The sequence below is a fragment of the Pongo pygmaeus genome, chromosome 5, assembly GCF_028885625.2.
Source record: "Pongo pygmaeus isolate AG05252 chromosome 5, NHGRI_mPonPyg2-v2.0_pri, whole genome shotgun sequence".
Lineage (NCBI taxonomy): Eukaryota > Metazoa > Chordata > Mammalia > Primates > Hominidae > Pongo > Pongo pygmaeus.
This window is the reverse complement of record NC_072378.2, coordinates 116,852,791-116,924,879: the sequence shown is the minus strand read 5'-3', so window position 1 is coordinate 116,924,879 and position 72,089 is coordinate 116,852,791. Positions and strand designations below refer to the sequence as shown.

Genomic DNA, 72,089 nt, shown 5'->3' with positions numbered 1-72,089 from the left:
CCTATCAGTGGGTTGGGGGCTAGGGGAGGGATAGAATTAGGAGAAATACCTAATGTAAATGACAGATTGATGGGTGCAGCAAACCACCATGGGATGTGTATACCTATGTTACAAACCTGCATGTTCTGCACATGTACCCCAGAACTTAAAGTATAATAATAAAAAAAAAGAAATTAGCAAAAGAAAAGCAGATTAAAGCCAAGCAAGTGATAGGAAAAACATAACAAAGAGAAGAGAAAAAATCATTTCAATAAAAAATTAAAGAATAGTCAAAATGTTGGTTCTTTGAAAAGAGCAAAATTTATAAACTTCTAGCAAGGCAAGAATTATTTTAATGAGTAAGCTAAAACATAAATTATTAATATCAAGTATAAAAGAGAGGACGTCATTATAGATTCTAGATATAAGAAATGGTCAATAAGGACAATTTATGAACAACTTTTGGCTAATAAATTTAAATACCTGGATGAAATGAATAATTTCATCAAAACATAACTTATTAACACTGATTTGATACAAAATCAAAAATAAAAATAGCCTTATTTTATTTTTAAAAATAAAAATCACAATCAAAACTTTTCTACAAAGAAAACATCAGGTCTGAATGGTTTCATTAGTGACTTCTATTAAATATTTCAGAAAGAAATAATACTATTCTTGCACAAATTTTCAGAAAAAGGACATGGGAATACATTCTATATTAGTCTGTTCTCATACTGCTATAAAGAACTACCTGAGACTGGGTAATTTATGAAGAGGCTTAGTTGACTCACAGTTCTACAGACTTAACAGGAAGCATGACTGGGAGGCCTCAGGAAACTTACAATCATGGTATAAGGTAAAGGCAAAGCAAGCACGTGTTTTTTTTTTTCCACCTTTTTTTTTTTTTTTTTGAGACAGAGTCTTGCTCTGTCGCCCAGGCTGGAGTGCAGTGGCGCGAACTCGGCTCACTGCAAGCTCTGCCTCCCGGGTTCCCACCATTCTCCTGCCTCAGCCTCCCGAGTAGCTGGGACTACAGGCGTCCGCCACCATGCCCAGCTAATTTTTTGTATTTTTAGTAAAGACAGGGTTTCACCATGTTAGCCAGGATGGTCTTGATTTCCTGACATCATGATCCGCCTGCCTAGGCCTCCCAAAGTGCTGGGATTACAGGCGTGAGCCACCGTGCATGACTCCAACTTTTATTTTAAGTTCAGGGGTAGATGTATAGAATGTGCAGGTTTGTTACATAGGTAAACATGTGCCATGGTGGTTTGCTGCACAGATCATCCCATCACCTATGGATTAAGCCCAGCATCCATTAGCTATTCTTCCTGGTGCTCTCCTCCTTCCCCATACCCTCTGACAGGCCCCAGCGTGTTGTTTCCTGCCACGTGTCCATGTGTTCTAATCATTCAGCTCCCACTTATAAGTGAGAACATTTGGTATTTGGTTTGCTGTTCCTGTTTGAGTTTGCTGAGGGTAATGGCTTCCAACTCCATCTGCATCCCTGCAAAGAACATGATCTCATTGCTTTTTATGTCTGCATAGTATTCCATGGTATATATGTACCATATTTCCTTTATCCAGTCTATCATCGATGGGCATTTAAGTTGATTCCATGTCTGTCCTATTGTGAATAGTGCTGCAGTGAACATACAGATGCATGTGTCTTTTTGTTAGAATAATTTACATTCCTTTGGGGATATACCCAGTAATGGGATTGCTGGGTCAAATGGTATTTCTACCTCTAGGTCTTTGAGGAATCACCACACTCTCTTCCACAATAGGTGAACTAATTTACATTCTCACCAACAGTGCAAAAGTATTCCTTTTTCTCCACAACCTCACTAGCATCTATTGTTTTTTTGACTTTTTAATAACAGCCATTCAGCTGGTGTGAGATGATATCTTATTATAGTTTTGATTTGAATTTCTCTAATGAGCAGTGTTGAGCTTTTTTTCATATGTTCAATGGCCACATACTTCCTCTTTTGAGAAGTGTCTGTTCATATCATTTGCCCACTTTTTAATTTGGTTGTTTGTGTTTTTCTTGTAAATTTGTTTAAGCACCTTGTGGATGCTAGATGTTAGACCTTTGTCTGATGGATAGATTGCAAAAACTTTCTCCCATTCTGTAGGTTGTCTGTTCACTCTGATTATAGTTTCTTTTGCTGTGCAGAAGCTCTTTAGTTTAATTGGGTCCCATTTGTCAATTTCGGCTTTTGTTGCAATTGTTTTTGGCGTTTTCATCATGAAATCTTTGCCCATGACTGTGTCCTGAATAGTATTACCTAGATTTTCCTCTAGGGTTTTTATAGTTTGGGGATTTACATTTAAGTCTTTAATCCATCTCAAGTTAATTTTTGTATAGTGTGTAAGGAAAGGGTCCAGTTTCAATTTTCTGTATGTGGCTAGCCAGTTCTCCCAGCACCATTTATTAAATAGGGAATCCTTTCCCCATTGTTTGTTTTTGTCAGGTGTTGAAAATAAGATGGTTGTAGGTGTGCAGTCTTACTTCTGAGTTCTCTAGTCTGTTCTATTGGTCTATGTGTCTGTTTTTGTACCTGTTCCATGCTGTTTTAATTACTGTAGCCTTGTAGTATAGTTTGAAGTTGGGTAGTGTGATGCCTCCTCCAGCTTTTTTTTCTTTCTTTCTTTTTTTTGGCTTAGGTTTGTCTTGGTTATTCAGGCTCTTTTTTGGTTCCATATGAAATTCGAAATAGTTTCTTCTAATTCTGTGAAGAATGTCCATGGTAATTTAATGGGAATAGCATTGACTCTATAAATTACTTTGGGCAGCATGGCCATTTTCACAATATTGATTCTTTCTGTCCATGAGCATGGAATGTTTTTCCATTTGTTTGTATCCACTCTGATTTCCTTGACTAGTAGTTTTCCTTGAAGAGGTCCTTCACTTCTCTTGTTAGCTGCATTCCTAGGTATTTTATTCTCTTTTTAGCAATTGTGAATGGGAGTTCATTTATAATTTGGCTCTTGGCTTGCCTGTTGTTTGTGTGTAGGAATTCTAGTGATTTTTGCACATTGATTTTGTATCCTGAGACTTTGCTGAAGTGTTTATCAGCTTTAGAGGCCTTGGGCTGAGACAATGGGGTTTTCTAGATATGAGATCATGTCATCTGCAAACAACGGTAGTTTGACTTTGTCTCTTCCTATCTGAATACCTTTATTTTGTTCCCTTGCCTGATTGCCCTGGCCAGAACTTCCAATACTATGTTGAATAGTAGTGGTGAGAGGGAATCCTTGTCTTGTGCCTATATTCAAGGGGAATGTTTTCAGCTTTTATTGGCTGTGGGTTTGTCATACATGGCTCTTATTATTTTGAGGTATGTTCCTTCAATTCCTAGTTTATTGAGAGCTTTTAACATAAGGGATGTTGATTTTTATTGAAGAACTTTTCTGCATCTATTGAAATAATCATGTGGTTTTTGTCTTTAGTTCTGTTTATGGGATGAATCACATTTATTGATTTTGATATGTTGAACCAACCTGGCATTCTAAGGGGATAAAGCTTACCTGATCATGGTGGATAAGATTTTTGATGTGCTGCTAGATTTGGTTTGCTAGTATTTTATTGAGGATTTTTCTTTTTTTTTTTGAGATGGAGTCTCACTCTGTCACCCAGGCTGGAGTGCAGTGGCATGATCTCAGCTCACTAAAACCTCTGCCTCCCAGGTTCAACTGATTCTTCTGCCTCAGCATCCTGAGTAGCTGGGATAATAGGTACTCACCACCATGCCTGGCTAATTTTTTTGTATTTTTAGTAGAAATGGGATTTCACCATGTTGTCCAAGCTGGTCTCAAACTCCTGACCTCAAGAAATCCACATGCTTTGGTGTCCCAAAGTGCTGGGATTACAGACATGAGCCACTACACCCATCCTTTATTGAGGATTTTTGCATCAATGTCCATCAGCAATGCTGGCCTGAAGTTTTATTTTATTGTTGTATCTCTGCCAGGTTTTGGTATCAGGATGATGCTGGCCTCACAGAATGAGTTAGGGAGAAATTCCTCCTTTTCAGTTTTTTGGAATTGTTTCAGTAGAAATGATACCAGATTTTCTTTGTACCTCTGGTAGAATTCAACTGTAAATCCATTTGGTCCTGTGCATTTTTTTCTTGGTAGGCTATTTATTACTGCCTCAATTTCAGAACTCATTGTTCATCTATTCAGGGATTCAATTTATTTCTGGTTCAGTCTTGGGAGGGTGTGTGTGTCTAGGAATTTATCCATTTTTTTCTAGATTTTTTTTAGTTCATGTGCATCCCAGAGATTCTGGTATGTTGTATCTTTGTTCTCATTAGTTTCAAATAACTTCTTGATTTCTGCCTTAATTTTATTATTTACCCAAGTCATTCAGGAGTAGGTTGTTCAATTTTCATGTAGTTGTGTGGCTTTTAGTAAGCTTCTTAATCTTGAGTTCTAATTTGATTGCACTGTGGTCTGAGAGACTGTTATGATTTCAATTCTTTCACATTTGCTGAGGAGTGCTGTACTTCTGATTATGTGGTCGATTTTAGAGTAAGTGCCATGTGGCAATGAGAAGAATCTATGTTTTGTTGTTTGGGGATGGAGAATTCTGTAGATGTCTATCAGGTCCACTTGATCCAGAGCTGAATTCAGGTCCTGAATATTTTTGTTAGTGTTCTGTCTCGATGGTCTGTCTAATATTATCAGTGGGGTGTTAAAGTCTCCCACTATTATTGCATGTGAGTCTAAGTCTTTTTAAAGGTCTCTACAAACTTGCTTTATGAATCTGGGTGCTCCAGTATTGGGTGCATATATATTTAGGATAGTTAGCTCTCTTGTTGAATTGAACCCTTTGTCATATGTAATGCCCTTCTTTGTCTTTTTTGATATTTGTTGATTTCAAGTCTGTTTTGTCAGAAACTAGGCTTGCAACCCCTGCTTTTTGCTGTTTTCCATTTGCTTGGTAAATTTTCCTCCATCCCTTTATTTTGACCCTATGTGTGTCTTTGCATTTGAGATGGATCTCTTGAAGACAACATACCAATGAGTCTTGGTTCTTTGTCCAGTTTGCCATTCCATGCCTTTTAATTGGGGCATTTTGCCCATTTACATTTAAGGTTAGTATTGTTATATGTGGATTTATTCCTGTCATAATGATGCTAACTTTTTATTTCAGCAATCATGTCTTACCACAGTGGAGCAGGAAAGAGAGAGCAAGGGGGGAACTGCCACATACTTTTAAACCATCATATCTCATGAGATCTCACTCACTATCACAAAAACAGCATAGGGGAAACTGCCCCATGATCCAATCAGCTCCCACCCGGTCCCTCTCCTAACACATGGGGATTACAATTTGACATGAGAATTGGGTTGGGACACAGAACAAACCATATCATTCAGCCCCTGGCCCCTTTCAAATCTCATGTCCTTCTCACATTCCAAAATAATTTATGCCTTTGCAACAATCTCTCAAAGTCTTAACTCATTCCAGCATTAACTCAAAAGTCCAATCCAAAGTCTCGTATGAAACAAGGGAAGTCCCTTCTACCTATGAGCCTGTAAAATCAAAAACAAGTTAGTTACTTCCAAGATACAATGAGGGTACAGGCATTGGATACATTCTCTAAATCTTCCTGTTCCAAAAGGGAGAAAATGGCCAAAACAAAGGGGCTACAGGCCCCATGCAAGTCCAAATCCAGCAGGGCAGTCATTAAGTCTCAAAGCTCTGAAATAATATGCTTTAACTGCATGTCTCACATCCAGGGCATGTTGATGCAAGGGTTGGGCTTCCAATGCCTTGGGCAGCTCCGCCCCTGTGGCTCTGCAGGGTTTAGCCCTCACAGCTGCTTTCATGGGTTGGCATTGAGTGCCTGCAGCTTTTCTAGGCACATGGTGCAAGCTCCTGGTGGATCTACCATTCTGGGATCTGGAGGATGGTAGCCCTTTTCTCACAGGTACACAAGGCATTGTCCCAGTGGGGACTCTGTGTGGGGGCTCCAACCCCACATTTCTTCTCCTCATTGCCTTAGTAGAGGTTCTCCATGAGGCTCTGTCTCTGCAGCAGACTTCTGCCTGGACATCCAGGCATTTCCATGCATCTTATAAAATCTAGGTGGAGGCTCCCAAACTCTTGCTTTTTCTGCACTTGCAGGCCCAACACCATATGGAAGTCACCAAGGCTTGGAGCTTGCACTTTCTGAAGCAACAGCCTGAGCTGTTCCTTGGCCCCTCGTAGCCACAGCTAAAGCTGGAGCAGCTGGGACACAGAGCACCATGTCCCAAGCCTGCACAGAGCAGTAGAGCCATGGGTCTGGCCCACAAAACCAGTTTTTCCTCCTAAGGCTTCCAGGCCCTGTGGGGGGAGGGGGTACCATGAAGATCTCTGAAGTGTCCTGAAGACATTTTCCCTCCTGTCTTGGTGATTAGCTCTTGGCTCTTCTTTACTTATGCACATTTCTGCAGCCAGCAGCTTTAATTTCTTTCCAGAAAATGGGTTTTTCTATTCTACTACATGGTCAGGCTGCAAATTTTCCAAACTTTTATGCCTTCCTTTAAAAGATAAGTTACAATTTCAGTCCATCATTTTGTGAACCCATGTAACTGTATCCTGTTACAAACAGCCAGGTCGTGCTTGAATGCTTTGCTGTTTAGTGTTTTCTTCCACCAGTATATTAGTCAGCGTTCTCCAGATGGAGAGAACTGATAGGATATATGTATATATGAACTAGAGTTTATTAAGGAGAATTGACTCACATGAGACATGGTGAAGTCCCACAATAGGCCGTCTGCAAGCTGAGGAGCAAGGAAGCCAGTAGTGGCTCAGTCCAGGTCCCAAAGCCTCAAAAGCAGGAAAGCCAACAGTGCAGCCTTCAGCCACAGACTGACAGCCCCTGGCAAACCACTGGTGTCAGCCCAAGACTCCAAAGGCCGAAGAACCTGGAATCTGATGTTCAAAGGCAGGAGACATCCAGCACAAGAGAAAGATGAAAACCGGAAGACTCAGTAAGCCAGCTTATTCCACCTTCTTCCACCTGCTTTTTCTAGCCAAGCTGGCAGCCAATTGGATAGTGCCCACCCACACTGAGAGTGAGTCTTCCTCTCCCAGTCCACTGACTCAAATTTTAATTTCCTCTGGCAACACCCTCACAGACACACTCAGAAATAATACTTTGCATCCTTCAAACCAATCTAGTTGACACTTAATATTAACCATCACAGCCGGATACCTTAAATCATCCCTCTCAAGTTCAAAGTTCCACAGATCTAGTATAGGGGCAAAATGCCACCAGTCTCTTTGCTAAAGCATAGCAAGAGTGACCTTTACTCCAGTTCCCAGTAAGTTCCTCATCTCCATCTGAAGCCACTTAAGCCTGGACTTCATTGTCCATATCACTATCAGCATTTTGGTCAAAGCCATTCAACAAGTCTCTAGAAATTTATGAATTTTCCCACACTTTCCTGTCTTCTTTTGAGCCCTCCAAACTATTCCAACCTCTACCACCATCCAGCTCCAAAGCTGCTTCCACATTTTCAGTTGCCTTTATAGCAGTGCCCCACTCCCAGTACCAATTTTATGTATTAGTTCATTATCACACTGCTATAAAGAACTACCTAAGTCTAGGTAATTCATGAAGAAAAGAGGTTTAATTGACTCACAGTTCTGCAGGTTTAACAGGAAGCATGACTGGGAGAAATTTCTAAGCCTCAGGAAACTTACAATTATGGCAAAAGGCAAAGGGGAAGCAAGGCACATCTTACCATGGCATAGAAGGAGAGAGAGACAAAGGAGGGAACTACCACACACTTTTAAACCATCAGATCTTGTAAGAACTCTCGTTCTTGTAAGATCCAATCACCTCCTACCAAGTATCTCCCATGACACGTGGGGATTACAATTTGACATGAGATTTGGGTGGGGACACAGAACCAAAACATATCACTTTCCAACTCATTTTATGAAGTCAGCATAACCCACCTGTCAAAAACTGACAAAGACATTACAAGAAAAGCAAATTACAGAATATCACTTATAAGCATAGATGCAAAATATCTCAACAAAATGGATTCAACAATATATTGAAAGGATAATACATTATGCAAAGGGGATTATTCCAGGAAAGCAAGAATACCATAATTTTCTAAAATTAATCAATATAATGTATCACATTAATACAATAAAGAAAAATCAGCACCTCAATAAACATAGAAAAGGCGTTTGACATAATTCACCAACCACTCATGTAAAAGCACTCAGCAGACTAGAAAAAGAAGGAAACTTAATTGGGCTCTGCATCAGGCGGTTCTTGCACTGCTATAAAGAAATACCAGAGACAAGGTAATTTATAAAGAAATGAGGTTTAATTGGCTCAAGGTTCTGCAGGCTTTACAGGAAGCATGGTGCTGGCATCTGCTCAGCTTCTAAAGAGGCCTCAGGAAGCTTATAATGATGGTGGAAGACAAAGGGGGAGCAGGAATGTCACATGGCAAAAGCAGCAGCAAGGAGAGAGAGTGGAGCAGGGGGAGGTGCCACACTCTTTTAAATGACCAGATCTTTCCAGAACTCACTACCACAAAGACAGCACCAAGACATGAGAGATCCACCCCAATGATCCAAACATCTCCCACCAGACCCCGCCTCCAGCATTGGGGATTACAATTAAGCATGAGATTTGGGTGGGGACAAATATTTAAACTATATCAGGCTCAAAAAGGAAAACTGTTACAAAATTAATGAATGAAAATAAGCTGAAACAATGCTTTGTCTATTGTCTCACCCCAAAAATTGCACTGGTGAAGTTTATTCTTGCCTTTCATTTTGGGTTTACAAGCAGTCACAAAGATGATGACGTTGATGACAATGACAATAACAACAACAATGATGGTGACTGTATTTTGTTAGAAAATTCTTTTGTTCTCAGGATTCAATGACTTGATTACAATATCTGGTCCAAATGAATACAGCAAAGAAGAAATTTCACATTTATAGAATTCAGGTGAGCTAAGATTGAACATATTTTTCTCTAAAACTGAAATAAACTTACTTCTCAAGGCCCAATATCTGCTCAAGAGTGATAATGCAACCTTATTAATTCAAGGTAAATGCAGTTATTCAAATATTCAACAAATATTACTGAGCACTTAGTATGTGTCAGGCACTTGGGATTCATTGAACAAAACAGGAAAAAATCCGGCCTTTGGGGAGCTGATATTTTAGCCAGACAATTAGATAACATTATGATGAATAAATTATACAACAGGTTAAAAGGACATGAATATGGAATAAAGTCAAAATTATACAGGATAAGTGGGATCAAGAGTGCTTGGGGGTGCGAATGCCAGGAGGCCAGGATAATAGTGTTAATGAAGGTCATCAGTGTAGGCCTCGTTGAGAAGGTGACATTTGAGCAAGTACTGAAGGGAGGTGAAGGGGTTCACCAAGTGGCTATGTAGAAGCACAGAGTGCTAGAAAATGGAATATATTATTTCAAGTTACCAGTAGGTGGGGATGTTGAATAATATTTTTCTAGATTTTCACAAGCCTTGCTCCTAACAAGAAAAATATGTGGGCCTGTGAGCAAACATTTGTCCTATTATATAATCTCTTTTTTAATAGAAAATATTTTCAAATATCATAAATAACTTTTTAAATGTTTCAAAATAACTGTAAAAATGATTGGATTCAGCCTAGAATGTGAAATCTAGAACTTTTGGAGGGAGGTCCTCTCACCACACAGGGTCAACACTTCAGCGTTTTGCTTCTGAGCTGCTTAGGGGGCTTTAAATTAATCTCATCTAAACTTTGGACTCAATGTTTTCAAAGTGAACTACAGATTATAAATGATGGATAAGTGCCTAACCCACACACTTCAAGTATGAGGGAGAGGCTGATTCTACTTATTCTCCTACTATTAATAAAGTTATTAAGCAACTATTGATGGATATCTGGTGCTAAAACAGGTGTTTTTCATACTAGGCCTCATTTAATCTTCATAGCAGCTCTAGGAGGTCAGCGTTATCAACTATATTTTACAGATAAGGGAACTGACAAATTAAGTTACTTGACTGTGTTCATTTGACTAGTAAGTGATAAAGACAGAATTTGAGCCCAGCCTTGGCTAACTCATGTTTTGATGCTCATCTGCCTAATATCAAAATTCATTTTCTAAGTTTTAAAGGAGGAACTAACTTAAAAATGTGCATTGCTGGCTTAGCACTTTCTACTAAAGCTAAATATACCTCAATTTAAGGTATCCAATTGATGGCCAGCGTATATTTTGTCCTAGGAGTCAATTCTAACTCAGGAGCCTAGGGATGAAGTGAAACTAGAAAATATCTCCCTCAGTGCCAAAACTATAGCATTTGCTCACCCCTCTCGAAATGCAACTTCAGTCTCATTGTGAAGTTTTGCTAGCATTTATGAAAGTTGCCAGTTTAGCAACAAAAGAACTATGTTTTCCTAACTTATCTGTGAAGTTATATTCTTGGACAAGTCATTCTCACCTAAAGGTACACTGCTTTTCCCTGATGCTTTAGGGAATAACAATGGAGAGGAATCTGAGAAAACAAGATACAGAGTGCTAGAAAATATTTTTAATACATGTGTCTAACGAAGAACTTGCATCCAAAATTATAAAAGTCTCCTTTAAGTTGATAAGAAAAAGAGACAAACTCTGTTTTTAAGGTAAAAACACTTAGAAAAGGCACTTCATGAAAAATATTTCCAAATGGCTAATCAGCATTTAGAAAGTTGTTCAATATTTTGTTCACCAGTAAAATGCACATTAAACTTATGAGCCATCCACTGAAATGGCTAAAATGAAAAAGATGATGATACCAAGTACTAAAAAGGAAAAGAAACATTGGGACTCTCATACATTACTAGAGAGACTAAAAAGTTATACAACTATGTTCAAAACCAATTAGCACTTTCTACTAAAGCTAAACATACATTTACCTTTTGACCCATCAATTAAATTTTATCCCTTGAAAATATGTTGTAAAAATACACGTATGTTTACCAAAATATATTACAAGAATATTCATAGGAGGATTATTTTTAGTATCCCAATCTAGGAACAATCCAAATATCAGCCAATAGTAGAATGGATAAATTAATGTGATATATTTTTACAATGGAATTCTATATAGCACTGAAAAAAATTAATTACAGTTTATATGACAAAATGGATAAACCTCATAAGCATATTGCTAAGCAAAAGAAACCAAATGCTGTATGAGTCTATTTATATGTAATTTAAATCCAGATAAAACTCTATGTGATAAAAGTCAGAAGAGTAGCTATCCTTACTGGAAGGTAATGACTGGCAGTAGGCTTAGGGAGTCTTCTAGAGTGATGGCAATATTCTGTATCTTGATGTGAGTGTAGGTATACATATCCTTAATTTGTAAAAATTAATCAAGATGTTGTGCTGTTACCTGTACATACATCACACCACAGTAAAAATAGTTAAATACATCTCCAGTTCAGCATAACATAGTAAAAATGGAAAATAAGATGAATGGAAAATATGAAATGTAACCTGAGAGAAACACTGTTTAGCTACAAAGACACCAGAAAGACTAATGGTAGACTTATCTTCAATATGCAATTGATAGCTTTCAAACCAACAGAGTAAACATGAAAAAATAAAGAAAACTTTATCATTTCAGTATGAGGCAGTAAAGGAGGGTGGCAAGCAAAGGAAAAGAAGAGATGGAAGTAATTTCAAAGGTAGTAGGAATCACACTACAGGTAAATGGATTAATTTACCTATTAAAATCAGAGAATTTTGAAACCAGGTAGATTTAAAAAAAAAAAAAAAAAACTCTAACTGTATGTGCTTACAAGACAATCCTAAAACAAAATGGAACACAAAAGTAAAAAATTTTGGAGTAATATATACCAGATAAGTGCTAGCCGGAAGAAAGCTGGCAGTATAATTTTAGTATCAGACAAAATAGGATTTAAGACAAAACATGATACTAGGGATAAAATGAAAAACCCACAAAGAGAATATAACTATCGTAAACATGTATATGTACAACTAGTAATGTAGCTTGAAATATGTACAGCAAAACTGGCCAAATTTCAAAATGACATTAACAAATCCCCATTAGTGGATAGCTTTATTTTAACATAGTTTTTATACATATGATATACCTGCATAAATGTAAAGAAACTGTAAGTGCACAGTTCAATTAATTTTCATTTATCAAATTCTGTATCTGGCACCCAGATTGAGAAACAGATCATCAGCATTCCAGAATCCCCTTGTTCCCTTTCCAGTTACTAGAACTCAAGGGTAAACATTATCTCAAATTCTAACACTATAGGATGATTTTGATTGCTTTTTAACTTTATATAAGTGGAATAATATACTAAGCATTCTTTTGTGTTTAGCTTCTTTCCTTCAGCATTATGTTTGGGAGCTGTATCCAATTGTTGCATGTAGATATAGTTAGTATGGGTGAATATACCAAAATTTGTGTTTACATTCTACTGTTGATGGACATTGCAGTTGTTTCTAGTTTTGCATCTCACAAATCGAGCTACTATAAAGATTATTATAAATGCCTTTTGGTGAAGTTGCATGTATATTTCTGTTGGGAGGCTTTCCTAGGAGTGAAATTTCTGGGTAATAGGTGTATGCATGTGTTTAACGTTAGTACATACTGGCAAACAGCTTTGTAATGTTGTAGTAATTTACATTTCCCCCAGGAGTGAATGAGAAGTCTGGCTGCTTTGAATTCTTACCAACAGTTTTTCTTTGTTTCTTTCTTTTCTTTTTCTTCTTTCTTTTATTTTATTTTATTATTTTTTATTTTTTTGAGACAGAGTCTCCCTCTGTCGCCCAGGCTGGAGCGCAGTGGCACAATCTCGGTTCACTGCAACCTCCACCTCCCGGGTTCAAGCAATTCTCCCACCTCAGCCTCCCGAGTAACTGGGATAACAGGAGCCCGCCACCACACCTGGCTAATTTTTGTGTTTTTAGTAGAGACAGAGTTTCACCATATTGGCCAGGCTTGTCTTGAACTACTGACCTCAGGTGATCCACCTGCCTCAACCTCCCAAAGTGCTGGGATTACAGGTGTGAGCCACCATGCCCGGCCCCAGTACGTTTTCATTTTAACCATTCTGAAGCAAGCACTGGTATTTGTTGTTTTAACTTTTATTTCAGTAAATGAAGTTGCACCTGTTTTCATACGTCTATTGGTTCTTTGAATATCCTCTTACGTGAAGTTTCTTAAAAGTCTTTTGTCTATTTTCCTGCTGGGTTGTCTGCTTTTTCCTTCTGGATTTGTAAGAGTTTTTAAAATTTTTATTCTAGATAGGAATACTTTGTAGGATATATCTAACCATGGAAGATTGACAGCTCAAGGAAAAGAGCAAAAACAGTAAGAATAAATAATATTTAGGAGCGTCATGATATGTATTTTTAAGCATGACAAATAGAGAATTTGCATCCTTTTTAAGCATACATAGGCTGTTTATAAAAATTGACCATGTCACAAAGAAAGTCTTAATAATAGCTTTAAAAAATCAGTATTATACAGTACCGAATTACACTCGTTATCAGTATATAATGAGATCAGATCATATTTTCTAGCTATTAAAGTATAAATCAACAATAAAACACCAGTTTTTTTTAAAAATGCTCCCTTAGTGCCCTGTAATAAATGGCTGGACTTGAAGCTACTTTGGAAATTAGGACTATAAAAGGTTTACCCATCATGATTATGGCTCTGTGAGAGGAAGCATGTGGGAAGACCAAAAGTAACTAGTGGAAAATCAGTGGCAGCACATCCATTTTCCAGGTTTGGGAAATGCTGCAGGCTATGTCTCTCTAGGCTAAATAAAGGCTGAGATGTGAGAGCACTAGAGAAAATAAATAAATAAATAAATAAATAAATAAATAAATAATCTGACCACTTTTCTTAATTCAACCCAGTGTTTCACATTTTATTGATACATAAAAATTCTTTTATCAAAGGACAACTATTAACATCTTAAGGAACAGTTTGGAAAAACTAACCTAGAGATTTTAATTCTTTATTTATTCCTCTTGTAGCTCACATAAAACGCTTTATCTGATTTTCCTGGTACCCAAACTAGGAAGTCATCATCAGAAGACTTTTGCTAGCATTCTGTCATTCTTTGACTCTGTAACTCATTAATGTTTTGTTTTTGTTATATCTCCTGGAGGATTTTTAAAGTGGAGTTAGAGTTTTTTTTTTTTTTTTGCTTACTTTATGATCACGAGAAAATGCTTTCATCATCTTTTGTTTACTAAAGCAAAGTATAATGGTTTTAAACTATGAAAATTAAATGTAAAAATACACTAAAAGATAGTAACAAAGTTCAAAAGTTGGAAAATGTTCATTATTACTCTTTTCCTGTTTTTTTCTTTACTGTCTTTGAAGACAAATGGGAGAAGCCTTTGATCATCTGTGTTTTCCAAAATACATATTTTCTGTTACTATTAGATAAACACAAAAACTGAACTATGAAGTTCAAACCAAATGTTTCAACCACACCTCATTAAAAACAATATTTACATACTTAGTAGGAGAAAAGAAAAACAATTTTCATTTTATCTTTTATCCTATTTTATCTCAGTATTCTAGGATAAATATATTAATAGTATAAAATATTGAGAAATAGTACACAGTTTTCTTGAAATTATGTCTACTTCAAATTTCAGTATATATAGCCAACAAATTTGACTGCCAGAATCTGCTCCGGAATCTTTAGTATATCTGTAGATGGAAATTAAGAAAGGAAAAAATATCTATAAATGTTAGAGCTGACAATATTTCTAGTAATTTTGGCAGGATAGATGATCTGAATAAAAGCAGAACTAAAGACTCATCCTTACCTTTTGTAAAATGTAAATTTTATTTATCGCATAGAAAGGTACATCTTAGTAGAAAAGTGATTTATAAATCATAAGTGCTTATTTCTAGGGAGTTAACAGTTTGAAATTCCTTGGACAGGGTAAGTATTAAACATTGCTTTAAGTATCAGATATTATTTTTTCAAGATAAATTTGTTCTACAAGTCTTTGTGGCACACCTACTAATGGCCAAACAGGGTGTTTGGCACTTGGAGTTGTACTTGAATAAAAACTTCAAGGTATTCAAATTTAGTGGAAAACAGATGGATGGCAAATTGATACAACAATATGCAACAGTTATTAACACATAACTGACTTCCACTTCTGGGAAGGAAGTGGCATAATATTTTTCAAGTGCTGAAAGAAAAGAACTGTAAAGCCAGAATCATCTACCAGTGAAATATTTTTCAAGAATGAAAGGAAACTCAAGACATTCAGAATTGAAGGAAAACAGAATTTATCATAGCAGGCCTATCCTAACAAAATGACCGGAAGGAAATTCTCCAAATAGAAAGGAATGATTTTAAAAAGTGTTTTAAAGGAACCCAGGATTTGTTTTAATCAGATTTGGTAAGACACACAGATACAGAAATGACTGTCATGAAGAAAGAAGTTTTTTATACTAACAGATTCCTAGAAACAGGAGGCTTGGCATGCTATGCAGGGCCACAACAGGAAGTAATGCAGTCCATCAGTATGCAGAGGGAGATTGATTGCGGGTGAGCAGAACATGAGCTAGGAGCCTTTATTCTGGTTTCCAAGAGAAGGAACAGGAGATGATGGGTAAGCAGGTGTAGAATTGGCTAGTTTGCATAATTTCGGTGGGCTCTACTGCTAGCTGTCTGTTACTTGGCATTGGAATGATTTGGGCAGCCAGATGATGGCCCAGAGTGTGAGAGGCTGACAAAGTGCGTTGTTGGGGACATGGGCTCTGGTTTGGTTGGTTTGGATGTAAATGGTGAGTTTTTTACTATCGTTAGGAATTACCTAGCCCTGGGAGGGGCAGTCTCTCCAGGGTCAGCAAAGCCCCAAGATACCAATGTACAAAAATCAGGATAAAAAATATATAATTAACACAAGAAGAAATCCTGAAACACCAGGAAAGAAGAGAGGACAATGGAGAGTAAAAATGTGGGTAAATAAAACACATCATCATTTTTCTCTTGAGTTCCCTAAATTACAATTGACAGATGAAGCAAAAATTATAACACAGGCTGCTGGAAAGTGTACAAGCCCTGTGCATGTTTTGTTACATTTACACTAAGTACAGTCATGTATCGTTTAACAACAGGGATATATTCTGAGAAATGCATCATTAGGTGATTGTATTGTGGTGTGAACATCATAGAGTGTATTCACACAAACGTAGATGGTATAGCCTACTACACACCTAGGCTATATTGTATAGCCTATTGCTCCTGAGCTACAATGCTGCAAACAATTATAACACAATTGGAAGCATTTGTGTATCTAAAGATATCTAAAGATAGAAAAGGTACAGTGAAAATAATTTATTATAATATTAGGAGACTGCCACTGTCGTATATATAGTCCATTGTTGACAGAAGCTTTATTCTGTGCATGACTATATTTCATTTCTTGAACATGCAAAATAAGTAGCTAAATCAGGGGACAATGTCTAAAAAGGTACAGCGAGTATGAAACACCTTCAATTTGGCTTCAGAATAGGGAGGCAAGGGGAGATCAGTAGGGGATAAGCTGGAGGAGGATTGGGGTCTAGGTTGTGAAGAGTCATGCATGAGTCACTGAGGAACTGAAAGTTAGGAGTTTTGTGGCTGAAGATGTACAAGCAATGGGTAATGAATCATGCAGAAGAAATATGTGCTGAAATTTGTATTTTAGGTTTATTTTCATGGGATGATACTAATAGCTTTATATGTGGTAACAATAACAATATAAACATTATTACTATAAATTATGTTTTTAGGATCTAAATTTAATAAATTTCAGAAATATTTCAAATGTTACAATATTAACCTGATAAATCCACAGTGACTCAGGCATCAGTCTGGAGGTGGCCATTTATATGACTAACAAATATTTAATTTATCCCCCACTACTTCACCAAAACTATTCTTGTCAAGGTTATCAATGTCCTGAACATTGCTAAATCCAGTGCTCAGTTTTTAGTCCTCATCTTATTTCACCTAAGCAGTATTTGACAATATAGATCAATCCTTGAAACTGTTCTTTATCTCCTGAGTCTTCTCCTACCTCACTGGGCCCTTCTGCTCATTCTTCTGCCTTTTCTATCCTCTGACAATGGAGTGTCTCAGGAGTCAGACTTTGGACCTCATCTCTTTAACATCTTCACTAATATTTGATGAGAAGATCTCTTCTAGTTCCATGGCCTTAACACCATATACATGATGATGATTTTTCATATTATATTTCTCACCCAAACATCACTTCTGAACATTGCACTCATATATTCTATGGCCTTAACACCTTCATTTAAATATGAATTATAGATATTTCAAACTGAAAGATCCAACGTTGAAATTCCGGTATTTCTCACTCTAAATCTGCTACTCCTGCATTCTTATTCTTCCAAATTAATCGCAACTTGGTGCTTCCAGTTGCTCAGAATGAAAATTTGTAGTCAACCTTGACTCCTCATTTTTTTCTTATGTCCCATGTGCATTATGTCAGCAAATCCCATTGGCTCCATTTTTTAAAATATATTCAGATTTTGCCTACTTCTCACTTCCTTTACTACTACCAGCCTTATCAGAGCCAACATCATCTTGCCTGAATTATTGCAAGAGTTACCAAGTAGGCTGCAATCTATTCTCAACAGAGACAAAATAATCTTTAAAAATCTAAATCAGAATATATCATTCTACTAGTCAAAATCTTCCAGTGACTTCCAATTTCAGAGTAAAAACCAAAGTCCTGAAAAAGCCCTTACGATATGGCTGTCAGCTTTCTGATATTTGTCACACTATGCTCCCCTTGCTCCCTTTACTCCAAATCACCCATCCCTGTGCTATTCTGCTGGGCTCCCTCTTCAGGCCGTTGCACTCATCTCTGCCTGGATCACTTTTACTTCCCACATCCACATGCTTCCTTCCCTCACCTTCTCTAAGTCTTTGCTTACATATCTTCTTCTTTTTTAAAAAAAAAAAAAAATTTTTATTATACTTTAAGTTCCAGGGTACATGTGCACAATGTGCAGGTTTGTTACATATGTATACATGTGCCATGTTGGTGTGCTGCACCCATTAACTCGTCATTTACATTAGATGTATCTCCTAATGCTATCCCTCCCCACTCCCCACACCCCACAACAGGCCCCAGTGTGTGATGTTCCCCTTCCTGTGTCCAAGTGTTCTCATTGTTCAATTCCCATCTATGAGTGAGAACATGCGGTGTTTGGTTTTTTGTCCATCTGCTGAGAATGATGGTTTCCAGCTTCATCCATGTCCCTACAAAGGACATGAACTCATCCTTTTTTATGGCTGCATAGTATTCCATGGTGTATATGTGCCACATTTTCTTAATCCAGTCTATCATTGTTGGACATTTGGGTTGGTTCCAAGTCTTTGCTATTGTGAATAGTGCCACAATAAACATACATGAGCAATGTATCTTTATAGCAGCATGATTTATAATCCTTTGGGTATATACCCAGTAATGGGATGGCTGGGTCAAATGGTATTTCTAGTTCTAGATCCCTGAGGAATCGCCACACTGTCTTCCACAATGGTTGAACTAGTTTACAGTCCCATCAACAGTGTAAAAGTGTTCCTATTTCTCCACATCCTCTCCAGCATCTGTTGTTTCCTGACTTTTTAATGATTGCCATTCTAACTGGTGTGAGATGGTATCTCATTGTGGTTTTGATTTGCATTTCTCTGATGGCCAGTGATGATGAGCATTTTTTCATGTGTCTGTTGGCTGCATAAATGTCTTCTTTTGAGAAGTGTCTGTTCATATCCTTTGCCCACTTGTTGATGGGGTTGTTTTTTTCTTATAAATTTGTTTGAGTTCTTAAGAAGGCCTTTACTGACCAACTTGCCTGACTAAAATTTCAACCCTACTCTAGAACTTCTATGCCCTTCACTGCTTTATTGTTTTTCAAAATCTTCTTAATACCTTCTAAGATATTACAAAACATATATTTTTGTCATTGCCTGCCTTCTCTATTAGAATGTAAACTTTATGAGTTTTTTTCACCCTATTTTGTTCACTTCTGTTTCTTCAGCACTAAGAACAATGCCTAACAGGTAGTAGACATTTAGTAAGTATTTGATGAAAAAATGAATATATCATAGGCATGGTTTAATATGCCTCTTCAACTAGAAAAGAAAGCATCTACAGGCAAATGAAAAGTAACTTTGATCAACTGCCAGGTAATTATCTGAGGCTAATTTAGATAAAGTAAGCAATTCTCACAATAGAATTGCTGATATAAATGATCCAATTTCTCTCTATACTTTCCTAAAGCATTGAATTACTACATAATCAGTTTACCTCTGACCGTACCACAAGAAATTTGATAATAGCACAAGGATATCCATGATTCAACCTCATTTCTTGTTTCCAACTTACATTTTCTACTATAACAATTTAAAGGATTATACACATTTATTTCTACAGTATTTGAGGACAAATCGATGCATTCAGTTAAACAAAACTACTGTTGATTGAAGAATCTAATCAACCAGAATTCTATACAGCAGTCCTAGGTAAATTTGTTATCTTTTTAAATTGGTTATCTGTACACTGTCTTTTCTAATCATAATAGAGAGGGTTTTCTATCTGTTTTTTTTTTTTAAAGAGTTCTATTATCTCTTCCTACAAGTAAGTTTTCAAAGGAAACTCTCGATGATTGTTGGTCGACTGAAGCAGCTACGTCATCAATAATTCACCAAGCTGGTCAAACCATAGTTGTCTGCGTTTGTTTAAGGGATTAAATCTGTTGATTGCCTAAAATCTCAGGGAAGAAGACCTGATATTGTCTCTCACAAAATGTCCTATTGCCCACTCAAAATTGCCAACCTCTTATTTTTCCTTACATTAAGTAGAAATCTATAATGGCATGTACTCCTATTCCTGAACAATATCTTACAATCTTTTCACTGATAGCCTATTCCTTATGAAAGAATTTCTGAATCTGTTGTCTAATTACTTTTCATTTGAGTTGGCCTGTTTCTTGCTACTGAACAGAACCTAAAGTGGCATGTGTAGCGTGTATAAAAGTTTATTTATCCTTAAAACATAAACATGCCACACTCACAACATGAACTGTGAACCTGATGGATGATGGGATATGTCTGTTGAAAACAAATAACAAGTAGTGGGAGGTCTTTCAGGCTTACAATCTAGCAGGTGCTGACTATATTGTCTCATTAGGAGAGGAGAGCAAAGAATGGATAAATAGGAAAGCAGGTGTTACCGATTCTCCCAAACAAATCCTCATTCTGACATCACAAACTGGAGAAAACCAATGTGAACTTGGAGTTTCTGCTTTTAGCTTCTGAGTGTTCCTCACCAACATTCAGCTTTCAGGGCTGTTCCAGGTACTGCAGGTTTCCTAAAGCTACATCCACCCGGCTAAGAAAAGCAATCTAAGCTGTAATCACTCATGTCTGTGCTATTTCAATGTACTTGTTCGTTCATCTAACAACTAGTTATTGAATGTCTACCATTCATAGGTTCTGTTTAAGATGCTGGATATATTTTAGTAAATATGTGCATATAATCTCTGTCCTTATAGAGCTTTAAAATAATGGAGGAGGTAGACAATACACAAAAAACTAACAATGATAGATATTGATAAATGCTGTGAAGAAAATGAGCACGTTTTCTGAGGAAAGTCACATTGAAGCCAAAATCAGACACAAGAAGGCTAAAAATACTCTGGTATTAACATTTGCAGGATTAAAAAATATTTATGTGTACTCAACTTTGAGTCCAACAGGGTAATCTGGGTTTCTTGCCAATTTAAGCATTTGTTGCATGTGGAATGTTCTATCACAGATTGTGAGAATCTAGGGCACAGTTTGTGATTCCTGAAGAAAGTTTATTTTATATATCCTATATTATTTATTTACTACATACAAAAGACAGCTAAGTTAGTTGTTGACTTGGACTATGTGTATATATATCAGAAAACTGATGGAAAAGTGAGAAATTCAATCAGCTAATTTTTGTATCAACGGCACTAAAGTAGTGATTTGGTGGATTTATTTTTCATTGAATTTATACTTTAGCTTGATATCAAAATGGCTTTTAAGCTTATGCAACTTACTGTAAAAAAGACTGAAGCCTTTTGGTATTTTTTAATGACTACTGGAAATACAGTTGCAATATGAGAGATTCAGTCAATACCCAAAAGAAGATGAGGCAATGATTAAACACTAAGCTGAGTAATTGGTAGATACTTTGGGATTTGGGGGGTGGGGGGATTGCTTATTTTACAGTTAGTGCTGAGTTGGATGAAAGAAGTAATGTTTATGACTAGTACTGAATATCAGGGCTAAGAGAGAGGATGATGGAGTACCATGTTGCCATTCTATATGAGACAATGAAAGACAGAGCTGGATCGTATCCTAAAAGATTAGAGCTCTTCCCTGAAGTGGGGGGAACATATATGTGTATATATGTATATATTAAATACATACAGTTGACCCTTGGACAATGCAGGGGTTAGAGGTGCTGTGCCTTCCCTGTACAAAGTACCCTAGAACTTAACTACTAATAGCCTGTTGTTGACTGGAAGCCTTACCAATAACCTAAGCAATCGATTAATGCATATTTCTTTTTTTATATGTATTATGTGCTGTATTCTTACAATAAAATAAATAAACAAAATGTTATTAAGAAAATCATAAGGAAGAAAAAATATATTTCTGTTCCTCAAGTGGAAATGAATCATCATAAAGGCCTTCGTTCTTGTCACCTTCACTTTGAGTAGGCTGAGAAGAAGAAGGAAAAGGAGGGGTTGGTCTTACTGTCTCAGGGGTAGCAGAGGCAGAAGAAAATTCATGTACCCGTGTAGTTCAAACCCATGTTGTCCAAGGGTGAATTGTGTATATATATATTTATATGTATATTTATATTTATATATTTATATTATATATGTATATATATCTTCAATTTACAACAAAGTATTTTAATAACAATTCATTTCTTGTATGATTGTTAGAAAATAATTTTTTGTTGCAGCACTATTCACAATAGCAAAGACATGGAATCAACCCAAATGCCCGTCAGCGATAGACTGCATAAAGAAAATGTGGTACATATATACCATGGAATACTATGCAGCCATAAAAAGGAACAAGGTAATGTTATTTGCAGAGGCATGGATGGAGCTGGAAGCCATTATCCTCAGCAAACTAACACAGGAACAGGAAACCAAACACTGCATGTTCTCACTTATAAGTGGGAGCTAAACAATGGGAACACATGGGCACAGAGAGGGGAATTACACACACTGGGGCCTATAGGGCATATCGGGGGAGGGGAGAGCATCAGGATAAATAGTTAATGCATGCTGAGCTTAATACCTAGGTGATGGGTTGATAGGTGCAGCAAACCACCATGGCACATGTTTACCTATGTAACAAACCTGCATGTCCTGCACACGTATCCTGGAATTTAAAATTAAATTAAATTTTTAAAAATAGAAAATAGCTTTGAAAAGTGAACACTTGGCCTCTTCTGTACTAATAAAACCTTATAGATTATTACTACTGCTTAACTTCACCAGAAAATTGCCATCTTCACTATTTCGTGGTAAGGTAAGCAGATCTGGCCTTAGGGTAGTGATCTAGCTGAGTTCTACACTTGAATGTAAGAGAAGTGATTTGTGGGCAATAATACATTGTTAACAATCTTTTCGCTGATGGTATTAAATGGTGATGTGTATCAGGCACTTGAAGTTGTTGGTGGGAGATTAATGAGGATTATTTGATTTACAAACAGGTAACAACAAAGGCAGGATCATTATTTCAGAAAACATTCCTGTGTTTCCTGGGAAGCAGAGCTCAAATCTGTTCTAATAGATTTAACAGTGTTCTAATAAAACAGACAGTGGTTCTTCACATTTCTGGGGCTAAATAACCCTTTGATAATCTGATGAATAACTGAATGTTCTCCCCAGAAAAATCTATATACGCATGTTCACTCAAAACTTTTGTACAATTTCAAAAGATTCACAGATTCTCATGAAGTCCATCCATAGACCTCCTAGGGTACCCTAAGTAAGATAAAATGCTGTATGTTGCCCATTAAAGAAAATTAATTACCTAATGTTAAAACTACATATTAAATAAGAAATGCTAGGGGATTTTCAATTACAGACCAGGGTACAGCAGGAGAAGAAAATGGAGCAGGATGAAGTAGAGTGTTGCAGAGATCAATGATAGTTCAATATTAAATAGTGCAGTGATGGAATAATAAGCCAGCTGGGCAAGTACGGGGAAACAGGGCACCTGGTGAGGGAAAGGATACAAGAAGACCAAAATCTGACTTGGTTATTTTATGACCTTGTTAAGGACCAATCTTTCTCTTTTTTGCATATTTGAAATTCAGCTAAATGAAATAGCTTTCTTAGCTATGCATCCAGTGGTCCCCGTGGGGATTTAGACTTTTGCTTGTAATTTTACCTCTAGAAGAGGTTTTATTGAACTCTTTATTTAAGATGCAGTGATATCCTTCTAGCATTCAATACTTATTAAGCAATATGAATTGATATTTTTATTTTCTTGGGTAAATGATAATAGCAACAGACTGTAAAAGCTGCTGATCATATCTAGTGAGAACTATAGCTTGGATTCATTTTCTGGGGCTCATCTATCTACTATGAGCTCATTGATGATTTGTTAAGACGATCAAACTAAGCAATATATTTGTAATGTAACTAAATGCATACATGCACAAGTAAATAATAACATTATAATAAGTAACATGTAATTGCAAGACATTTAAAGAGTCTTCAAACTCATATATGTTTGTTAAACTTTCTGGACAACTGAAGTTGTCCTCATAAAAAAGCCTGCCATTTGAACTGTGAGATACACAAAGAAGTGTAAAACTTTTATCTCAATTTTTAAAAAGCTTCAATCTAGTTGAAGAGGTAATAGTAAGCACGTGAAAAATTAGGAAATAATGGAAGGATTAAATAAGCTGGTAAGCTAGCAGCACAAGAGATGCCAGTTGAACGTGCCTAATCATGGGATTCACGGCTCAGTGCTTATGGTTGTTTTTAAGGGTAAAATCTCTCCTGTTGTGACTTCTTGATAAGGAATTATTGAGAAAGAGAGGCACACCACAAGCAGAAAAAAAATGCATTCAAATTTAATGTTGATGAAATAAAACGGAATCGGATAATTGTGTTTTGAATACCTGCTTGTTTTAGCTAAATATATTTTTGTTCATGCTGCCCTGAAAAACAAAACGAAACTGAAGTAGTTTGGCAATATGGAATGATGGGTCAGAAGTCATTCTTAAGTTCTGTTTATTTTCCCCCTAGGCTGTAGATATTGGCATCTACCCTCATAACATTGGTGTTGGCTTCTTTCCTTCCAGAGGCCACACTCTGACCTGTTCCATCAGGCTGACTCCATGTGCAACGGCATAGTCAGATGCCTGCCTAGTGTGGACCAAGGATCCCCCGTGAGCCCCTGCCACACTCTACCTCCCTCGACCCCTCTTGCAGACAACTGAAATTCCATTGTTTTAAATTTATTCCTTTAATCTTGAAGACATTTCTGTTTTAAAAATCTTATTGCAGATGCAAATAGCACTGAAAATTTTGTAGTGTCGTTAAGATGAAACTCAATGAAGTATGAAAGACGGGTGTGCAATTAAGGAGGGTGAGTGGGAAGCTGGAATAACAGGAGGGAAAAATAAAATGTTAAAATAAAATAAGACGTGTCAAACCTCACTCTCTTGAGGGCTTTCTTGAGTGCGAATGTGGTATTCCCTACCCCTGCTCCCGGAGTATCATTTCCAGCCTGATCCCATCTTCACTGCAGCCTTTCATCACTGGGGAAGCCATCCCAACTTCAGTGCTACAAACTCACCATTTTAGAATAAAGTATCTTTAATCATTGATTGTATTTTCCCACTATGCTTGTCCAACCAGGATAATGGTATCTTTATGAGAATTACTTCGGGAGTGATACTTTCTTACTTCCCTCTAAGTTATTTTAACCAGATACCCCTCCATGTAAGGCTAGTTACAAAGAAATAATAGAATCTTGAAATCAAAAGGAGCAATAAACTAGTCCTGTCAGTAATTCATATCTCAAAAATTTTTAAGAGGTTTTACCCTCCAGAAATACTTAAGATAAAAATCATAATCTTTTGGAATAGAAGTAGTTATTGTTGTCATTTATAAGGATTTTTTAAATAGAAAAAAATGTAGTAACTGTACATTCTACATTATGGCTAAAAGTTCTATCCCTAATAATAGAAACTACAAGAGTGACAATAATGTTTCCAGTGGAATTCTAAAGTAATTAACATATTCTGTATCTTCCTTCAAGTTTAACTTAACAACGGATTTGCATTCCAACATGACAACAACCAGCTAGTAGTACTATTATAAAAGTCATTTCTACCATGCATTTAATGCTTGAGAAAAATCTTTGAACAATGATTTAGCCAGCTGTAGAAAGCACTACAAATTTGGCTGGGTGCGATGGCTCGTGCCTGTAATCCCAGCACTCTGGGAGGCCGAGATGGGTGGATCACCTGAGGTCAGGAGTTCGAGACCAGCCTGGTCAACATGGTGAAACCCTGTCTCTACCAAAAATACAAAAAATTAGCCAGGAGTGGTGGCACTCACTTGTAATCCCAGCTACTGGGGAAGGTGAGGCAGGAAAATAGCTTGAACCTAGGAGGTGGAGGTTGCAGTGAAACGAGATCATGCCATTGCACTCCAGCCTGGGCAACAAGAGCGAAACTCCATCTCAAAAGAAAGAAAGAAAGAAACCACTACAAATTTAGGAAATTATAACTTTCAGTTTGGTTTTGCGAAGGGAAAGAAGGGAAAGGAACTAATTATTCAGTGCGTACCAGAATACAGAAGCTTTGCAAATCAAACCAGCTTATCTCACAACATATTCGTTAGATAGAGTATCTTAACTCTTTTAAAGATGAGAAAATTATTTTTCAGAGAAGTTAAGTAACTCATTCAGCGTCACATAGCTAAGTAGTGGGCAGAGCAACCCAGGTCTATCCGATTCCAAAGTTTGGGCCCTTTCCGCCACATGATACTTCATTTTACAGCACAAAAGTCTTTTTAGATGTTTTGTTTTCCTACCTTCAGAGGCTCCTTTCAAGACATAGTTCTTCAAACTTAGATTATATTTATTAAAATTTAAAAAGTGCCTTATGTTTACATTTCATCAGATTACAAAGACCCTAAATATTGTTAAAATTGCAACCTAAAAGACATTATTGGCCTACCTTTTGTCATTGATTTTTCAAATAAATGTCATCTGAACAATGTATCTTCAGAATCACTCTGAGTTGCTTAATACTTACTATAATTTTGCTGGGAATTATCTGGATTTCCCATTTTTTAGTTTAGTTTTCCCAAAATCATTTTTGAACTTGTAATTACATAAGACCTTTGAGGTTATCTGAGCAAAATAACTAAATTCATGAAAATATAAATCCATCCAATACCATACACACACATATATACCAATAAATAATAAGATTAAGATGAATAAAATGTAATTGCTAAACATTTCAAGAGTCTTCAGACTCATGTATGTTTGTTAAACTTTCTGGGCAACTGAAGTTAACCGGTTTTCATTCTAATAGAGAATTCTGCCATTAGTAAAAATAGTAAGACTTAATAAAACATTTGAAGCTGCATGATGAGCTGTGACTTCTCCACTCCTCAGTTGGCATAACCCCACAGGACTATGGAATCTAATGCTAATTTGGATAATGAAAAAATGCCACAGTGGCCATTGTACTCTTTTACTTTTTGAAATTTCTTTAAATGTATCTGCCACTGCACTCCAGCCTGGGTGACAGAACGAGACTCTATCTCAAAAAAAAAAAAAAAAAATGTATCTGCTACCCATCAAACAAACTAGATGTATTGGATTTGAAACTGCTTGCCCATGAGATATTCATTTTTAATAAAATATTTTTAAAAGACTGATTTTATTAAATAAATTTTAAAACTTTAAACTTTTTCTTAATGGTGACTACATTATTGAGGTTTCTCTATCCTCTGTTAAATTCCAAAAGACACCCATCAAATTATGTTAGTTCAGAGATTCCTAAGTACTTAAGAATATGTAGCCTGAAATTAGTCCAAATTTATTAAAATATAGCACCCACAATAGTGGAAGTGTCAATGATCTATGAACAGACCTTTCTTGTTCAAAGCAAAATACTGTATCGGACAAGTTTCATCTTGTTTTTAGTTTTACCCATCTTCACAAAAGCTACATATTTCTAACACAGGAAAAGTGACAAATACCTAATGTGGAAGTGACAAATACCTGAATTTAACTGAATTTCATTTTTTAAATAGAGCTTTTCAGGAAAAATAAAAGCAGGATGGTTTTTTCTAAACACCTGATAAACTATATTGAATTATTTGTGCCTTGAATGTGATACCTTTTTGAAATGCAGAACTATTTCTAAAGTGGAAAAACTTTTCCAAACTGCTCCTTCTTGAAAGTTCTACATTCTGCTTCAAAAGAAATGCCAATGTGACTCAGGGCCCTTGACATATCACTAGAGTAAAAAAGTACCATTACAGTGAAACTTGTGTTTATAATTCTATCAGCTTTTACATCACATGACTGCTATCACATTCTCTAACACTGGAGTGTTAAAAAGTCTGTGTTCTTATTGGTGAAATAACTGTTTTGACTATCATCAAGTATCTGAATACTGAGTGTTTCTGGCCCTTGACACTGTCCTATACCTTATAAGGTGTTTACAGGTGAAATAGGAATCTTGTTGGCACTCCGTGCACTTAATGATTCCTAAGAGCTCACATGAACTGAGCAAATGAGATAGAAACATGGCATTCTTAATTATACTAATTACCTGCTTTGTGATTATTCTTGCTACTTCACAGCCTTGCCAGACTCCTGATGACTTTGTGGCTGCCACTTCTCCAGGACATATCATAATTGGAGGTTTGTTTGCTATTCATGAAAAAATGTTGTCCTCAGAAGACTCTCCCAGACGACCACAAATCCAGAAGTGTGTTGGGTGAGTAAGTCTCAAAAAACACATTTAGATTTCAAGATTGTCATGAGACTAGGACGTATAAACTGTTGACTTGTATTAATATCTAAATCATTTTAAAAAATAAACTCACATATATTTTTTAAGTTGCGTATGGTTAATCTTGTAATCCTTCTTTAAAAGAGAGCTATAACAGCCCTATATGTATAATGAAACAACCTCCAATTGCAGAGGATATGCATGCTTTTCATTAATATATTAATTTAGATTTTGCCTTTAAAAAACAATGCCTGAAGTCACTTGAAAAGACATTGTGGCCTATTTTTCACTACAAGCATACATAACCCACATGTATTTCTATCACACACAACATGTATTTTGTTTTAAACACAGATCTATTATTTAATGCTTTGTTTAAAATAGACTATAGTTGAATTTTTTCTTACTAACATTTTTTTTCAACACTGCATTCATTTCATTCCAGAAATAGTCTAACTCTTTCCTGATAAATTAAGAACCTCCTCAACTCAAAGTGCTCCTTCCTTCTGGATGAACACTTTGTGTTGTGAGAGCTTACCTATGAGAAAAACATTTCACTGGCACCGTATAATGTGGAAAAGTAAAGCTGGGTGGAAGGTGTTGCAAATGGATTTTCCTTAAGGAGAACAAGATATTCTAATTCTCATTTCAGTTTTGGGACAAGCTAATTTTGTAAACTTAGGTAGATCACTTAAACTCTGAGTTCCAGTTTCACTGTTGTGTATATTTTCTCATCTGTAAAACAAAGGCTTGGATAGCCTCTAAGGACACAGGCAGCATCAGCTGCTGTTGCTATGGAATGTGCTCTTCATGCTTCCTTCCAACTCTAAAATTCTCATTCTATTTTTATGTTTCTATGTCTAAGTTTAATCTTGTTTTTTCTCTTACTTTCTTTCTTTATCAACGAAGTATTTCCCAAGCCCTCTAAGAATACTTTTAGATAAAATGTGATCCCCTGTCACACTAAGGTTTCTTGGCATTCTCCCTAAAAGTTGGGCACTTTTAGCTATTGTCATCATAATCATTGATTAGCAGGAATACCAGAGAATGGTAAAAAAAAAATTAATAATTAATGAAGATTTTCAGAGCACTACGTTGGCACACAAAGAATGACTGCAGAGTTGAGGCCCACAATTGCAGGCCAACAATTAAGGATGGAAAACACTAAATAGTTATTTGACCAAATAAGGAATTTCCTATTTTAAAAAATCACTCCGTTGAAAATCTCTTAACTTTTTGTCACTCATCAAGAGAAATGGTACTCACTCAACATTGCACAACTACTTATTAATTGCCTACATTACCTGTACCCTATTATAGGCACTGGCACACCAACATGAATACACCAAGGAGGTTCCAACTCTAATGGAACTTACATGTGGTGGACTCTGAAAATATTATACAATTTAATGTCAGACAACCTATTAGTTTACCCTTTTTCTCTTCTATGTTTCTTTTTTTTAATTGATATGTATTAGTTTACATATTTATGAGGTACATGTGGTATTTTGTTATATGCTTAGAATGTGTAATGATCAAGTCAGGCTTTTTGAGGTGTCCACCGCTTTGATTATTGTCACTTCTATATGTTGGGAACAATTCAAGTCCTCCCTTCTAGCTACATTGAAATATACCATACATTGTTGCTAACTAGAGTAACTGTGCTGTCAAATGACTGAACTTCTATCTTTTATCTAACTATATGTTTATACCCACTAATCTACCTCTTTTTATTCCCTCTCCTACCCACCCACCTTCCCATGCTCTAGTACTTTTATAATGTCAGCTCTCTACGTTTATGATATCAATGATTTTAGCTCCCACATATGAGTGAGAACATATGATATTCGTCTTTCTGTGCCTGAGTTATTTCACTTAACATAATGGCCTCCAGTTTCATCCATGTTGCTGCAAATGATATGATTTTATTCTTTTTTTATGGCTGAGTACTATTCTGTTGTGCATATATACCACATTTTCTTTATCTACTCTTCTATTTATGGACACAAGTTGATTCTATATCTTTGCTATTGCAAATAGTGTTATGGTAAGCATGTGAGTGCAGGTATCCCTTTAGTATACTGATTTCCTTTTCTTTGAATAGATACCCAATAGTAGGATTACTGGACTACATTTATCATTTTTAGATTTTTGAGAAATATCCATACTCTTTCCCATGGGGGTTGTACTAATTTACATTTTCTCCAATAGTGTAGATGAGTTCCCTCTTCCGCATGTCCTTGCTAGCATCTGTTTTTGTTTTTGTTTTTGTTTTGTTTTTGTCTTTTTAGTAATAGCTATTCTAACTGGGGTAAGATAATATCTCATTGTGGTTTCAATGTGCATTTCTTTGATGATTAGTGATGCTGAGCATTTTTTATACACCAGTTGGCCATTTATATCTTCTTTCGAGAATAATCTGTTCATGTTCTTTGACCACTTGTTAATGAGATTTTGCTTTTTTATTGTTGAGTTGTTCAATTTCATGTATATTCTGGATATTAGTCTTTTGTTGGATGAATAGTCTGCAAATATCTTCTCCCATTCAGTGGTTGTCTCTTCATTCTTGATGGTTTCCTTTCCTATATAGAGATTTTTATGTTAATATACTACCATTTGTCTATTTTTCTTTTAGTTGTCTATGCTTTTGAGGTCTTACTCGTAAAATCTTTGCCTAGACTGATGTCCTTAAGTGTTTTCCCTATGTTTTCTTCTGATAGTTTTGTAATTTGGGATCTTATGTTTAAGTTCTTAATCCACCTAGAGTTGATTTTTGTATACAGTGAGGGAAAGGAGTCCCGTTTTATTCTTCTGCATATGGATATCCAACTTTCCCTGTACGATTTATTGAAGTCCTTTCCCCTGAAAAGGTTCTTGGCTCCTTTGTCAAAAATCAGTTGGCAATAAATATGTGGATTTATTTTTTAGTTGTCTATTCTGTTTCCCATGATCTATGTATCTATTTTTATACCATGCTGTTTTGGTTACTATAACCTTGTGATATAATTTTGTCAGGTAGTTTGATGCCTCCAGTTTGCTCAGGACTGCTGTGGCTATTCTGGCTTTTTTTGTTGTTGTTCCATATGAATTTTAGGATTTTTTTTAATATCTGTGAAAAATGATGTTGACATTTAATAGGGATTGCATTGACTCCATATGTTGCTTTGAGTATTATGGTCATTTTAACACTATTATTTTTTCTCATCCTTGAGCATGAGATGTCTCTCCATTTATTTGTGTTCTCTTCAATTACTTTCATCAGTGTTCCATAGTTTTCCTTGTAGAGACCTTTCACCTCCTTGGTTAAATTTATTCCTATGTATTTTTTGTAGCTATTGTAAATGGGATTGCTTTCTTGATTTCTTTTTCACCTATTTCACTACTGGTGTACAAAAATCCTATTGATACTGTATCCTGCAACTTTACTGAATTTGTTTATAAGCTCTAAGAGGCTTTTTGTGGAGTCTTTTGGTATTTCTAAATATAAGATAATGTCAACTGCAAAGAGGGACAATTTGACTTCCTCTATTTCAATGTGTATACCATTTGTTTCTTTCTCTTGCCTGATTGCTTTGGCCAGGACTTCCAATACTATGTTGAATAAGAGTGGTGAAAGTGGGCATCCTTGTCTTGCTCCACTTCTTAGAGAAAAGGCTTTCCACTTTCCCCAGTTGGTATGATGTTAACTATGGGTTTGTCATATATGGCCTTTATTAATTTGAAGTATGTTCCATCTGTGCCTAGTTTGTTGAGAGTTTTTATCATGAAAGGTGTTGTATTTTATCAAATACTTTTTCTACATCTATTGAGATGATCACAAATTTTTTGTCCTTCATCCTGTTGATGTGTTGTATTACATTTATTGATTTATATATGTTAAACTATCCTTGCATGGTTGATATTACACTTAATCATGGTGTATTATCTTTGTGATGCACTGTTGAATTCTGTTTGCTAGTATTTTTTGAGGATTTTTGCATGTATGTTCATCAGAGATATTGGTCTATGGTTTTCTTTTTTTATTGTGTCCTTATCTGGTTTTGGCATTAGGGTAATGCTGGCCTCATAGAATGAGTTAGAGAGAATTCCATCCTCTTAATTTTTTGGAGTAGTTTGAAGAAGATTACTATTATTTCTTCCTTATATGTTTGGTAGAATTCAGCAGCAATCCATCTGGTCCTGAGCTATTATTTATTGGGGGCTTTTTATTACTGATTTAATCTTGCTATTTGTTATTGGTCTGCTCAGGTTTTCTATTTCTTCCTGATTTAATCTTGGTAGACTGTATGTTTCCAGGAATTTTCACATTTCCTGTAGGTTTTTCCATTTGTTAGCATATAATTGTTCCTAACAGTCTCTGATAATCTTTTGTATTTCTGTGGTATCAGTTGTAATGTCTCCTTTTTCATCTCTGATTTTGTTTATCTGGGTCTTCTCTCTTCTTTTTTCAGTTAAGTCTAGCTAATGATTTATAAATTTTGTTTATCTTTTTGAAGAATCAACTTTTCATTTTATTGATCCTTTGTTTTTTTTTAGTCTCTATTTCATTTAGCTCTGCTAGATCTTTATTATTTCTTTCCTTCTACTAATTTTGGGTTTCATGTTTTTTTGCTTTTCTAGTTCCTTAAGGTACATTCTTAGGTTATTTGAAATCTTTCTACTTTTTTGTTGTAGATGTTCATTGCTATCTACTTCCTTCTTAGTACTGCTTTTGCTGTATCCCACTGGCTTTGGTATGTTATTGATATGGTTTGGATCTGTGTCTTTGCCCAAATCTCATATCAAATTATAATCCCTAATGTTGGAGGTGGAGCCTGGTAGGAGGTGATTGGATCATGGGAGCAGTTTCTTATGAATGGCTTAGCACCATCCCCCTAGTGCTGTTCTTATGATACAGTTCTCATAAGATCTGGTTGTTTAAAAGTGTGTAGCATATCCCCTCCCTCTTTCTTCCTCCTAATCTGGCCATGTAAGGTGCCAGCTCCCCCTTTGCCTTCTGCCATGATTATAAGTTTCCTGAGGCCTCCCAAGTTGCTAAGCAGATGTAAGCATCATGCTTCCTGTACAGTCAACAGAACCATGAGCCAATTAAACCTCTTTGCTTTATAAATTACTCAGTCTCAGGCATTTTTTATTCAATGCAAGAATGGGCTAATACAGAAAATTGATACCAGAGAGGTGGGGCATTGCTATAAAGATATCTGAAAATATGGAAGCAGCTCTGGAACTGGGTAACCTCCAGTGGTTGCAACAGTTTGGAGGGCTCCAAAGAAGATAGGAAGATGAAGGAAAGTTTGGAACTTCCTAGAGACTTGTTAAATTGTTGTGACCAAAATGATGATGGTGATATATATGGACAATGGAGTTCAGGCTGAAGAGGTCTCAAATGGAGATGAGGAACTTATCAGGAACTGGAGTAAAGGTTATCTTTGCTATGCGTTAGCAAAGAACTTGGTGGTATTGTGCCCCTGCCCAGGGATCTGTGGAACTTTGAACTTGAGAGTGATGATTTAGGGTATCTGGCAGAAGAAATTTCTAAGCAGCAAAGCAGTCAAGAAGTTACCTGGCTGCTTTTAATAGCCTAGCTCATATGTGTGAGCAAGGAAATGATGTAAAACTGGAACTTATATTTAAAAGGGAAGGAGAGTGTAAAAGTTTGGAAAATTTGCAGTCCAGCCAGGTGTTAGAAAAAACAAAATAAGAAACAAACAAACAAACAAAAATTTCTGGGGGAGGAATTGAAGCTGGCTGCAGAAATTTGCATTAAATAAAGAGAAATTGAATGTTAATAGCCAAGACAATGAGAAGACTTCAAAGGAATTTCAGAGACCTCCATGGAAACCCCTCCCATCACAGGCTCAGAGGTCTAGGAGGGAAGAATGATTTCTTGAGCTGAGACCAGGGCCCTGCTGCTTCTTGTGTCCCAGCTACTCCAGCTTCAGCTTGTACCAGCATCCCCTGGGTGTCAGACATGGAGTTAAAAGAGATTATTTTGGAGTTTTAAGATGTAATGATTGCCCTGCTGGGTTTGGGATTTGCATGGGGCCTGTAGGCCCTTTCCTTTGGCCAATTTCTCCCTTTTCAAATAGGAGTATTTACCAAATGCCTGTACTCCCATTGTGTCTTAGAAGTAATTAACTTATTTTTTTATTTTGCAGGCTCATAGGCAGAAGGGACTGTTCACATGAGACTTTGGACTTCGGACTTTTGAGTTAATGCTAGAATTAGTTAAGACATTGGGAGACTGGTGAGAAGGAATGATTGTATTCTGCAATGTGAGAAGGACATGAGATTTGGGAGGAGCCAGGGATGGAATATAAAAGTGTGTTACATCTTCCCTCTCTCTTTCTTCCTTTTGCTCTGGCCATGTGAGGTGCTAACGCCCTCTTTGCCTTCCACCTTGATTGTGTATGTCCTGAGACCTCCCAAGAAACTGAGCAGATGCCAGCATTATGCTTCCGGTACAGCCTGCAGGACCATGAGCCAATTAAACCTCTTTTCTTTACAAATTACCCAGTCTCAGCTATTTCCTTATAGTAATGTGAGAAGGGACTAATACATTCGTGTTTCCATTTTCACTGGTTTTAATAAGATTTTTTATTTCCATCTTAATTTCTTCATTAATCCAATGGTTATTCAGAAGCATGTGGTTTAATTTCTGCTGATTTGTATAGTTTCCAAAGTTCCTCTTGTTATTATTTCTAATTTTAGTTCATTGCAGCCTGAGAATATATTTGATATAATTTTTATTTTTGTAAATTTGTTAAGACTCGTTTTATGGCCTAATATATGGCCTGATCTGGAGAATGTTCCATGCACTGATGAGAAGAATGTGTATTCTACAGTTGTTGGACAAAATGTTCTGTATATGTCTGTTAGGTCCACTTGGTCTAAAGTTCAATTTAAGTCCTTTTCTTGAGATGAAGTCACACTCTGTCGCCCAGGCTGGAGTGTAGTGGTACAATCTTGGCTCACTGCAACCTCCACTTCCTGGGTTCAAGTGATCCTTCCACCTCAGCCTCTCAAGTAGCTGGGATCACAGGTGTGTACCACCATGCCTAGCTAATTTTTGTACTTTTAGTAGAGCTGGGGTTTCATCATGTTGGCCAGGCTGCTCTTAAAGTCATGACCTCAAGTGATCCACCTGCCTCAGCCTCCCAAAGTGCTGGGATTACAGGGGTGAGCTACCATGCCTAATCGTAAGTTTGTTTTATTTTTGCCGATTTTCTGTCTAGATGATCTGCCTAATGCCCAGTAGGGTGTTAAAGTTTCCCACTATTATTTTATTGCAGTCTCTGTCTTTTTAGACCTAGTAATTTTTGCTTTATGAATCTGGGTGCTTCAGTGTTGGTTGCATATACATTTTAAATTATTTCCTCTTCCCAGAATGATTCCTTATCATTATATAATGACCTTCTTTTACTTTTTCTACTATGTTTGACTTACAGTGTGTTTTATCTGGTGTAAATATAGCTACTTCTGCTCACTTTTGGTTTTTGTTTGTGTGGGATATCTTTTTCTATCCCTTTACTTTCAGTCTATATGTGCTTTTATATGTAAAGTGCATTTCTTGTAAGTTGCATATAATTGGATCATGCTTTTTTTATTTACACAGCCAGTCTATATCTCTTTTTTTCTTTTTTTTTTTCTTTTTTAAATTATACTTTAAGTTCTAGGGTACATGTGCACAACGTGCAGGTTTGATACTTAGGTATACATGAGCCATGTTGGTTTGCTGCACCCATCAACTCATCATTTACATTAGGTATTTCTCCTAATGCTATCCCTCCCCCAGCCCCCCACCACACGACAAGCCCCAGTGTGTGATGTTCCCCGTCCTGTGTCCAAGTGATCTCATTGCTGAATTCCCACCTATGAGTGAGAACATGTGGTGTCTGCTTTTCTGTCCTTGTGACAGTTTGCTGAGAAGGATGGTTTCCAGCTTCATCCATGTCCCTACAAAGGACATGAACTCATCCTTTTTATGGCTGCATAGTATTCCGTGGTGTATATGTGCCATATTTTTTTAATCCAGTCTATTATTGATGGACATTTGGGTTGGTTGCAAGTCTTTGCTATTGTGAATAGTGCCACAATAAACATATGTGTGCATGTGTCTTTATAGTAGCATGATTTATAATCCTTTGGGTATATACCCAGTAATGAGATTGCTAGGTCAAATGATAATTCTAGTTCTAGATCCTTGAGAAATCGTCACACTGTCTTCCACAATGGTTGAACCAATTTACACTCCCACCAGCAGTATAAAAGTGTTCCTATTTCTCCACATCCTCTCCAGCATGTTGTTTCCTGACTTTTTAATGATCTCCATTCTAGCTGGTGTGAGATGGTATCTCACTGTGGTTTTGATTTGCTTTTCTCTGATGACCAGTAATGATAAGCATTTTTTCATGTGTCTGTTGGCTGCATACATGTCTTCTTTTGAGAAGTGTCTGTTCATATCCTTTGCCCACTTTTTGATGGGGTTGTTTGTTTTTTCTTGTAAATTTGTTTGAGTTCTTTGTAGATTCTAGATATTAGCCCTTTGTCAGGTGGGTAGATTGCAATAGTTTTCTCCCATTCTGTAAGTTGCTTGTTCACTCTAATGGTAGTTTCTTTTGCCGTACAGAAGCTTGTTAGTTTAATTAGATCCCATTTGTCAATTTTGGCTTTTGTTGCCATTGCTTTTGGTGTTTTAGACATGAAGTCCTTGCCCATGCCTATGTCCTGAATGGTATTGCCTAGGTTTTCTTCTAGGGTTTTTATGCTTTTAGGTCTTACATTTAAGTCTTTAATCCATCTTGAATTAACTTTTGTATAAGGTGTAAGGAAGGGATCCAGTTTCAGCTTTCTACATATGGCTAGCCAGTTTTCACAACACCATTTATTAAATAGGGAATCCTTTCCCTGTTTCTTATTTTTATCAGATTTGTCAAAGATCAGATGGTTGTAGATATGTGGCATTATTCCTGAGGCCGCTGTTCTGTTCCATTGGTCTATATCTCCTTTTTGGTACCAGTACCATGCTGTTTTGGTTACTGTAGCCTTGTAGTATAGTTTGAAGTCAGGTGGCGTGATGCCTCCAGCTTTGTTCTTTTTGCTTAGGATTATCTTGGCAATGTGGGCTCTTTTTTTTGTTCCATATGAACTTTAAAGTAGGTTTTTCCAATTCTGTGAAGAAAGTCATTGGTAGCTTGATGGGGATGGCATTGAATCTATAAATTACCTTGGGCAGTATGGCCATTTTCACAATATTGATGCTTCCTATCCATGAACATGGAATATTCTTCCATTTGTTTGTGTCCTCTCTTATTTCCTTGAGCAGTGGTTTGTAGTTTGCTTCAAAGAGGTTCTTCACATCCCTTGTAAGTTGTATTTCTAGGTATTTTATTCTCTTAGTAGCAATTGTGAATGGGAGTTCACTCATGATTAGGCATTCTGTTTGTCTATGATTGGTGTATAGGAATGCTTGTGATTTTTGCACATTGATTTTGTATCCTGAGACTTTGCTAAAGTTGCTTATCAGCTTAAGGAGATTTTTGGCTGAGATGATGGGGTTTTCTAAACATACAATCATGTCATCTGCCAACAGGGACAATTTAACTTCCTCATTTCCTAAGTGAATATTCTTTATTTCTTTCTCTTGCCTGATTGCCCTGGCCAGAACTTCCAACACTATGTTGAATAGGAGTGGTGAGAGAGGGCATCCTTGTCTTGTGCCAGTTTTCAAAGGGAATGCTTCCAGTTTTTGCCCATTTAATATTGACAGCCAGTCTATATCTCTTAAGAGGGGAATTTAATGCTTTTAATTTCAAGGTTAATGTTGACATATGAGGCTTTGTTCCTGTCATGTTGTTGCTTACCGTTCGTTTTATATATTCTATGTTCCTTTCTTTTTCTCATTTTTTGTCATTGTGGTTTGGTAGATGAATATCTATAGTAGTATCATTTGAGTCCTTCCTCTTTTTTACCATTGTTTTACACGTTCTTGTGTTTTCACCATGATAAGCATCATCATTTCACTTCCAGATATAGAATTCCCTTGAGCATTTTAGGGCCAGTCTAGTGGTGCTGAATTCCCTCAACTTTTGCTTCTCTAGGAACAACTTTATTTCTCCTCTATTTATGAAGGATAAGTTTTCTGGATATAGTATCCTTGACTGACAGGGTTTTTTCCTCAACACTTTAAGTATATCGTCTCATTCTCTTCTGGCCTATAAGGTTTCTGCTGAGATATCCTCTGTTAGTATAATGGGACTTCCTTTAGAGGTGACTAAATTCTTTTCTCACTGTTTTTAGAATTCTCTCTTTGTCATTGACTTTAGACATTTTGACTATAATGTGCTGTGGAGAATTTGTGCATTGTATCTGTTTAGGGATTGCTGGGCCTCCTGTATCTGGATGTCTAAACCTCTTGCTGGATATGGAAAGTTTTTGTCTATTATTTTTATCTATTATTTTGTTGTATATATTTAACTATTTCAATATCTGTTTACCTTCTGGGATATCAATAATTTGTATATTTGGTCACTTCATGGTGTTCCATATACCATGAAGGCTTTGTTTAGCTTTTTTTAATTCTTTTTTTTCTTTTGTATTTTCATGGCTGGGTTATTTCAAAAGTTGAACCTGAACTGTCTTCAGGTTCAGAGGTTCTTTTGTCTGCTTGAACTAATCCATTGTTGAAGCTTTCAAATGTGTTATGTTGTTCATTCAATGAATTGTTCAGTTGCAGAATTTCTGTTTGATTCTTTTATGACATCTATGTCTTTGGTAAACTTCTCATTCATATCCTGAATTGTTTTTCAGATTTCTTTGTATTGTTTTTCAGAATTATCTTGTATCTCACTATCCTTCTTTAGAATCTGTAATTTGGATTCATTTTCTGGAATTTCATTAACTGCTTTTTTATTGAGATCTGTTTCTGGAGAATTATTGTGTTCCTTTTTTAAAAAAATAATTTAAATTTTTTTTCTTAAAGACCAGTATGATAATATATCTTCCTTTAAAAGTGTTATTTTTCTGGCTTTTTCATGTTTCCTGTGTTCTTATGTTAATATATGTACATCTGATGTTTCAGTTGCTTCTTCCAATTTTTAAAAATTTGTTTTTGTAGGGGGAGAATGTTTCCTAAGGATGAATAGATAGTGTTGGTTGGGCAGGGTCCTTTGGCTTTTATTCTGGTTGCAGTAGCAGTGTAGTTTCTTTGATTTCTTTGGCTGTGACTAGCGTAAGTGCCATCTGACACTTCCTCAGTGGCCTAGGGTACAGTTATTAATGGGGGCTATGATGCAGTTTTGCTGACGACTTGGGATGCCAAGTAAGCCAGTCTCTGAGCCCAAGTGGTGTTAGCAATGGGCTAAGTACGCCCATAATTTTGTCCCAGGGCAGTATACACTGGCACCAGTGTTAGGTCAAACCAGGCCAATTCTTGGGCCTCCAGGTGCCTTACTCAAATACTGGTAGTGGAAGCCATGGAACCAGCAGGTTGGTGATTTATTGGGCTCTTGGGACACTTGTGTGGCATGCATAATGGCAATGGCAGTGACAGGATGACCCTCTGAGTCCTGAGTGGTGCTCGCTAATGTTGGTTGTGCCAATGATGAGCTGGGCTTACTTCTCTTTTTTAATTGAAATTGTAATGTTAAAATTAAAATTTTAATTAAATTAAAATTTCTTAATTAAATTTAAAATTTTAATAAAGAGGGATATTATTGTTCAGGGTTTTGATATTATACTTTCTTTTTAGTTCATTACATTTTGATAAATTAAGCTATTTGAATACTACTATTTGTCATTGCAAGCCATGGTTCACAATGACAAATAGTAATCTTCAAATAGTTTAACTTATTAATATATTTTTATTATTAATTACTTTATTCTTTTAGGGAGGGGAGAAGAGTATCTGGCCAAGAAGAAACAAGTGCAAAATTGGAATGTCCAAAGAATAGCAAAATATTTAATCTGGCTATATCAGTGAAGCAGAAGGAAACATAGTAAGAGATGCATTTGTAGAGATAGAACCATCTAAACATGGTTCACAATGACAAATAGTAAATTCAAATAGTTTAATTATCAAAACTTAATGAACTAAAAAGAAACTAGAATATCAAACCCTGAACAATAATATCCCCCTTTATTCATTTTAAAAACATGTATTGAACCCTTATTATATATTAGGCACTATTTGTAATATCTTGTATATAGCGGTGGATGAAATAAACTTAACAGTAAATCTGTAATCAGACAACTCAGTGCTCTGGAATAATCACAAATCAAGATGTATAAAAAATGTCCTCTGAATGTGGAAATAGCTATGTCTCAGAACTAAAAATAAGGCACTTTATCTAGGAGCAGGCTATTAGGCTTTAACCAAAGCTGTTTAAATGTAATTCTTAAGAGTCTTATTTATCTGGTTTCCAATTGCACAGACTAGAACCAGAAAACTAAAAGACAGGCTTATGAGTCTAAAAAGCAAGCATTTTGACAGCAATAAAATGCTGATCTCTAACTACAAAAAGGAACAAAAATCAAACACATCTTCATATTGCAGTGTTCAAAATGATCAAAACATTCATCAAGAAAATGTTAAATCATGTAGCATAGACTCCTTTTAAGAAACTGTGGGTTCTTATATTACCCTTCATACCTTCATAAATATTATCATGAAAAATTGTTTTTAAATAAAATTTAGATCATTTAAGAGATAAGCTTCACTCATCCAGAAATTGTTATGAGGAGATGTAGGCAAAATGAGATACAGCCATGTCCATAGAAGAGTTATGTTCTGATTTCAAAAAATACTTGTTTCCCAACAGCTTTGAAATATCAGTCTTTCTTCAAACTCTTGCCATGATACACAGCATTGAGATGATCAACAACTCAACACTATTATCTGGAGTCAAACTGGGGTATGAAATCTATGACACTTGTACAGAAGTCACAGTGGCAATGGCAGCCACTCTGAGGTTTCTTTCTAAATTCAACTGGTCCAGAGAAACTGTGGAGTTTAAGTGTGACTATTCCAGCTACATGCCAAGAGTTAAGGCTGTCATAGGTTCTGGGTACTCAGAAATAACTATGGCTGTCTCCAGGATGTTGAATTTACAGCTCATGCCACAGGTAGGTTTTGTGCTACCTCCATACATTGCTTTTGATCACATTTGTTATTATGAAAGGATCAGGGAAACCTGAGGAAACTAGTTAGAGAGTCACTTTAACTTTTCTTTCTCTTTAGTTAAAGAAAGGATGCACACCATTACAGAGAGTATAGTGAAAAAGTACTAAGGGAGTAATTACCCCTCAGTCTATCAGGTCTAGTTTCTGACCGTTTTCAGCTTGATTTGTATAAGACACAAACATCTTCAGGCCTAAACTGCCTTGTTTCTAAAATAACATCAGTCACATGCTATGAAGAAACTAAAGAGACTGAGGAGTAAAGAGATAGAGAGGTCAAGGAAGACTTCTTGAGGAAGTGACATTTAGTCTCAAGCTTGAGTGAGGAGTGTCAAGGGAGGATGAGGGAGGGGAGAAAGAGTATCTGAGAAAGCAGCAAGTGCAAAGTTGGAATGCCCAAAGAATAGCAAAAAGGCCAATCTGGCTAGATCAGTTGAAGCAAAGGGAAACATAGTAAGAGATGCTTTTGCAGAGATAGGCAAAGCCTGGGTCATGTAGCATCTTGTAAGCCCTGGGACGGTTTGCATGTTGTTCTGAATATGATGGGAAGGCTTTGAGCAAAGACTGTAGAACTATTTATCTCCCTGGAATGCAAGCCAATAACCAGAGAGTAAGCAAAAAGTTCTCTGAAAAAACAAATCAGATATCAGAGCACTGTGTACTAAGTTCTTGAACATCGCTCAGAGCCAATTAAGTCTCTGGCTTTCATTTTGAAATCACACTACTTTGTAACTCTCTATGTCACTGATTTCTAATCTTAAGGAAGAAGAGAAGCCAAAAGTTAGAAAAGAAAAAGGCTTATATTCAGATGATAAAGAAATGACCATCTGATAGAAGTGAGCAGACAGAAAATATATATATATAACATAATGAATGTGTATAAGAATTCAAAATATATAACATTTTGTAGGTAGAGTAAATAAATACATATACAAATAAAGACTATTAGCATTCCATTATATTATAGCCTAGTGACTGGTAATAAAAAATTTAATCCAAAGTGATTAAACAAAAAGAACTATTTATCAAATACATCAAAGATAAGGCTTTGGCTTAAAATTTCTAGACTATGTATGATACTAGTTAGGTGATACGTAAGGAAAGCAGACTATTTAACAACAACTGGCTAATGCAAAAATGCAATTTCTGTAATAGACAGCAGAAAAGGTAAGGGGACATTCCATGGGTAACACTAATTTTAAGAAAGCTCAGCTCTTAACAACGTGGCTGAGCATAGCAACATCAGGTACTTGGAAGGGAACTTAGGTTTACTGAAAGTCCACCATGTGCTCGTATCTATTTAAATTTTCTCCTTTAATCTTAGCAAGAATCTTACAACTTTACAGTAAAGAAACATTAAATAACGTTCCCAAATTTATTGGAGTTGGGATTCTAACAGTTTATCTGGTTCCCAAGCCTATTGTCTTTCCACCATACCACATGGCAGCTGCAAGTAGTTAAAAAAAAAAAAGAAGGAAAGAAAGAAAAGAAAAAGAAAAAAAAAAGAAATACTGAACAAGTGACATGTTACTATTGCATCTATAGAAGGTAATAATTCACCAAAGCTAAGAATCAGGCAAAACTTTGTGTACATTAAGTAGGTCATCCAAAAATGCTGATACTTATTTGACTAGATCAGGAGTCAGAAAATCACAGCCTGCGGACCAAATGTGGTTCTCATGCTATTGAGCTTTCAAGCTAAAAATAGTTTTTACATTTCTAAAAGGTTGTAACAAAAAAAGATATGACAGAGACTATACATGACCAAAAAACTTAAAATATTTTATATCTCATTCTTTACAGGAAAATTTTGCTGACCCCTGGACAAGATGATTATTTGACTGATTAACTTTACCTAGAATAAAATCACCCAAATTATGAATTAGACAAGATTTTGCACACACTGATGTTTCAAACTGCATTTTGCTTATATGATGGACTGCATTTTTCCATATTTACCTCTAAGTATTTAAATAATATCCACTCTTGGCCCTCGGCCAGAGATACAAGATAGATATAGAAGAATATAGAGGTGTAAATGGAAAATGAGATAAAGCCTGAATTCTCAGAGGGCCTATACTAAACGAAATATGAAATAATTAGAAAGCCATGATTCTAAACCATCATCAGGGGCTAAGTAAGGAGAAGGATGAAAAAGACTAGAGAATTTAAGGAAAGTCATGAAAAGAAAGCAATCAAAGAAAGGAACACCTACTGTGAACAGTCACCTGGAGTTCATCAACACCATAACTGAAATATTCTGTCTATTTCCAGGTGGGTTATGAATCAACTGCAGAAATCCTGAGTGACAAAATTCGCTTTCCTTCATTTTTACGGACTGTGCCCAGTGACTTCCATCAAATTAAAGCAATGGCTCACCTGATTCAGAAATCTGGTTGGAACTGGATTGGCATCATAACCACAGATGATGACTATGGACGATTGGCTCTTAACACTTTTATAATTCAGGCTGAAGCAAATAATGTGTGCATAGCCTTCAAAGAGGTTCTTCCAGCCTTTCTTTCAGATAACACCATTGAAGTCAGAATCAATCAGACACTGGAGAAAATCATTTTAGAAGCCCAGGTTAATGTCATTGTGGTATTTCTGAGGCAATTCCATGTTTTTGATCTCTTCAATAAAGCCATTGAAATGAATATAAATAAGATGTGGATTGCTAGTGATAATTGGTCAACTGCCACCAAGATTACCACCATTCCTAATGTTAAAAAGATTGGCAAAGTTGTGGGGTTTGCCTTTAGAAGAGGGAATATATCCTCTTTCCATTCCTTTCTTCAAAATCTGCACTTGCTTCCCAGTGACAGTAACAAACTCTTACATGAATATGCCATGCATTTATCTGCCTGCGCGTATGTCAAGGACACTGATTTGAGTCAATGCATTTCCAATCATTCTCAAAGGACTTTGGCCTACAAGGCTAACAAGGCTATAGAAAGGAAATTCGTCATGAGAAATGACTTCCTCCGGGACTATGCTGAGCCAGGACTCATTCATAGCATTCAGCTTGCAGTGTTTGCCCTTGGTTATGCCATTCGAGATCTGTGTCAAGCTCGTGACTGTCAGAACCCCAACGCCTTTCAACCATGGGAGGTACTAACTCACACATCCAAGAAAAACCCTCCTACCATCATTTTCCCCATTTCCTCCCTTGTTTTAATTTGCAAAGATTTATATTAATTGCTCTTAATCCTATTCCTTTTATAAATAGACACTTTCAGTGTTTAAATAACCAGCATTTCTATCATAGTGCCTTACTCTTGAAGATAACAGAGTTGTGTTTTATCTTCACTTCCTACTCTGACCTACCAAAGTTGTATTCTTTTATTTCTCACAAAAATTCTTTTGATGATGCTATTTTCCTTGAGTCATATAAATTATCGCTTTTAAATGCTCTTAAAAAACACAAGAGTTAGAGCAGACATATTTAATAATCCTTTTGTTTTTTACTAAATATTGATGGATGAGGAAACTAAAGCTGGGAAGTACCAGAAATACAACTGCAGTCTGGGTCTTCTGACTCCACCTTCCTTGCTTTTCACTGTCTTTGGTGGTTTATAATCCCAACATCTATAGTTAAGACTCTCAGTTAGGATGGAGGTAGAGTAAATAAATATATATACACATATGTATATGTGTATATGTATACACGTAAAGGACTTGGACTCCAGTCTTCTTCAAAGGAATGTTGTTAGGTCAATTATGATATTCCAGGTTTAAAGAAACCAGCAATTGTGTGTAAAAGAACATTTTCCCTTTCTTCTCTTTGATCAGTTTGGGGAAACTTAAAATTTAATATGGCTTTAATTTAGTGAGAATTTTCCATTGTGCTTTCTCAAATGCTCTTGAACAAGGCATTGAAAAGTAAATTGCTTCTTTTAATAATGATGTTTTACTTATTAGAAATAAATTTCTCAATAATATGTATTCAAAGACAAACTTGTATGTCCTGAGGCAGAATCATGTTACAAAATATATATATTTAAAATTTGTAAGAGAAAAGAAGGTAAAAGAAACGAGACAATTCTTCTGATCATACAAGTGGGTATCTAGAATAGGTTTTTTCGACTTTTGTCATTTTTTTTTTTACTTTAAACACCCAAAACTACCATCTCCAAGGTCTGATATGACCAGTTAACATTTGGGAGGATCATGCAATGGTGGGAGGGTGTTTCAAATTGCTCACTTTTAAACTACTTTTCACCTTATGAATACAAAGCCAAAAATCTAATAAGGAGGTAAAACTAGAGATTAGGACCTTTTCTCAAGTGCAAACACTCTTTTAATATATATATAGTTGTCTGATGACTTTAAGACACCTATATGAAAACATTCTCTTTGTAGTATAAAACTTTAATGCTGGTGGTAAAAACCATAAATTATCTTTTTTAGATCATCATTATTCACTATATTCCAAGTTCAGTACAATGTTTTCTAACATATTTCAAGGCTTTTGGCCTGGTGCACTGCAGAAAAACAGTTTTAATTTTTAAAATTAGACTACAATAATAATACCACCACATAGAATTTTAGAAATAAGAGATTGAGAAAGAGAAATAGAGAACAGTTGTGGAGACAGATGACATAAAGTGGAGCGGGGGGCAGTTATATAAAGAACCTCATAAGGACAAAGAAATGCAAATAGCAAGAGTTATTCACCCCCTGAAGATCTGGGGAAAAATAGAGAAAGTATTTTAAATTAGGAATAAGTCTCAAACACTTTGAGGATAAGATTTGAGAAGAAATTATCTAAGCAGAGTCTCCTAAAATGTTTTATTTAAACACTAGGAGCCTAGAGTCATTCTTTTTGCCCTCAGAGCCTGTTAATCTAGAAACAAGCAGAAACAGATTAGAAAGGAAGAACAGGGAGATGACTGGCTCCTTTGATCATGACGTGAGTGAGCCACATCAAGTCAGTGCTAGAGTCAGTAAGACAAACAATACAAAGAGTTATCCTTTTATAAAGAAATTTCTGTAGACTTAAACTTTAAAGATCAGCAACATTTAGGGTCCCTAGTCAATGATACATTCTTATGGATTACTTTGTACCCTAGCAAAATTCACCAATATTTAAATAGCACTTTCTAAATGATTTTAGATGCAAATAATTTTAAAGGGGTTAATTTTTCCCAGTGTTTGAGGATAGCACTTATTTTGGCCCTATATGTGGTCATATTTGTGAGCCATACTCAGGGACAGCAGTCGTGCTTGTTTTACTTCAGCAGATTTTTAATGTTCCTCAGATGTGTGTGGAGGACACCACCTCCTTGCTCTGACTAGTGATTTCGTTTTTTTTTTGTTTTGTTTTCCTTTACTTCTGATGATATATAAGGTAGTAAGTGATATATGAGAAATGAAAGAATGTCTAATAGTTGAACTTCTATTCATATATTTATTTAGCAAATGTTTGGTGTCTCAATGTTTCAGGCAGTGTGTTGTGTGGTGAAGATATACAGAGAACAGGACAGAATTCCTTCCCTAAAGGAATTATCTGTCCATTGATATATACAATCAAACAATTAAGAGGCTGATTACAATGCAGGATGGTGCATTATAGTGTTTCACATAAACACAAGATGGCAGAGAAGTATATAAGTGAGACAGCTAATCCAGTATTAACAATTCAGAGAACATTCTCCAAAAAACATGACCTCTATGTGAATGCAAGGAAGGGTAGCAGTTAGCCAGAACAGAAATATTCCAGCAAAGTCCCAGAAAAGGGAGAAAAGAAAGTACAGCATCTTTAGGAAGCAGGAAATCATGGCATATGACTGGAGTCTTGCATGAGAGCTGTAATGGACTAACTGAATGAGTTAGTGAAAGACATATTCTTAGAGTCTTGTCCATCAGGGCATCTCAAACTTTGATGTGCAGTTGAATTTCCTGGGAATCTTATCATCATGTTAATTCAGTGGTTCCACAGTGGGATTGAAAAGTCTACATTTTTAACAATGTCCCAGATGCTGCTGATACTGCTAGTATAGGGACTGCCCCTTAAATGGAAATGTTGCAAACTATGTTCAAAGCTTTGAACTTGACAGAGGATAGGGCAGCTAATTAAAGACATTTTCAGGCAGGAGAGTGATATGATATTTTTTCCATCCAAGGTGAATTGATTAGAGGGACACAAGACTGAAGGAAGAAACACCAATATGGTTAATCAGACATAAGATAAGAATGCCTACAGGTATGACAATAAGGATGAAAAGATGTATACATGGATATTTAAGAGAGAGGATGAAGAGCATTTGGAGATCGATTGGATGTAAATGATGACAGAGAGCATCAAAAATGTTGCAGATGATTCCAATATTGGACAACTGGTGTCATTTGTCAAGCTGGAAACAGAGAAAAGTGGAGGTCTGGTGGGAGTAAGAAATATTTAGCATTCCATTTTGGAGATGTTGAATTTGATGAATTTATGATACATGTATTAGTAAGTGTAGCAAGGTAGTTGCATATTAGTCCAGAAGTCAAGAGAGACATGAGAGTAATTTTTGGCATGGTAAGATAATAATAACTAATAATTTTTAAAACATATGGTTCTAGATATTGATATACACCACCTCTAATCTTTATAAAATATGGTAGGCCGACAGGACTCATCTTCCTTAAATTCCATCTTGAAGAAGTGGTAAGAAGAAGTGTTTCTAGTGACCAAGACTTGTCAGAGTTTAGAGATGGAGGGAACCTTAACAGTAAAGACCTGTCCCGTGGTGATTCACACAGTTAGCAATGAAACTGCTGCCCCAGCCTTAGATCAATGTGTTTTCTGCTACACAATGGAAAACTTCACAAAAGAAGATATAGTCTGGGCATCAGGACACAGATGCAAGGATGTTTCCTCTGCTCTTCTCTAACTTAGCCATGAAGATACCTCTTTCCACAGTAATCTTACTTACGGAGGTAGAGCTAGCATCAGCACAGTTAGGACAATGGAAAACAATATCAAGCATATCACTTTAATTGGTGTGATTCCTGGCCATGTGTGCTTAAAAACTGGGCATTATCATACATAGGTGAATAAGATAATAATTGAAATGAAAATCCCATTCTCTAAATTTTTAGTGTCAATTGATAGTGAATTTCAGAGTCTCCATGAAAATTTTTAAAAATGATGTGAAAAAGCAGTTAACAGCTTAATAACTGGAGTGTTAATGTTTAAGATTTACCTTACTTCAAAACAAATGTTTTATTATATTTAATGAGTAATGAAAACACTGTTGTATTTGCTTCCACTCTGTTTCCTGTAAGAACAAGCATAAAATTGTGGAAGTTTATTTACATTATACAATTTTATGATTATTTACAGAACAAATACGTGTCAGAACTTTAGCCTATAAAGCCTAATTAAGCACAGGAAAAAAGAGGTAGAAATTATACTTCAAACACTTGTGTGGAAGAGGATGTGCTCCCTAAAGAACTGAGTTACTGGGGTTTACAGGTATATATTGCTTAAGGAAAGAACAGAAGAAACAAACCAGTCAACAGATAGAAGTGAGAATATTGGAGGTAGGCCCTTGCATATTCTTTTATTTTTGTTCTCTCCTCTTTTTTTTCTTCCAGGAAATTGCTAGAATAAAATTTTGTTAGTGAATTCCACCATGTTAGATCTGATATCCTGCTTCTTTAAAGTAACACTAATTAATTGATATCCATTAAAAGAGGTAAGAAATCTGTGGTGACATAAATACACACACGTAGAGATTCTGCTAAAGTAACATTTCTCATTGATGTTACCATCATAGCTAATCTATTCACTTGAAAATATAACTTATTTTTTATATTCTATTGACAAAAAATTGAAACACTCATAAAACGTTAACTCAAAAGAAATAGAATAGAATAATTGTCTTCAAATAGAATAATTTCTGCCTTATTCTATAGATTTTATACCCAACAAAAGCCACATAGAACCATAGATTTAGATAATAAATGGGCCATTATGAAAGCATTCGGAGAGGATATTTACTTGGCATACATATATATTAAGTTAATGGTGAAGCCAGAACAGCAGCCTGTTTCCCTACCTTCCAGCCTATTGTTCTTCCACTACAGCACAACCTCAATATGGCTACCCCATTTGTAAACAAAATATTTTTTGTCCTAACTCTATAGTATACAAGTTCTCACTGTACAAATTGGGTAGCAAGACAGGTAATTTATCCTTATATTTCTTTCTTCTCAAGTTAAAAAATAAATCATTTTGTGAATTAGCTTAGAAATATAATTTAGAGATCACTTTACTACATAATCATTGAAACAAACTTAAGAACCATTGGAGATAATAAGATAGAAAGTAATTGTACCTGTCAAGATTGCATTGATGAGAGACAGAACCAGAGTTAGATCCCAGGTATCTATACCAGGGGACCTATTCTAAAATTCTGTAGGATAAACGAAGATACTTAGAAACAACCATCTATAGAAATTAACTTGCTTTCCCAAATGTATATAGCAAAAGTTAGGCAGAAATGAGGCTAGAACCCAAGTGAAATTCATTCTCAAATTGTTGCCAGATAGTTAAGAATTCTGCAACCAGTGATTTATAATCTTTTTTCCCTCATTTTTAAGTGATATGCTTTACAAGGCAGTGTTATCATTAGAATAACGGATACATTTGCAACATTTATTTTAAGTGCTTATTTCTGTTTTTATTTTTTTATAGTTACTTGGTGTGCTAAAAAATGTGACATTCACTGATGGATGGAATTCATTTCATTTTGATGCTCATGGGGATTTAAATACTGGATATGATGTTGTGCTCTGGAAGGAGATCAATGGACACATGACTGTCACTAAGATGGCAGAATATGACCTACAGAATGATGTCTTCATCATCCCAGATCAGGAAACAAAAAATGAGTTCAGGAATCTTAAGGTAATCTTGTTGTAGGCCGTTTTGTAGCACTCAAAGCAATTGGTACCTCAACTGCAAAAGTCCTTGGCCCCCTCTCTTCATCATACTCATCTGGCCAAACACAATCCCTGTTAATCAAGTTTCTGCCTAATTAGTGTAGCTCCTATTTAGCTGAAGTTGGCAAAAGAGGAAAGAAAAAGAAAGAAAGAAAGAGAGAGAGAGAGAGGGAGGGAGGGAGAGAGAGAAAGAAAGAAGGAAAGAAAGAAAGAAAGAAGGAAAGAAAGAAAGAGAAAGAAAGAAAGAGGAGAGAGAGAAAGAGGAAGGAAGGAAGGAAGGGAGGGAGGGAGGAAGGGAGGAAGGGAGGAAGGGAGAGAGAAAGAAGGAAAGAAAGAAAGAGAAAGAAAGAAAAGAAAAGAAAAGAGAGAGAGGGAGGGAGGGAGGGGAGGGGAGGGGAGATTGCTGACTGGTCTCATTTTAAATTTATGATCTCTAGCCTCCAGTGGGCTCTTAATTCTTCAGGGCAATCAGATTATTGCCCTAGTTCATGAACTCACCTTCCTAGATGGCTATTTTATGCCTTCTCTTCTCTCCTCTGAGATCAGTACATCTTTCCTGTTCTCATTTCAGTTAACTCTATTTCCTGTTCTAACAAAACTGAAACATCAGAAGAGAATTCCAGTGGCCCCTGCCACCACATCTGTGCCAGTACCCCTGCCTTCCATCTGGCACTATAGACAGACTGTCTGTGCTCCTAGTCAAGGTCAGCTCCTCCACTTCACCTCTGGGTCCCAACCTCTTTCACATATTCAAAGACATTACTTGGTAATTTTATGCCCTCTCTCCTTTATTCTCAATCATTCTTTCTTCTACGTTATACACTTAATGAGATAAATAGTTTGTTATTTCTCTCATCTTAAAACAAACAAACAAAGAACCTCTGTTGTTCCCCCAAGTCTATCTTTGTATACTCTATTTCTCTTTACAGTAAAACTCCGTGAAACAGTTGAATACATTTAATGGCCCCAATTTCTCTCCTCCCATACTCTTTTGAATCCTCTTCAATCCATCAAAATTGTTTCTGTCTAGCTCACCAAAGTTAATAAAGCCAAATATTATCATATATCACTTACCAGCTAATTATTCTCCCCTCAATGAAATATTTTATTTGTTTGTTTCCATGACACTACATTTCTTTGATTTTCTTCCTGTGTATCTGGCCACTAATTCTCTGTCTCCTTTACTAGTTCCTCATCATTCACACTACCTCTAATCATTCAGGTGCCCAGGGCTCAGAACTGCTCCTCTTTTTATCTACACCTTTCCTTAGTGATCTTATCCAGGTTTGGGGCTTTAAATGATATCATTATGTGGGAGACTGATGACTACTAGATTTTTATCTTCTGACTTCTAACCCAAATAAATATACAACTGCCTAATTGACATCTCTACCTGGACGTGTAGCAGTCAACTTAAATCTCCAAAACAGAGCTGATATTCTCTCCCAACCTACTCACCTCTCAATAAACAGCAAACCCCTTCTCCTAGTTGCTCATGAGAAAACCTGCTGGGATTCTTGTCACCTCTCTTTCAGTCACGCTCCATAACCAACGAGTTTTACTTTCAAATTGTGTCCAGAACCTGACCACTTTTTACTACCTACTCTACTGCTGTTGCAATCACTTCTCACCCAGATTATTGAAAAAGGTTTTCTGCCTCCCCTCTTATTCCTTCAGTCTGTTTCTTTTTTTTTTTTTTCCAAGATGGATTCTTGCTCTGTCATCCAGGCTAGTATGCAGTGGTGGAATCTCGGCTCACTGCAGCTTCCGCCTCCCAGGTTCAAGCATTTCGCTGGTCTCAGCCTCTCGAGTAGCTGGGATTACAGGCGTGCGCCACCATGCCTGGCTAATTTTTGTATTTTTAGTACAGACGAGGTTTAACCATGTTGACCAGGCTAGTCTTGAACTCCTGACCTCGTGATCTGCCTGCCTCAGCCTCCTAAAGTGCTGGAATTACAGGCATAACCCACTGCGCTGGCCCCCTTCAGTCTGTTTTCAAAACAGAGACACAAGTGGTCCTGTAAAACATAGTGCTCTGCTCAGAATCCTTTGATGACATCCTATTTCTCTGAGAGTAAAAGCTGTGTCTTTAAAAATTCTACGCAACCTACCCCCAGTACCAACCTGACCTTATCTCCCACCCTCCCCTTACTCTACAGCCCTCCTGCGATCCCACAGGCTTTTCAGTCTTCCATGCATGCTTCCCTTCTCATAGCCCAAGGACTTTGCCCCTGCTATTTCCTTTGCCTATAATAATTTTCTCTGATGTTCATGTGGTTAATTTTCTTATTCCTTTCTGTCTTTCTAAAAAAATGTTACCACCTCAGTGTGGCCTTCCCTGGACACCTTATTTAAAAATTGCAACATCAACCAAGTAGTTCTTATTCACTGTCCTATCCTTATTTTTCTCCTTAGCACTTATAACTTTCTGTCATTCTGTACATTTTGCTTATTTTAACTCTGTCAGTCTTGTCAACTAGAACTTAAGTTCTATGAGCTAAATATTTGTGTTTCATTCCCCACTGTGGCTTCAACAATTAGAACAGTGCCTAACTATAGATAGGCACTCAACAAATATTTGGTGAATGAAAGAATGAACACAGTAATGCTGTAAACCATTTTCCTTAATCTGATTTCCCCTGGCTGTAAAAGTTTTAGTAAAGCAAGATATTTCTTTCTCGAAAGACAGAAACGTAGCCATTCTTCTGTGTTCTCAAACTTTCACTGTCATCATCTTCATTTTCCTTCCCATTATCCTCATAACTACATTACGAACCCAGCACTCTGCTAAACACTGTAACTCATACTGAAACTTTTAAAACATGCTCTGATTCATTTTCTTTTTGAATACAGAGATGGTTATTATTTTTGCAAGAAACACTGTTGTTATCAATACTTATCTCCAGACTGTAGGGAATTCTTAATGAAGAGAAGGTGACAGAATGACAGGTAATTATGTGAGGCTCTTAGTGACTAAATGGAAGAGGCTGACCACTACAAACAGAGAGACAAGTCTTCCTTTCTGATGGAGACACCTATAATTATTTCAAGGATACACTAAAAACCAACAATATCTGAAATCATTTAGGTCAGATTTCTGGATTTGTCAATTTGCAGGCTAGTTGGGGTATTGACATTTCTGTTAAGTCACCAGAACTCATAGTACAAAACATCAGATAATCCAAAATCAATTGAAATCTAAAGTAATCAGTACAGGATTTTAGACTATCTTTGCTCTTGATGCGGAGGAAGAGAGGGGACCCTAACAATGTCTAGCTTTATCTCGTAGTTAAATCCTTTTGTGTCCTCTGAGCACCCTCCAGGAGAGTAGATACTTTAAAAGTTTACCCTGGGGAATTCACAAGGCATATATACTGCCTGCTGAAAACCCAGGTCAGCAATAACTGGAGAGAAGAAGAAAACCAGTGCTTGCAGACCCAGGGCCTACTGAATCTTTTCTTTTCTCTCTCAGACAGATCATTTGCATCTTCCAGAGAAAGACTGGTTAGCTTAGTACTTCAATTGTGTTCCAGAGTAGGAAATAATGGATAAGAGAATCTTGAGACTCCTTTAACCATTCTGCTCTGCTCCAAGGGTAAAAGTGACATGACAAAGCAGATTTCTCTCACAAGATATGCCATGAGAAAGGGACTATGAATGGAGAATAATAACATAGCTGAAATGCAAAGAATTACTAGCTAATTCTTTGCTAGTATCACATGCTAGAACACTGCATGTGATTCAAATTGTGACATTCAAATTATAACTTGAATTCTCAAGATTATTTAAATCGTATATATTTAGGGCTGTCTTTTAAATCTAATATTCTAATATTAAATTAGAATATTAAATTTTAAATTTTATTTTAAACTCAAAATGTTTGTTTTTTTTATTTTTTAGAATTAGACAGGACATGCTCCTTGACAGCATGATAAGAACTTTCTTTTAAAGAATACAAAAATCTAGCCATTTGCTATTTTCTTATCTAGTGGAACCCTTCATTCAACATGGGATTGAAACTTTCCAAACCATCATTATTTTCTTTAGTTCTAGTACTATACATTTCTCCCTCTACTAGGGACTTTCTGAAAGGGCTAATTTCCATAATTTGCTTACAGAAGTTATTAATGCGACAAAAACTGTGTTCTTCGTGAAGCAGCTTCTCCATCTTAAAAGCCTGTTTACATTTCCCAAGATGGCAAAAAGATTCTATAATCCTATGAAAAGAGACCAAAATAGTATTTAGTAAATATATCTTTAAATTAAGCCAAGGATAATTCTTTTTACAAATTTACTTGTGATTTTTTTTTCACTTTTAATATAGCAAATTCAATCTAAATGCTCCAAGGAATGCAGTCCTGGGCAAATGAAGAAAACTACAAGAAGTCAACACATCTGTTGCTACGAATGTGAGAACTGTCCTGAAAATCACTACAGTAATCAGACAGGTAATTACAGTCACTCCACATGGACAGTGATACACCTGAATCATTCCTCTTAGGCTTTTTTTTTTCTTTGCATGAATTTTATTTTGGTTTGTTTTTCATTTCAAAAAATTTAAAAAGCTTCCCATGCTCCTGTGAAATTAAATTCCAGTGAAATTTCATTTTATCTTGGAATTTGCTCTATTATGTCAACAGGTGCACAGCCAATAAATAATAGAGATGTAAAAGTTACTTTACTTCCAAGGGAAAATGTTATCGCTTCGCTCATATTTTTTAAAGTATGCAACTCTTAAAGTGAGGCAAGTTCTCTGTCAATTTTGTCCATGTATCCCTATACAGATGTGCTTGGCTTGTAACTGAGGTACAAAAAAAATACAAATAAGTATATGTTGAATTAACATAATAGAAACCCAGAGGCACCCGGAGTTAAGAAACAGGTGTGCACATCCTGGCACTCTTATTATTTCTACCAAGAAGCAAAAGTTAAACCTAAAAGAAACTTCTGTGAGACAAGGGACCAACTATCGACAGGGATGAGATGCTAGTAAATGACTGTTTCCCAACCCTATCTTTAAAAATTTCACAAGATGAAAGCAAAATACACAAATTAAAGTACAAGAGTGAGGTCAGAAGCCGTAGGAGCCTAAAAAGAAACTATGAGCACTTTCCCTGGAGTTAAGGCTAATTTAAAAGCATCAGATTTCGTTGTTTATTAGAGCATTCCCATTCATCTTGTAGAAAAGCTGAGAACTCCGGAACTGGAATAGTCCCCAAATGCCTATTCTTTTTGCTTATTGGCTTCAAGGAGAGAAGTATACCAATGAAAATATTCCAAGATTCATGTTCTGTTATTGTGTCACCAAAAAAATGCCATTTATTCCAACCTGAGAGTATCAGAACTTTATATGTATCTGCATTTTATTATCTCACATTTAAAATTTTCCCATTCCTTGGTATGTTTAATAATGTTTATATTAGTGGAATTGAGCATTTAAATGATCAATAAATAAAAATGCTATACGACTGCCTAAAAATTAGATAATTAGGGAGGGAGTTTTTCAGGCAACATGGTAACTAGCAACTCTCTTCCAAGTGAGAGAAATACAACACCAAGGAGTATGTAACATTTATTTTCCATAAAGATGTACAGGTCTCTTTAAAGGCTGTATCTGGGTTTTCTTTTGGTAACCAGGGTAAGTCGCTTCCAAGAACAAATGGAGAAATGTAGAAGACTGAAGACAACTTGGAGGATAAGCTAGGAGTTAGGAAAGCCTAAAAGGATACCATCTGCTGTTCCTCTCTATGTCTCTAACACACAGCTCTCATACCTAGATGAGGGCAGTAAATGTCCACTGGACAAATGAAATAACAGACACTAGCAACTGTGATTACAGGGAAAACAGAAAAGAACAGACATTTTTAGGGGAATAGAGTTCGGAAAGAGGAGGAGGCTGGAAGGGTCATGAAGTTTATAAACAGAAATACAACCTTACTTTGAGGTTAATAAAGAAGAGAACACAAAATTTTAAAGAGTTGTACAGGCTGTGGGGTGTAATCAGATGAATGCCCTGACAGACGCCCTTTGGTTGCAGCTGGGACTCACCAATTTTGGGTGGCTGGAATGGGGAGCAAATGTAATATCACTTCTAGAGACGCAACTCTAACATCAACTATTTGTGCTGCCCTGCAGCCAGAATCAGCATAAATACTTTTCAAAGTTATCACTTAACAGTGCGAGAGGCTCCAATTTACCCACTACTTGGAAAAAAAAATAAACTTTAATTCTTCATCAATTGCCATCGATTACAATTTTGCATTATCTCACTTTTAGAAAGAGACTTCAAGCTTTTAGAGTGACCTAGCCATATTGCTTCTACTTTTAAAAGAATTGCACCCTTATTCATGATAGCAACTCCCATACATTGAGGGTCTACTACGTGTAATGGTCTGTGTGAGGCATTTTACATTTATTATCTCATTGAGTACGGCATCCCAATAAGGCAGAGCCTTTTCATTTTATTATTTTTTGAGATATGGGAGATTCTGAAATAGGCTCAGAAAGTTCAGTCAGTTTGTTCAAGTTTACAGGAATTATAAGTGGAAGAGATAAGAAAAGCTACGTCCGATTCCAAAACCTTATTCTTAAGAGTGCTGGAACCATCATCTATAATAGCAAATGCATAAGAAGCTAGCATCTATTCTGAGTATATACATTTCCTAAACATTCACAATCCAGCTGGCTTTTTTTCTTTCTCTTTTTTCTCTTTCTTTTCCTTTATCCTCACTTTTACCCTTTCTCTCTCACTTTCTTTGAGTTTGAGCATGTCTTATTTTAATAAGTAACCAATGTAACAGTCGTCTATATCTATTCTCTAGTCAGAACTATTACAGAAGACGAATCTCATTTGTAGTATTGTGGACTATCACCTAGTTTAAATGTTGACAATGTAACTGCGTCTCCTCTGTCTTTTAGATATGCCTCACTGCCTTTTATGCAACAACAAAACTCACTGGGCCCCTGTTAGGAGCACTATGTGCTTTGAAAAGGAAGTGGAATATCTCAACTGGAATGACTCCTTGGCCATCCTGGTCCTGATCCTCTCCCTACTGGGAATCATATTTGTTCTGGTTGTTGGCATAATATTTACAAGAAACCTGAACACACCTGTTGTGAAATCAGCCGGGGGATTAAGAGTCTGCTATGTGATCCTTCTCTGTCATTTCCTCAATTTTGCCAGCACGAGCTTTTTCATTGGAGAACCACAAGACTTCACATGTAAAACCAGGCAGACACTGTTTGGAGTGAGCTTTACTCTCTGCATCTCCTGCATTTTGACGAAGTCCCTGAAAATTTTGCTAGCCTTCAGCTTTGATCCCAAATTGCAGAAATTTCTGAAGTGCCTCTATAGACCGATCCTTATTATCTTCACTTGCACGGGCATCCAGGTTGTCATTTGCACACTCTGGCTAATCTTTGCAGCACCTACTGTAGAGGTGAATGTCTCCTTGCCCAGAGTCATCATCCTGGAGTGTGGGGAGGGATCCATACTTGCATTTGGCACCATGCTGGGCTACATTGCCATCCTGGCCTTCATTTGCTTCATATTTGCTTTCAAAGGCAGAAAATTACCTGAGAATTACAATGAAGCCAAATTCATTACATTTGGCCTGCTCATTTACTTCATAGCTTGGATCACATTCATCCCTATCTATGCTACCACATTTGGCAAATATGTACCAGCTGTGGAGATTATCGTCATATTAATATCTAACTATGGAATCCTGTGTTGCACATTCTTCCCCAAATGCTATGTTATTATTTGTAAGCAAGAGATTAACACAAAGTCTGCCTTTCTCAAGATTATCTACAGTTATTCTTTCCATAGTGTGAGCAGCATTGCCCTGAGTCCTGCTTCACTGGACTCCATGAGCAGCAATATCACAATGACCAATCCCAGCTCTAGTGGCAAGTCTGCAACCCGGCAGAAAAAGAAAGATCTTCAGGCACAAGCATTTGCACACATATGCAGGGAAAATGCCACAAGTGTATCTAAAACTTTGCCTCGAAAAAGAATTTCAAGTATATGAATAAGCCTTAGGCGATGCCACATTCCAGAATAAAATGTTTCCAGGGTCTTTGCATCTAAGATATGCATTTACTTTCCCAACAAATATGTCATATATATTTCCTTGCCACCATCTTTACCAAGTTTTAGTTGAACAGTCACTCTGCTCAATCACCTATTTAACAAATAAAATTGAGCCTTCAGCCTGAAACTCCCTTCATTTCCTACCTTTTTCATTGGTCTCCATCTTTACCTGCTTCCTCTTAGGCACATCGTTAAAGACTTCTATGCAAAGTTGTCCCATAATGTGTCATCCTTACTCCATTCCCGACCACCTCTTCTCAAATCTCTTTGGATTCTCCTCTCTTGAGCATTTTTACTTTTCTTCCACTGTTCAGTGTAGTTGAACAAGCACTTGAGCAATTACTATGAACCCGGTGATATGCTAAATAATAAGGTACAAAAGCAGCAAGGTGTCATTGATGATCTCAAGGAGCTCAAAATCCAAGGAGAAACAGGAACATATCAACATCTTCAATCAGTGTGAGGAAGTCTATGATTATAATGTATATAGAGCTTTACAGTGGTATAGAGAAATGGCACTCAACCACACTGGGAGAGGATGGGAGGGCTTAAGAGAAGACTTTAAATAAAGAGTATGATGTTTAGGTGAAACCCCAAAAGATGAGTAGGAGTTAGCTAATTAGAGAAAGCACAGAAAGGTATTCTAGATAAAGGAGGAAAGTGGGAGCAACAACAGAAAGTGCGACAAGAAGGTGCATTCAGGGAATTATCATCATTTTGGTATTACTGGAGAGGAGCCCTCTTTGGTATGTAGAGGTTAGGTCATGAGAGAATGCCACCCATTGGAGTTTCTTGCTAAGGAGCACGGGTCTTTGTCCTGTGGGCAGTGGGTAGCCATTAAAGTGTCTGGCACAGAAGGGACAAGTAGCTCAAAGTCCCCAGAATGATCACTCTGATACAAGGTGGAGAATGGAGTCTAGTTAAGAGAGGATTAGGATCTGTACCAGGGAATAGAAAGGGGGATATGTATGTGAATTCAAGCTATATAGAAGGTGGTAATTTATTTGAAGTGGTTGCTGAAGGATGAGTTACAGGCTTCTAGTCTGGTTTATTGAAAGGTGGTATGGAATATAGGAGGAGGAAGTGGCTTAGAGTAGAAGATGGAATGTTGAATTTGAGATGCCTGGAAGAATTTTAAGATGTATCAAATATCCACATAAACATAAGACCGTGAGCTCAGGGGATGGTGGTCAGGGCTGGTGATAAGGATTTGGATGCCATGTTCACATTGCTCCCATCTGTATAAAACATAAATATACAAAATAACACTGTGCCAAATCTTTACTTTTTCCTTAGCTGTCACCCTCTTTCTTCCTCCATCTCACAACAGACTGCTTAGAGGAAGATTGTCATTATTGACTTGTGACCTATTAGTTCTCAGTTCATTTAAAGTCTGGCTTCTAGTTCACCTCTGATGAAATAGTTCATGGAAAGTTTACCTGTGACTCTTTATCTCTCAAATTTGATAATTATTTTTAAGTGTTTATCTCCCTTGAATCTTAATTATATTTCTGATCTAACTCTTCCTCATCGAAATTCCCTTCCTGGTTCCCTCTATAATTTATAAAGCTTTCAATGAGTCAATGCAAAGGCTCTTCTGGTTCTACTCTGATACCCTGGCCATTACATTTTAGTCTCTTTGGCAGATTTGTCTTCCTCCACTTGACTATTAAATGTGAGTATTTCCCAGAGTTTCATCCTCGACCTACATCTGTTTTCCTGTAACACACTCTCTTGCTACAATATTACCCAGCTCTGTGTCTTAACTTTGACCCAAACGACTCCCCAAACCATATCTCTGGCCCATGTCACTCTCCAACCAATCCAGCTCCTTGTCCCCCCTCACACTGCAAAGTCAATATGCATAAAATTTAACCCATATTTTCCTTTTCCTTACTCCTCCTCCTCCTGTTTTTCATTTCTCAGTATGTAATAGTACCACCTTTGGGCTAGTTAGGCCCCTGGGATGCATCCTTGACTCTGCTGCCTGCTTCACTGTCCTACACCTTTAATTCATCACCTGTATTTATTTTCTAACATCTACATTTTCTCAAAACCTTGCCATAATCTGTATCACTGTCATCACTTCCTTAATCCTGGTCTTCATCACCTCTTTTATAGATTGTTGCAATAGCTTTCTCATTTGACTCTGGCCTCAAATGTTTTACTCTAAATATAGAGGGGGTATTGCTAAACCTTCTATTCACTTCCACTAGATCTGTTTCTATAGTAAAAATCTCTTCATGTTACTAAATTATTTAAAAATATATAATAAGTCAAAACTCGTTATCTTGATACCCAGGCTCTTCAAGTCCAGCACCAACTTCTACTCCTTCCTGCCTAGTGAAGCATGCTTCAGAATTGGCAAACTGCTGTGATTGTTGGTGATTGTTCATCTCCATACCATGCTGTTTCAGGCCTCGGAGCCTGGGCTCTTCCCTCTGCCTTGATGTCCTCTCCACTTCTTGTCTTTCTGAAACACTCTAGCTAAATCCACTAGACACAACTCAAGTATCTCCTCTTCTATGAAGCCTTTTTTTCTGCTCCTGTTATAGCACATATTACATTTTATTGCATTTACTTGCTTTTATCTTAATTTGTTAAACACTTATTGAGTCCCAATACATACCAGGCATAATTCTATGCACAGGGATTATTAAAAAGTTTTTTTTTTTTAAAAAGGCAAGTTCTCTGCCCTCAAAGAGTTTACATTCCAGTGTTTTCACCATTTTGCAGTGAGGAGTCAATTCTTTAGTAATAATTCTCTAAACTGCTCTTTCCTCTCTAGGACTACTACTGTCACCACAACTAATATCACCCCAATTCAGGCTATTACAACTTCACATCTCTGCTGTTGAAATATCCCAAACTAGTTACCTACCTTATGATTTGCTGTCTAATACATAGAATACATCATTACAGAATCAATCTTTCTCAAATTCATTCCAATACTATCAAGCTCCTCTTCAGAAAAATTTAATAACTTCCCTTTGTCCTTAGAATTAAGTTGAATTTTCCTGCCTTGCTAAGCAAGACTTTCTGCAGCCTTGCTTCAACACAAATTGAATGTTTTTTTTAAAAAAAAGATATTAATTTTAGTTTTCTGTTTATCCTAGATTTATTCATATACAATACAGTGATAATGTCTTGTTAAAAATTGTTAAGGAGAGAAAATATTCTGATGTACATGAAAATGTTAAGAAATGATTATTCTGTTTGTGATTTCATTGACTCACTGGTCTGTTGATATGAAAACAATTTCTCCTATTGACATGAGAGCAAAGTTGCAGGATAGTTTTCATATTCTTAAGTGTCATCTCCCAAAACAAAAATCACAGCACTGTTGTGCCAATAGAACAATAAAAGAAATATCGTTTCATAAGAGTTGTGAGTTTTACTACACTTACATAACTTTCAACAATTATTCTGGAGGAAAAAAATCTTATTTAATCTAAGAAATTAAGTTTTAAATTCGTTGAAGCCAAAACTACATCCTTGTCATCATTTGAAAAACACAAGTAAGAGAATGACTATTTTACTTTTTCTCTTTTTTTTTTTTTTTGAGACAAAGTCTTGCTCTTGTGCCCAGGCTGGAGTGCCATGGTGCAGTCTTGGCTCACTGCAACCTCTGCCTCCCAAGTTCAAGCGATTCTCCTGCCTCAGCCTCCCAAGTAGCTGGGATTACAGGCACCTGCCACCAAGGCTGGCTAATTTTTGTGTTTTTAGTAGAAACGGGGTTTCACCATGTTGGCCAGGCTGGTCTCGAACTCCTGACCTCAGATGATCCGCCCACCTTGGCCTCCCAAAATGCTGGGATTACAAGCATGAGCCACCGTGCCCAGCCTTTCTTTTAACTTTTGAGGCCCTTAAATTCAATTGGGTGTAAATTGAATAATTTCTAACTCTTTTTGGAATAAAAGTTTTCCTCCCCTTTTACTATAAAGGCTATACTTAAATATTATTTTTAAAATAAAAAAATAAAAATAAGTGAAAAAACTACCTATCATTCCAACTAATCAGCAATCCTTCATCATATAAGTATTCAACCCTTTAAAATTTGTCTTGATAACTCCAAATTGTTATTTAGATAGAAACTTTTCCATTAGTCAAGACAAACTAATCTGGGGCAGGGTAGGGGGTAAAGTATTTAGAATGCAGTGTCAGACTGACTCATATAGTTATCCCCTTACCCTACCCACAGGGACACACATAGTAAAACACTTTATTGCTAAAATGGAGAATGCACCATAGCCTTTATTGGCAGGATGAAATGAGAAGCAGGTCAACTCGGATTGTGACGATCTCAAGAGCAAGATACACCTATAATTGTTATGATGTATCTGGATTTTGTACAAGGCCACACCAAAACTGGTACTCAATAAATATTGAATGAGTAACTTTTAACATTCTCATGAATATTCTTCAAATCTTGTTTAACACAGTAACTCAATGACTTTTCCCGACCTTCCATCTGATATTAGAATCTCCACATCTCTTAAACTGTCTTTAATCTAAACCCTCAAATAGGCCCCTACTGCCATTGTCAGCAAAATAAGACTTACAGGAAGTTAGAGTGGAAAACAATTAATGCATAATCCTCAAAACTTGGATGAAAGGAAGATGGAGCATAAGCTTGTAGACAATTAAACACAGGAGTGAAAAGCAGAACTTCCTTTATGACATAGAAAGGAAAGGAGTATCTCCACTCCATACTTTTTTTCACCTTCTTGCCAGTCGCTATGCAAAAGTAGAGCAGCCATCTTGGACCATGAGATGAAATCTGCAAGGTGAAAAGGACAGAGCAACAAGATGCAAGAGGACTTGATCCCCAACACTCTGGAGCTGCTTTTTCAGCCCTGCACCCCTTATGCTTAGAGCATATGGAACAAGAACAGCCTGATAAATTCACGTGTGGGCTTCCTGTCTATTTTAATGAGTGACCAAGCACAAAAACAATATGAAGAATGGGATAATCAACATAGTAAGTAGATGCACTCACATTCAAGAGTCTCTTGTAGGAAAATCTCAAGTGATTGAAATTTCTTATATTTATAACTTCTCTTAATTTTTCTAGTAACCTGGAAGTACATTTGCAGACAAAATTAGATTATCAGAAAATGAAATTTTCAGACCTAAAAACAAATGAATCAAATTCACATTTTTACATATAGCCATTGTTTCACATCTGTAAATATGTGGACTTGATCTGTGTTTAACTTGCTAGACATAGAAGGGCATGACTAAAAAGTATAGAAGCTTAAATAAAGTATAATATCCAGTCTGTAAATATTTTCAACTTTATTTTTAACTGATAAAACTTATATATATTTATGGGGTACAATGTGATATTTTGATGTATGTTTACAATGTGGAATGATTAAGTCAGGCTAATTAACAAACACACATACTTATTATTGTGGTGAAAACCTTCAAAATCTATGCTTCAAGTAATTTCAAAATATACGATGTAATATTATTCATTATAGTCACCATTCTGTGCAATAAATTATTAAAGCTTATCTTCCTGTCTAACAGAAACTTTCTACCCTTTGATCCATATCTCCTCTTCCCCATCTACTCTTCCCCTCCCCAGCCTCTGAGAACTACCATTCTACTGTCTACTTCTATAAGGTCACCTTTTTTAGATACCACATGTAAATGACATCATGCAGTATTCCTGTGCCTGATTATTTCACTTGGCAGTGAAATAAAATGAAACCAGATTCATCCATGTTGTCACAAACAACATGGTTTCCCCATTTGTAAGGCTGAATAGAATTCCTCTGTTCCCCAATTAACCACTGAGTCTGTGGTAGTATATTTCTCGTCTAAAGGGCTATCTGTTGTAAATACCCCGACAGAAAACATGAGAGCAAAATCCTGGGAGTTGCCAGTGTAAAACCAATGAAATTAGAAGAATTGCTATGTCCTTTCCTAAGACTAAATAGAAATGAGAGCAGCTAGTGAGACCCCTATGATGGTAAACAGAAAAGAAAAAGTGAAGTGTTGATAATGTTAATTTGCTAATTTGTAGCCACCTATTTCCAAAATAGATTGAAATTAACTTTATAATAAGAAAACATATTTAATAAGGTTCTTAAAGATGTTTACAATTAAATATATAATAGAACAAGGCCAATAATAATCATTGAAATCTAGGCTGGGTATAGTGGTTGCTCTCGTACAAAATTTGGCAGTGGACATCACAGAAGACAATAGAAGTGGACACCATAGCCCTCAACAGGTACAGCCTGCAATTATATTGGAAATTTTAGTCTAGGAGGCTTGTTTTCTGGTCTTAGCTCCTTCCATATCTTCTGTGTAATTCTATAAGTTCCCCGCCCTCTTCACAATTCTTTTAGGAATCTCCCCACTCCATGTGTGACTGGAAAGGCTGTCAAACCAGAGTGGTGGAAAAGTGGCTCAGACTGAGCCATAAGAGTCTTTGTGGGTCCTTTCTGGCCTCGGAGGGAAACAGAAAAACTCCTTCTGGTTTAGGTTTGTGAATGATAGTGTTTCTGACAATCGTCTTTCCTGCAAATGAAGGAAACCTGTTTGAGGCAGGAGATAATGAGGTAAAAGGAAAAGTGAAGCCGAGTAAAGTGATAGAGAGAAAAAGAGAGAGAGAGAATTACATGACCACCCTGATTTAGCTGTGCCTAAAGCTGAACTATCCTTAAACTTTTTAGCTGTGAGAGCCAATACATGTTCTCTTTTATATTCAGCTTATTTTACTTGGATTTCTATGATTTGAAACTAAAGCATCATAACTACAAAACCCTTGTGCTTCACATCAATGGTTAACCTTTTCCCACATGTAAAATGAAAAGCATGAACCAAATTATCTCAGATTTCCTTCTGAGTCTAAAATTTTACAGCTCTAGATTAATTGCACATTGCTCTAGGACAGGGCTATTATCTTACCTGTTTTGATAGCCAGAATTTCTGGCAGTTAGTAGGGTCTGAATAACTATCTCTTGTATTAAATTTTTTTAAATGGTCTGTCCACTCTTTAAACCTAGCCTTTTGTAAAGCAGTTACCTCTGTTATTTTTGCTTTCTTATTTCCCCTCTGTATCTCTAATAAAACACAGTGACAAGCACATGTTCACAGGTTTCCCTTCCAGGCAAAGGGAGCTAAATAATGTTGGTGAGGCTGCACGTGGTGGCTCACACCCATAATCACATCACTTTGGGAGGCCAAGGTGGGTGATTGCTTGAGCTCAGAAGTTCAAGACCAGCCTGGGTAACATAAGGAAACCCTGTCTCTTCAAAAAATATATATATATATATTAGCCTGGCATGGTTGTGCACGCCTGTCATCCCAGCTACTCAGGAGGCTGAGGTGAGAGGATCACCTGAGCCCAGGAGGTCGAGGCTGACATGAGCCGTGATCGTGCCACTGTGCACCAGCCTGGGTGACAGAGTGAGACCCTGTCTCAAAATAGTAATAATAATAATAGCAATAATAATAATGTTGGTAAAATGAGAAGTACACATTGTACTATTGATCTGATACCATGGTAAATAAAATAATTCAAAAGAGTTATTTCTTATTGACATAATCCAAGCTAGAAAGAAAAATTATTAATCATTCCATTTATAATTAACTTTAAGATTTGATATTTCTTGCTCTGTGGTAAACAGGGAAAAAGTAAAATATTTGTTGAATCAGTAGCTAAAAGAAGCCTAAGCCAAGTTTTAGAAATTTAGTTCATACTTCTGCTAATGTTTATGTTCGGACCTCCTTTACTTTCAGGTACCCTTTATATATACATACACACACAAACAGAATATACATATATACACACACACAATTATATATACACATAATATATATAAATGAGTGTGCATGTGCTTGCACACGTGTGCACATGCACACACACACGCCATTTGCCCCTACAGGATGGAGGAGAAAATAAGAAGTCCCTCTGCTAAGACACATGAGAAAGGATTCTTTTCCTTTCTCTAAGACACAACGTGTACTATGCTTTGGTTGTTACCCTAATAACCTAGTGTATGACTCACCCAGAGTAGATTTTTCAAGATCCCAAGTCAGTGCTTGGAATGAAGTTCTAGCATAAGCTGAAAAGACAGAAGCTGGAAGTTAGATACATAATGAAGGTTCCAGTGGTGACATAGGGAAGAAAACTTGAGTATCCCATTGTCAGTGGGCATGGGTGAGATGAATTGCTATATAAAAGTAATGATTGTCCAAGAAGTCTCAGTATTTATATAGTATATATACTTATAAATCATACACACACACACACACAAACTTCTAGTATTTTCCGTTAACTTCCCTATAACCATATACAAGGAGTTGGGAAAAGTGAGGGAGAAAGGTTGGTCACAGAACTGTCTTTTCCTCTTAGTAAATAACTTCAAGCATGTTGGAAGGAGAAACGCCATACACACAGCCTTCTCTGAAGTTCCTTGCCAGGAAAACGTCTGTATTTCCTTGTTCTTGGTATTACAGTTGTGCGATATTTTTAACTTCCCTAAGAAACTTTTCTTGCTATTACCAAAACTTAACAGCGTCTTACTTTTTTACATGAAAAATGATAAAAATGTCTATCCAGTCTAGCATATTATAAAGATCAGAAGAGATAATGCACATTAAAGTACTTCAAAAGCTATAAATCACTGTTCAAAATATAATTACTGTTCTCACCATTGTTAGTATTTGTTTTCACAACATCTTGTGAGGTGGGTAACTATTACTAAGGAGGAAATTAAGGAACAATAAGATTAATTGTCTTGCTTAAAGTTGTATCTCTATTCAGTGTCCAAGTTGAAGTGAATTCAGACACCCTGACTTGGCTCTAGGACACCATGTCATATACAATGAAAATCAAAAAAAGAAAAGATTTCCAGAATTTTATATGAACACTTTTTTTTCATACATTTGACCTATGTTGTTTAAACTTGAAAGAAAGAGAGAAACAGAGTGAAACAGAGAGAGATTAGATAATTTTACAGGCATTCAAGTCAACCAATCAGGTTAGAATCATAAACCTCTTTTTCCATGAATCAATCAAAACAAGATATGGAACAGGAGGAAAGGATAGGTTTCGAAGAGTGTTTACCCAACTGTAAATATACAGATATTCTTAGACCTTCAAAGTATGTTAAATTTACCAGTTTGGAAATAGGAATTGTTATGTACTATCAATGAAAAGATAATTCACAACAATTTTTGGAAACCAATTTGTCTCCAAATATCTAGATTTGCTAATATCTATCACAATTAAAGAAAAATATAGGCTGAGCTCATGCCTGTAATCCCAGTGGCTTGGGAGGCTGAGGTGGGAGGATCACTTGAATCTAGGAGCTTGAGACCAGCCTAGGAAACATAGCAAGACCTTATCTCTACAAATGAATTAAAAAATTAGCCTAGTGCATGTCATGTAGTCCTAGCAACTCAGGAGGCTGAGGCAAGAGGATGGCTGGAGCCAGGGGTAGAAGACTGCAGTGAACCATGATCATGTCACTGTACTCCAGCCTGGACAACAGAGCAAGACCTTGTATATAAATAAATAAGTAAAATAAATAAAAAATAGTAAAAAACATAGTCTCTGACTTAGCAAATCCACTCTTAGAAATTTAGACCTCAGAAACAAATTCTCAACTACACAAAGATATATTTATTTACGGAGATTCTTTGCAATAATTCTTAATATAAGATTTCAAAAATTTCAAACAACTTAAATATCCATAAAGAATCAATTATATAAGCTATGATACATTTTATTGAAAGACTGCTCAGCCATTTTAAAAAGTGAGGTAAGCTTATATGAATAGATATTAAAAGACCCCACCATGGATTGTGAATGAAGGAAATCAGTCGCAGAATAGCAAAGTTTTCACATGTATGATATATGTAAAGAGTGGAAAGACATGTATCTAACTGACAATACCGGTTTCCCTTATAGAGTGAATGATTGGTCCGGTGTGGTGGCTCAGGCCAGTAATCCCAGCACTTTGGGAGGCCAAGATGGGTGGATCACCTGAGGTCAGGAGTTTGAGACCAGCCTGCCCAACATGGTGAGACCCCCATCTCTACTAAAAATACAAACAAAATTAGCCGGGCACAGTGGCATGTGCCTGTAATCCCAGCTACTCGGGAGGCTGAGGCAGGATAATTGCTTGAACCAGGGAGGCAGAGGTTGCAGTGAGCTGAGATTGCGCCATTGCACTCCAGCCTGGGGGACAAGAGCAAGACTTCGTCTCAAAAAAAAAAGAAAGAGTGAAAGATTGAGAAGACTTTCTCTTTCTATATTTCATTTTTATTTCAATTTTCATTACAATGAACATGTTTTATTTCAGAATAAAAATGTAAATAAAATGTCATTTCTTAACCTGTCCATTTACTGATTTAGTGTGATCACAATGAAAATCATTTTTAAAAAATGCTTTATATAATGAAAATAGAACAATACACGCTAAGGAATATTCTAAAAAATAATAAAGGTGGAAGAAATGTCAGGAAGCACAAGTCCCTCCAGATAAAGTAAAAATAATTAGATGATGCAATATTGATACAAAAATAAATATAAATAAAATGAGATTTTTAAAACCCAAATAAATTCATTTATGTTTTATATCTAAATGTCTGACAAAATAAGAATCACATGATTTCAGGAAATGAACATTACTTAATAAATAGAAAGGGGCATTTATACTACAATATGGAACAAATTGATTTAGATCTAAAATTTATACACCAAATCAACACCATGTCAATTATTTGGAAATAGAAATCCTAAAAGAACACTGGGTGTGGTGGCTCACGCCTATAAACCCAACACTTTGGGAGGCTGATGTGGGCGGATCACCTGAGGTCAGGAGTTCGAGACCAGCCTAGCCTCTACCAAAAAGCACAAAAAAATTAGCGAGGTGTGATGGCACGCAACTGTGGTCCAACTACTCTGGAGTCTGAGGTGGGAGGATCACTTAAGCCAGGAGGCGAAGGTTGCAGTGAAGCCAAGATCATGGCACTGCACTCCAGTTTGGGTGACAGAAGGAAACCCTGCTAAAAAAAAGAAAAGAAGAAGAAGGAGAAGAAAAAAGAAATGCTGAAAGAAAAAAAAAAAAGGAAAGCATTAGTTACACAAAATAAACAGATGCTGATATTCCCAGAATTTAAAGTATAAAGAAACATTATATTACTCAGATTTTTTTCTTTTGAATTATTTCCTTAAGTCAATATCCCAGAGTAAAATTGTTGGCATTCACACACACACACACACACACACACACATTTACATAGTTCTTTGCAGGTGTTGGGAATCCAAATGAAATTCAGGACACATGCTTTGACAAATATTAGAGTATTTATAGTCAGAATTAAACAAAATATCTGAACTCAAACCCACCCAGAACATCATCCATACTGTAACTAATTGCAACACATAAAATATAAAACAACCTAAGTGTCCACCAAAGAAATAAAATAAACTATATAACTCAATATTAAGACGCCATATACAAAGATAAAGATTATGCTGCAAAATTGAAATGTTTATGAAACAATAAGTGAAAATTTTAAAATGTTATGGGTGTTCTAGAACTCTCTATTAGGAATGATTATATGTGGAATAAAGAGGAAAAACAGAACTCTGTATAAATGTGGATAAAGATTCTAAAGAAGCATAGAGAAATAGAAAATAGTTTGTGTTCAGAATGTGGGAATATGAGATAATTTTATATTACCTATAATGTTATTTAACAATATATATTTTCAAACCTAATGGGGTCTATTGAAATGCACATATGACAAGAATAAGATGTTCCTGGTCAACTTACAGCTGTATTGCCATTAATTACACTAGAAATGTAATAAATGTGAACTGGATGTCCTAAAAGCACAAACACTTTCTAATAAATGGAATGCCAGTTGCCATTGTCTGGAGGCTGAAAAAAATCATGAAAAAACACATGCCTGAAACCATGTATATTTTTAGTGAAAAGACTATCATATAATGTTATTAGATTAACTTCTGTGTGAGTGACTTTAAACTCTTAATTGGATTCCAGGCATGTCAGACATAGGCAAAATGGCTCTAATTGCCTCACTTTTCCTTCTCACGCTTGAGAATAGCCCATATTTAGGCTTTTTAACAACCAAAAGATAAATAAAAAGGACAGAAAGAAAAAAATATATATTTGAGCTACAGAATACAGACAGATAGTTGAGGGCGGTGGGAGGATGACTCGGAACTTAGAAAATTCCCCATTCTTCGGTTATTTGTAGAACAATTTGAAGATACTGCTGCCACCTTGTGGCAATTATACTTTTACCTTTTATTTATAGACAGACTAGTGTAACTGGAACTAAGACCTTCATGGAATATTTGTAGGACAATTTCGTGATAAACACTAATATCGATGTTTCCGTTTATCACAATAGTGAAGAATACAGGCGACAAAGTGCACGGCACTTTGGGAATTGCAGCACTTTGGGAGGCCGAGGCAGGTGGATCACCTGAGGTCAGGAGTTCGAGACCAGACTGCCCAAAATGGAGAAACCCCATCTTACTAAAACTACAAAAATTAACTGGGCACGGTGGCGGGTCTCTGTAGTACCAGCTACTTGGGAGGCTGAGGAAGGAGAATCACTTGAACCCGGGAGACTCCATCTCAAAAAAAACTGTCATATATATATCTATATATCTATATCTATATCTATATATATATCTATATATATATATGAGGACACAAAGACATGAGAACGATATAATGGACTTTGGAGATTCAGGGGGAAGATTGGGAGGAGGTTATGGATAAAAGACTACACATTTGGTACAGTGTACACTGCTTGGGTGATGGGTGCACCAAAAATCTCAGAAATCACCACTAAAAAACTTTTCCGTGTAACCAAAACACCACCTGTTTCCCAAAAACTATTCAAATAAATTTTTTATCCAGGACCAGATGGATTCACAGCCGAATTCTACCAGAGGTACAAGGAGGAACTGGTACCATTCCTTCTGAAACTATTCCAATCAATAGAAAAAGAGGGAATCCTCCCTAACTCATTTTATGAGGCCAGCATTATCCTGATACCAAAGCCTGGCAGAGACACAACAAAAAAAAGAGAATTTTAGACCAATATCCCTGATGAACATCGATGAAAACATCCTCAATAAAATATTGGCAAACTGAATCCAGCAGCACATCAAAAAGCTTATCCACCATGATCAAGTGGGCTTCATCCCTGGGATGCAAGGCTGGTTCAACATACGCAAATCAATAAACATAATCCAGTATATAAACAGAATCAATGAAAAAAACCACATGATTATCTCAATAGATGCAGAAAAGGCTTTTGACAAAATTCAACAACTCTTCATGCTAAAAACTCTCAATAAATTAGGTATTGATGGGACGTATCTCAAAATAATAAGAGCTATCTATGACAAACCCACAGCCAATATCATACTGATTGGGAAAAAACTGGAAGCATTCCCTTTGAAAAGCGGCACAAGACAGGGATGCCCTCTCTCACCACTCTTATTCAACATAGTGTTGGAAGTTCTGGCCAGGGCAATCAGGCAGGAGAAGGAAATAAAATGTATTCAATTAGGAAAAGAGGAAGTCAAACTGTCCCTGTTTGCAGATGACATGATTGTATATCAAGAAAACCCCATCGTCTCAGCCCAAAATCTCCTTAAGCTGATAGGCAACTTCAGCAAAGTCTCAGGATACAAAATCAATGTGCGAAAATCACAAGCATTCTTATACACCAATAACAGACAAATAGAGAGCCAA

The 72,089-nt window shown here is 36.4% G+C and overlaps 1 protein-coding gene across 3 annotated transcripts; it reads left to right on the top strand.

The window, feature by feature from the left end:
• The first annotated feature begins 27,833 nt into the window (after window positions 1-27,833).
• On the top strand, window positions 27,834-58,312 carry GPRC6A (G protein-coupled receptor class C group 6 member A). Of its 3 annotated transcripts, none has more exons than XM_054491810.2 (6): window positions 27,834-28,097; window positions 40,931-41,234; window positions 43,563-44,399; window positions 49,975-50,187; window positions 54,547-54,670; window positions 57,141-58,312. In XM_054491810.2, exons 1-6 carry the CDS (start codon window positions 27,904-27,906, stop codon window positions 58,253-58,255), a joined length of 2,787 nt encoding a protein of 928 aa, XP_054347785.2. In that variant the 5' UTR covers window positions 27,834-27,903; the 3' UTR covers window positions 58,256-58,312. The 3 variants fall into 3 exon arrangements, with proteins under 3 accessions (XP_054347785.2, XP_054347788.2, XP_054347787.2); XM_054491813.2 differs by having other exon boundaries at window positions 27,860-28,097; window positions 43,563-43,874; XM_054491812.2 differs by lacking the exon at window positions 49,975-50,187 and having other exon boundaries at window positions 27,860-28,097.
• Window positions 58,313-72,089: the final 13,777 nt, after the last annotated feature.

Bases quoted from the DNA above. Each gene is read 5' to 3' on its own strand.
- GPRC6A (XM_054491810.2), top strand. From the start codon at position 27,904: ATGGCATTCTTAATTATACTAATTACCTGCTTTGTGATTATTCTTGCT. The intron at 28,098-40,930 runs GTGAGTAAGTCT...GTTTCCCAACAG, and splicing joins CAAATCCAGAAGTGTGTTGG to CTTTGAAATATCAGTCTTTC. The intron at 50,188-54,546 runs GTAATCTTGTTG...CTTTTAATATAG, and splicing joins ATGAGTTCAGGAATCTTAAG to CAAATTCAATCTAAATGCTC.